The sequence below is a fragment of the Lygodium microphyllum genome, chromosome 3 (genome assembly GCF_053477565.2).
Source record: "Lygodium microphyllum isolate KBCC chromosome 3, Lygodium_microphyllum_v1.1.10, whole genome shotgun sequence".
Lineage (NCBI taxonomy): Eukaryota > Viridiplantae > Streptophyta > Polypodiopsida > Schizaeales > Lygodiaceae > Lygodium > Lygodium microphyllum.
This window is the reverse complement of record NC_141137.1, coordinates 153549220-153621308: the sequence shown is the minus strand read 5'-3', so window position 1 is coordinate 153621308 and position 72089 is coordinate 153549220.

Sequence of the window (72089 nt, the reverse complement as noted above, 5' to 3'; positions counted from 1 at the left end):
TAGACCTCATTTCAAGCCTGAAGAACTCAATCAGGAGACCATACTTTGATGATTTAGATTGTGCAATGAACAGGGTGTCAAGTCTTTTCCATGTATCCTGTGAGGTCTCACAGTTATCCACATGATGGATATAACTGTCGTCTAGCTCCAGTTTGATAATGGCCTGGGCTCTGTCATCATTCTTTTGCCAAGTAGTTGCAAGGTCCGCGTCCCGAGGTTTCTTCTCTTTGCCATTTGTGATGGCCCAGAGACCCTTTTTCATCAAGATGAGCTTGATGCGGGTTTGCCAGGTGTGAAACCCGACTCCTTTGAATCGAGCATTTGGAGAATCTTTTCCCATGTTGAGGTTGCAAGAGCAGCATCAAATCAATACCAGAATTCTGAGATTTTATCAGTAGAAGAGCAGAATGTAGTGTGTCAAGAGACACAGTTAATGACAGTGTGAAAATACACTATGTCAGTGTTGATGTTTGAGCTTGGGATCGTTCGGTCGTTCTTCAATCTTCTTAGGTCCTTCCCCTCCTTGATTTGATGCTGATACCTTCAAATCTGAGTGACAGTACTTTAATGAACTTCAGAGAGTATTGCTCAGTGATTAAAATCACTGTTGATAACTTTAGTGAGAGAAACAATGAAAAATGTCAGAATTTTGAAGCATTGGCTATGGCTTTTGCATTAGGGTTTCTGGGGGCAGCCTGGTTTTTTGCTGATTGCAGGAGCTACAGTGAATCATTTTTAAAAAAATTTATATGCCTAGGAAGCTGACTTCATGGGCTATCAAAGCCCCATGATAATCGTCAACATCGTGGACTGTATGCAGCACGCAGGCAGCTCGAATGTAAGCAGGCGCAATTCTGACAGTTTTCTGCGATTTCCGCAATGCTGGAGTCAGGGCACAGTAATGCAGTCGATTTTTGTGCCAAGATGAATTGCTTGAGTAGAGGAACAACTCCCTAGAAGAAATCGTGGGCTGAAATGGCCTGGTTGAGGAGTTATTGAAGCTCCAAGTAAGGTAGGTCCTGTCTGGCTATGGTAGACACAGAGCAAAGATTGAGGATTTTCACAATGCTGAGCTCCAGATGGTCCAATCTCCTGGATTGATGTGATACATGGAAGCTTTGTGAGTTGGAGAATAATTTTCCAGAAGGAAGCTCCAAGAGATTTGACCTGTGGAGTGAGATATAAGTAGCTCAATCTGACAGGGTGCTGTTGGCTATGGTTGCCATGGAAGCTTCAGTGAGAGTAGAGTTGGGAGATGAAGTCATGAGCTGACATTGAGCTAGACTGAGGTTGAGAGGAATCAAGAGAGGCTAGAGAAGCAATGCCATGCCCAATTGGGCTCTGATACCATGTGACAAATGCGAGATCTAGAGCATGGCAAAACCGGAAGCTATGGAGGATGAAATGAGAAGTGTGGACTCATGATGGAGAAGACAAAGACACTGTTTGTTACACAAGTGAATTAGGTTCCAAGATTGAGACTTGGACTCATAAACACAATCTTGTGTATGTGGACAATGACATTGACACTTCACTGAAAAGAAAAGAGTACTATCATTGCATTAAGAAAAGGAAGCAAGTACAATGCTTTATAGGAAAGTAGGAAACTGCAGTAGGCACCATTGTGCATATGGGATAGGTTAGCCTGCATATCCTTGACCCTGAAGCTCCATACAAAGAGGCTGTTTAGTGAGTGTGATTTGCTGATTCTCAACAAGAAATTGTCCTCAATTGCTATTAGCTCAATGTGGAGCCAGTAGTGAAGGGTAAGTACTTAGGTCTCGAGCGTGCATCCATTGGGCCTCTTCAACAGGATGATTTTTAAACTTAACCAAATATCTAGAATATCTACAGCCAGTTCTAGTGGTCAAAAAGTCAGTATCTAGAATAGTTTCGGGTTCAAGGATTTCAGCTTCTTCTTCTAACAAAGGAGGGTTTTCATAGATAGGATGTACAGGCAATTGGCCTCTAAAAGGTCGTAGTAAACTAATATGAAAAGTGTTGTGGATTTTCCAGTGTTGTGGTAATTCTAGTTTAAATGCATTGTCATTGATTTTGTGAATGATCTTGAAAGGTCCATAAAATCTAGGAGCTAACTTTACAATAGGGTGTTTGTCAACACTTTGTAATCTTCTCTTTTCAATGCATAACCAAACATAATCATCAACTTTGAAACTCATAGCTTTTCTTTTCTTGTTAGCTTGTTTTGTATATGATTATTGGGCTTTTGCAATCATATCTTTAACTTCATAAAAAATAGTAGCATGCATGTTAGCAATATCATCAACAGCTTGAACCTCGTTTGACAATGATGTAACAGGTGTACATAATCTATATCCATAAATAATTTCAAATGGTGCTTTCTGTGTAGCTGTATGTGGTGTGTTATTGTATGCAAACTAAAGTAAATGTAAATGTGTATCCCATGTTTGTGGTTTTGAAATTGTGTATGCATGCAAAAGATCTAAAATGGTACTGTTAGTAGCTTCTGTTTGCCCATTTGTTTTAGGATGAAATGCAGATGAAAAATCAATCTTTGTTCCTAAATTAGCAAACAAAGTAATCCAATAATTATTGCAGAATCTAGAATCACGGTCAGAAATAATAACTTTTGGCAAACCATGATTGGTGAAAACAGTTTTCAAGAACAATTGAGCAGCTTGAGATGCAATTAACGTTTTCTTGCATGGAATGAAATATGCTTGTTTGCTAAACCTATCGACAATAGTTCAAATAATGTCATGATTAGCTTTAGTGTTAGGCAAACCAGTGATAAAATCCAGTGAGATCTGTTCCCATGGTCATTCTGGAATTGGTAAAGGCATTAATAAACCATATTGTTTACCATGGTGTCATTTGTCTTTGGTAAATTAAACATTCAGATATAAAATTAGATACATTAGATTCCATGTGTGGCCAATAAAAATCTTCAATTGGTGTACGCAAAGTAGAAATAATTCCTCTATGGCCTTGGTATGGGGGACAATGAATTTTATGCAAAACAAATGATCGAAATGGAACAATTACGCATAATCTTTTTTCATAGAACATAAATCCATCAGTGTAAGACAATGAATCAATGGGAATCCTGTTATTTGCAACTAATTTATTCCAATTAGATTGAAAACTAGGGTCTTGGTCATAGGTATCTTTCATAGGGAGAAGAGAGTCAAAAGATATCACATAGATATTATGAATAGTCGGTCTTCTACTTAAAGCATTGGCAACAACATTCTCTTTTCAAGGTTGACATTGTATGAGTGGATGAAAACTTTGAATAAAAGCAACCCATTTAATGTGTCAGTCAGATATTTGTGGTTGACTAAGGAGATGTTTAATGCTTTGTTGGTCAGTTTTAATCATGAATTCAGATCCCATTAAATAGTGTTTCCATTGACGTAAAGCTTGTACTACAGCTGGCAATTCCTTATCATAAGCAGAATACTTAAGTTCATAGGGTTTAAGTTTGCAGCTAGAGTAGGCTATGGGATAAGAATCTTGCATAAGGACTGCTCCTATTCCAGATCCATTAGCATCAGTGACTACTAGGAAAAATGGTCTATTGAAGTCAGGTAATTGCAATATAGGTAATTGCAACATAGAATGTATCTCTTGGTGGCAGCAAATACTTTGTCACATTTATTGATGACTGTTCAAGGAAGCTATGGGTATACTTCATGAAGGAAAAGAGTGATCTGTTTGAGCACTTCAAATCTTTTAAGGTAGCTGTTGAAACAGAAACATGCTTAAAAGTGAAGTGCTTGAGATCAGATGGAGAGGGAGAGTACCTCTCTAATGAGTTCAGTGGCTTCTTGAGGACTCATGGGATAAAGAGGCAATTTACTTGTTGCAGGTATATCCCACAGCAAAATGGTGTTGCAGAAAGAAAAAACAGGCATATTGCAGAAGTTGCATGGGCATTAATGGCTGAAAAGAATATGCCCAAACATTTTTGGTTTGAGGGTGTCCATAGTGCTGTCTACATTATGAACAGAACTCCCATACCTCCAGTTCATGGGATGACTCCTGAAGAATGCTTTACTGGCAAGAAGCTTGATGTATCGCACTTGAAGGTATTTGGCTATATTGCATACGTTCATGTGCTAGATGAGCTACGGAAGAAGCTTGATCCAAAGGCAGAAAAATGTGTTTTAATTGGATACTCTTTAGAGCAGAAAAGGTATCGTTGTTATAACCCTGTCACATGTGAGTTCAGACTGAGCAGGGATGTTATCTTTGATGAGATGGGAAGTTGGTATACACCTGCTAGTGATGTTTTGGATGATGATAATGATCAGGACAGCTATGTGCAGAAAGATAAACAAGAATCAAAGAGTCTTAGTGGACCAGAAACATCATCTGGTACTACATCTACAGTGAGTCCTTGGTCTGGGAGACTAAGGAGTAGCCCCACATCTTCACGTGGATCTATAAGTGTTGCAGGGAAGAACAAAGGAAAGAAGAAAATGTTGGATGGTAATGATGCATCTTCTAGTCATTTAGGATTTGATGGAGATTCTAGTGGTTCGGAGAGTTTAGATGATGAGCTTGGCATTCCTTCAGTCAGGACAATAGGTGTACAAAGAGCTCATAGTAATGTAAAGGCTCCATTGAGTGATCCAGTGGTACGCAGATCTAGCACGGTTAGATACCCTCTTAAAAGATTTGGTTTTGAAGGTTATGCAGCTCACCATTATGTTTATATGGTGAAACTAGTTGAAGATGTTGAGGCCACTTGTTTTGAGGATGCTGTTGGTCATGCTCATTGGGATGCAACAATGGATGAGGAGATGGCTGCATTAGAAGCTAATAAGACTTGGGATTTGGTATCCTTACCTAAGGGTAAGAAAGCTATTGGCTGTAAGTGGGTTTACAAAGTCAAGAATAATGCAGACCGTTCAGTTAGTAGGTATAAGGCTAGGTTGGTTGCAAAAGGCTATGCTCAAACATATGGCATAGATTATGAAGAGACATTCAGTCCAGTTGCTAGGATGGCAACTGTTGATGTGTGATTGCCTTGGCAGTAGCCAAAGGTTGGAGTTTGCAGCAAATGGATGTTAAGAATGCCTTCTTGCATGGTGAATTGCAAGAAGAAGTGTATATGGAGCAACCAGCAGGTTATGAGGATTTAGAGCATCCCACATATGTGTGCAGGTTAAAGAAGGCGGTCTATGGGCTAAAGCAAGCACCTAGAGCATGGCCTGGCAAGATTGGAGAGTATCTTGTCAATATTGGATTTTGTATTTCTGATGCTGATCACTCACTTTATGTGAGAAAGGGAGATTGTAACGTGTCCGCTCGTCCGATTTTGGGACACGTCTTAGAAGCCCATCGGGAGGAGAGTCTAGAAAGCTCCGCCTGGCACTCGCAAGGAATGTCATAGGGTTTGCGATCTAGGTCTTCTCGAGTCTGCCCCGAGCGGAAGTGTCCGGCCGTTCCCACTTAGGATCGAGACCTAAAGTCAGGGTTCCTTCCCTATCAGCAAGGTCTCTAGGAAGTAGCTAGCGTCGAGCTTCAGATGAACCACTTTGCGTGGGAACAACAGAGTTGAAGTGGATTCATGCTGCACTTGGTTCATGGAGAATGGGAAATGAGAGGGATGCGAAGCTCAACCTCTCTACCATAGGGCATAGTCCCATTCCTTTTCCCTAAAACATCATAAATCGGGATTCTAAATCTACTGATACTAGGTCTTCATAGTCTCGATATCTCGTCATTTGAGAAAAGTTCCTAGCTAACCGAGACCACCCTTCTATAGGACAGACCCAAGTCATGTCCACCACACTTTCCTCTCTTTGCTTAGTTATCTAATTACCTACCACATCACGTTTGACATGCAAAAGCAACTTCCTTAATTAATCAGTTTAATCACTGGTTCCTTTACGTAACTTAAGCACTGACACAAAAACAATGTCAAGCAAGTTCCTTTTTCTCAAATATCTATTCTTTATTTATCATAATCTTGGAGTACATCAAGTATCCTACCTGAAGGCTATCCCAGCAATCTACAGGATTGCTGCTCCAAGTTCCGCCCATAGACTAGTACACGGGCCTCGAGATCCCATGTCGAGTCACGTCGGCCTCTTGTGTCAGATTCAGAGGCAAGGAATTTATAGCCAGAGCCTCCCCTGGTACCCAAGCATCCTCTCACTCTAAGTAGCACCCACGGAGAGACCTCTCGCGGTGGGTTCGGTCTATATGCCCGATGCGGCTAACAACCCCCTTGGATAGGGCCAGACAGACAGTCAAAGGTAACTATTTTTGCCTCTCCCTCCAGGCTTTTAACATGAAGCATTAAGTGTTTTTCCTTGAATTAGTTCCTTGAGCAAAGGAGTACAAATAATGTACCTAAGTGTACAATCACGAACATTTCGGAGGCTGTTTGCACGACCAACTGCTAAGGTGTGATTCCTTTTTCCCGGATGATCCCAGCATCCGATCTTAGATATTTTTCCCAAATGCTCCTAGCATCCAATCCTGGATCGTTCGCAACTTGGCAAGATCCCAACAATCTTAAACAAGATCATGCAAGCAAATGTTCTTGGTAGGTTAACTTATTTTGACTTGCTCTTTCCCTTGGGTTTTACCTTATGGTATCTTAACCCTAACCCAAAGCATTAACTGGTCAACCAAGGCAATGGACATGCCTTATTCACAACCCAACTAGGGATCTTTTATTCTTCTAGTTCTTTACTCATCTCCCTCTAACCAAGTTCAGTTAACGCTCTTGGCAATGTAAGACTTTTCATCTAGGCCTTTAGGATATAGTCTAGATGCATGCATCCCTTCCATCCCTCTTAGTGCGGTACTATGCAGAATTTTCCAATCAAACTTACCCATCATGCACATGGTGCATTTAATATATTAGTACATCCTATGAGGCCCCTCCTCTTACCTCCTATCTAGGTGGAAAATTTGGCCCGCCGCCATGCATTTGGAATTCTTGGGGGGAGAAGAGATAGTGGGGGGGAGAGAGGTGGCACACATGTGTCCCTCCCCCCCATCAACATCATCATTGTCATGATCATGGTCATCATCTACTTTTGTAGCTCCGCCATCATCAACGTCTCATACTTCATCTTCCCCCTCCCTTCGCCAGCTAGCGGCATCATTGACAGGGGGAGGGAGAGTAAAAATGAATAATTTTGATTATTAAAGGGGGGTCCTATGGGCTATGGGGAATATTACAATATATTGTTTATTTCATTTACCTTCCTCTCTTCCTCCCTCCCTCCCCCCTCTCCCCTTTCTCTCTCTCTCTCTCTCTCTCTCTCTCTCTCTCTCTCTCTCTCTCTCTCTCTCTCTCTCTCTCTCTCTCTCTCTCTCTCTCTCTCTCTCTCTCTCTCTCTCTCTCTCTCTCTTTCTCTCTTTCTCTCTCCCCCCTCCCCCCTTGGTGTGTGTATTCCTTGTTCATGTAAAAGCTTTGCTCTCATCATGTCTCTATTTCTTACATGGCCTTATGTGGGTGTCTATCCTTTCAAGTATTTTAATTTGTTACTCTAATTATTTGAGCTTTCTTTCTCTCTCTTTTTTGCTCTCGCACAAGTAAACAAGTCCTCTTTATGTATACTTTGCTTATGTTCAACTCTCTACCTCTTTCTCTCTCTCTCTCTCTCTCTCTCTCTCTCTCTCTCTCTCTCTCCATATGTTTAAGTATTTTTAATGAAAAGCGTGATTGTTGCATTAAATTATTACCTTGATATGTTGGCATATTCGTATGTCAATGTTTATGTCTTATGCATAAATGTTACTATGGAAACGTATACATATCTTCCCAATATTCTGTGATTTCATTAATGTGATCCATCTCTTTCTCTCTCTCTCTCTCTCTCTCTATATATATATATATATATATATATATATATATATATATATATATATATATATATATATATATATATATATATGTTTAATATATTCATATTGATATATTAGTATGTTTGGTGAGCATATATAGACCAGTTTATATGTATGTTCCTTCTTGATCTGAATTACGTTTAAGTATTTTCTATGGATAACATCCTTGCACCTTTTAATTATTTACATATATAGACTGACTTACATGTGTAAAGCTTCTTGGTGTGAATTATATTTAAGTATCTTCTATGGAAATCATATTAAACATTCATTTAATTAAGCTCTATCACACACACACACACACACACACACACACTCTCTCTCTCTCTCTCTCTCTCTCTCTCTCTCTCATGGTTGTTTGTCCTTTTTAGATTGTAAGTGTTGTGATTCTTATGGATTTCTTAGACATAGCTTATGGATGTTGTGTATTGATTGTTTGAGTGATCAAACTCTATATTTCTCTCTCTCTCTCTCTCTCTCTCTCTCTCTGTCTCTATTTCTCTTTATGGTATACTTGGTGTTTGTTTGATTGATCCTTTGATATGAGAGTACATTTGTGCAAATATATATTTATTTGAAGCATGTCTTTCAAGGAGTGTATATCAAATTCATTCAATGCAAATGGTAGCATGTGAATTAGATTACCAATGTGATTTTAATTTCTAACTAGGGGAAACAATACAATAGAGAGTTAGGAAGAGGGAGACTTTTTGGGCCTTATTTTGGTCCCCTCCTAGGCATTAACTTTTAAGTGGTCATGAATTTTAACATCTGTTGATCTCTACATGTGTGTCTATGTATTTACATGCATGCATTTGTATCATGAAGGCATATGAATGTGTGTCTATGTATTTACATGCATGCATTTGTATCATGAAGGCATATGCATCTCTCTCTCTCTATATATATATATCTCTCTCCCCCTTCTTCACCTATATATTTTTGTGTATCTCATTACTCAATTGTATTGGGTTTTGTATCCATAGTTATTTTTTTCTTCATTCTTCAAACATGGCTCCAGCTATACATGCATTATGAAGAGAGCCCATGCTACATTTGTGTAGACTATGCTTGAATTCAACAAGAGTTAGTTGAAGACACAATGCAAGCCTTCATACTCGGATGCAGAATCTCCATGTAGATCTTACTTCACTGTAGCATGGAAATCAAAATGATAGGCTTTACTATTTTACCTCTTTGCATCATTCTTTGCCTACCTTATCTCATGGTCATGTTGTGCCTTGAATCATTGGTGTAATGGAATTTCATGTGAAGCTAATGATCTCCCAATGTTAGATGCATCTATGTAAGCAAGTCCCATGTTTCATGTTCAAGGGTTGAGAGTCTTGTAGTAGAGATACAAATGACTATTGTGGAGGGCCGTGGGGATTCTTGATAATACTCTGTGCCCATTGGTAATGAGGTTGCAACCATTGTGCCACAAAGAGATGATGACTCCGTGCGGCACCTTGACATAAATATATATACACAAACCAGTGTTTGTGTATCTTTGTCTAACTTGCACTAAAGCTATATGCCTTTTTATTTCCTAATGGAGAAGATGGTTGGTATCTAAAGATCCCTTACACCACTGTGGAGGAGGATGTATTTGTATAGCATGTGATGAACACAGATTGCATCATAGAAATGGAGTACTATGCATTTTGTCTTCAAAGTTCGGGATGATATTGTTACATGCTTGCTCTACAAGGGTGGAAGGTTTCTTCAGTACTTCATGGTAGATGCATATTGTAGTATAAAGCAATGTAGATAGAACTGATGCTATTTGTATCAATCCACTTTGCATTCTACATTTTATTCAAACCTAGCAGATATGGTTATAGCCAATGATGGGTAGAATATTGTTTTTGGGAGAATGGTAGGAAAACATATTGTTCTTGCACAATCACTTACTAGGGGGCCCAGACACATGTACTAGCTATATCAAGATGCTATGGTGATTGTTTAAGCTGAATCTTTAAATTACATTCACTTTCAATCCAAGATGGGTGGAGATTAGGGATGCATTGCTACCAGGATAGATTGTGCATGATAGGCTTGACTTGACCACTACAATTTTCTTCTAGAAACATAAGGACTTGATGAGTACCCTTGTGAAAAAGAATTTCTTGGGAAAAGTTGCATCATATGCCATTGTTGTGGCATTTAAAATTTGTGGCTTGCAAAATTCACATACTTTATTGATCTTGCAAGATATGTTCAAACCCAAGCACACAAAACATTATGATATATTTGTTTACACTAAGCTTTTAGATTGAGACAAGTTTCCAGAGTTTTTTGAGATAATTGTTGCTTGCAATTTGCACAAACCATGTGGTCATCTTGGAACAAATAGTCCATGTATGGAAAATGGTAAATATTTGAAACATTATCCGTGACATTGATGCAACTATGGAAGATGATCACAATCACCCATTTTATATGAGGAGAAATAATGGTAGAGCCCATATCTTTTAACAATAATTGGGTTGTGTCATATAATCCTTACCTCTCTCGGAAATATAATGTGCACATCAACCTTGAGGTTTGCTCCACCATATTTATCCTAAAATATCTTTATAAATATGTTTGTAAAGGGTATGATATCTCAACTATTAGGTTCAAAACCATTGGAAATAATTCAATAAATGCAAATAGTGATCATAGTGTTATTGGCAATGTTGATGAGATATAGATGCACCTTGCTGCTAGATATGTTTCTACTTTGGAGGCATGTTGGAGAATCTTCAATTATTAGCTATACAATGAAAACCAAATGTCATTCTTTTACATATGCACTTTCCTAGGGAGAATATTGTGATGTTTCATAATAATGATGATATCAGACAAGTGATTGCAAATGGCAACATTCGTTGGGGACAACCATGATAGAATGGTTTGTGTGCAATCAGAGGCATCTAGTGGAAAATATGTTGCTTTATTAGGTGTTTCCTTCATAATGGGTTTGGAATTCTACAAGATAAATTTGGACAAAATGGAAAAAATGTGATATTTGTGGTTGTATTTTTGTGTGTTGCCATCTACATGCAAGCTTTATTACCTAGGAGAGCTGCTAACTATATGCAAGAGTTGTGTGTCTTTTGAGGAATTTCGTACATTTGACATAGTGCTATACTCAACCTTCAAAGTAGCTTGCATTGTAAAGGGATTACTCTAGAGTGACCATGAGTGGTACAAATGCATGGAGGAAGCTGTGATGGTGCAAAAAGGTAGATAATTGTGTGCACATTTTGCAACTTTGTTAGTCTTTTGTGATCCAATGAGACTAGGCCATTCATGAGACCGTGTTAAAGTTCATTTGAAGGATGATATTTTGCATTGCGATTGGTTTCCTTTGGTTTGCATGAACACTTCATCTAAGAGGCTTCTTTCAATTTAGGCCCCATGCATTTAGAATACATCTTATGGCAACATGGTCAAATTTTGGACCGATTTGAGAAACTTCCAAGGATAGACATGTCATTGGTTTTAACTTTTGGTAACTGCTTGATTCACGACGAGGAGTTGGATGTTGATATCCAATATCAATGAAACGTTGCTTACTCAATGGAGTCTAGTTTGAATGAATATCAAAGGAGAGCATTCTTGGATATGCTTGATGGTGTGAGCTCATCATGTATAGCATCGTGTTCTTCTTGGATGGTCTAGGGGGGTCGAGAAAAAAACATATTTGTATAATTGCTTATTGGAAAAAATTTGAGGGGAGGAGAAAGTTGTGATGGCAAAATCATTGTCATGTACATGGGGGATTCACTAGTAGTAATAAGGAGACGTCCCCTTCGTGTAAGAAATATATGAAAATACCCCTTATCAACCCCCTATTTATGGGACCTTACCTTATAAAATGTACCTTCCTTCCCTTAAATAACCTCGCTCCCTTACACTCATGTGGTACCATACGGTAAACCCTAGTGGACCCCTGGGGTCATGTAATGTTGCCTAAGGGACAAACAACACACTCAAGATTTAAGATTCCACTAGAGCTAAAGAACACCTCCTCATGTAATGCTCCTATGAAGGGCCAATTGGCAGAGTTGTTAAGGGGGTTGTTTGCCTTATAATTTGGGATGAGGCACTAATGATGCATTGCTATGATTTTGAGGCTTTGGGTAGAACTTTGTGAGACACCATCATGGGCTGCAATATGTCATTTAGAGGAAATGTGATACTTTTTGGAGGCCAATTTTTCCAGATTTTACTTGTGGTGCCAAAGGACAATTGTGAAGATATAGTAGATGCTACACTATCCAGAGTTGTTAAAGGTTGCTTGCCTTATAATTTGGGATGTTGCACCAATGATGCATTGCTATGATTTTGAGGCTTTAGATAGAACTTTGTGAGATATCATAGGCTAAAATATGTCATTTGGAGGAGATGTGATACTTTTTGGAGGAGATTTTTGCCAAATTTTACTTGTAGTGCCAAAGGACAATTGTGAAGATACAGTAGATGCTATATTATTCAGGGGGACAATATAAATTTTCCAGGATTTTCATAAAAACTTTCCACCAAGCATAATCCTTTATGAGAAAGCTAAAAAAAACAACAACAAATGCATATAGAGACATATGAACATCACCAATTATCACAACAACACAACAACTAAGCCTCAAGCTCACACTCTCAAACTTCAAAGCAACACTGTAAGATGATGCATCGTATGTAGTTTGTTTGATTCCTTACTCCACACCACATGATAGTTTTTCTCACTACATCACATAATGTAGTTTTTCTCCTAATAGAGCGAGTGAAAAGATATGCTTTAAATTTCATTTGTAGCTCATTACGTTAAAATATAATGCATCGACTTTTAGGCCACACTCAACAACAACCCAAGCATAAATTATTTATTAAAAACATAATCAACAATCCTTATGTTTCATCTATACATCAAAGAAGGCAACTACTCAATACTTCATTTAGGAAAACCATTTTCTCCATATATATGGACAACAAGATGAGAAGGCACTGTGTATGTCATGAATTTTTTAAGCCAAAACAAGTGAGAAACACTTATTATTTCTTCCATAAGGAAACTTATCGCACATATACACTCAAGCATGGAAATCAAATGATCATAACCATTCCTAATATGTAACTTGGGAAATCAAAATGAATGGGATATATATTGGTTGTAATGCTAACCCATTATGTTGTTTGTTATCTTCCACAAATTACAAATTAGTTTTGCTTATCTTTGAGGTAATGAGATGCACACATTTACAGTGTTGTCTTCCATCAATGTAGGTCATGTGGTCCCTCCCAAACTGACTTTTCCTCCTTAGTGGCACCTTATATTCTATAGTGAGCCTTTTGGATAAGGCCCCCTTAAGGCCAATTCACATGCAAGTTACACATAGGTAAGTACAAGCTCACATGCATGATCACACATTCACACACCATCACCCACATAGATTCACATGCACTTACTTACATATACTCATCTATCATCTATGCTTGAAGAAGATGAATATACACACTTCACACTATGATCACATAAATACACTCATTTTTTATGCATAGAATCACATAGACTTGTATATATTTAAAAAAACACATGCATGTATTTCAACATGTAATAGGCCTCAAAACTCTCATGTACATATAGATATGGATATATATAAGTGAAAGAGGCTAGAAAACAAAGTAAAATCTCACACACATGCGAACAACTAATGCTCTTCTTTCCTCACCTCTCAAGTTGATAAAAATGAACGTGATCAAATTCCATAAGCCCTCTTAAATACCTTGGTGTAATGTTTAGAAGACGCTAGTGTGCTTGCTTTGTGCTCGATGCTCCATGCATGTGTGCAAACAAGGTTATTTGATGAAGTTTTTTCCTTTATTCACTCATAGCTCACCCCTCATTGATGAACCATTATTGCTCCACTCCACCCCCACTATTCTATGCTCTAGTCTTCTTAGCAAAGTGATAGCTTTCTTCATGTATTCTATGAGACATGGATGCTTGATTGAAGGTGTAGTATCTTGTGCATGTGCAATTGGGATTTCTTAGCAAAGTGATAGATTTCTTCATGTGTTCTATCAGACATGGATGCTTGATTGAAGATGTAGTATCTTGTGCACGTGCAATTGGGATTTCTTAGCAAAGTGACACATTTCTTCATGTGTTTTGTCAGACATGGATGCTTGATTGAAGGTGTAGTATCTTGTACATGTGCAACTGGGATTTCTTGTCTATAGACATAGTGGACCTGATGCTATGTGGTGCATAAAATGGTGCATTTTAATGCATCGTCTCCATGGTATGGAATTAGTTTAAAAGGTAGGGAATACAAAGCATGAATGTCACATTCATAAACAAATGAGTAGTGGTGTGGAATTAGATTAAATGGTAGGGATATACAAAGCTCGAATGTCATGTTCATAAACAAATGACTAGTGAGATGTCCATCGTGATCCTTGTTCCCATGATGTGCATATACTTAGGCTAAAAAAGCCTACTCCTCCTTATTTCTTGGATTTTTGAATTGAGATCCTTCTTTCCAACATATACAAACTCTAATCTTGGCTAGAAATGTTGAGTGCATTAGGAAAATCAAAGCAAAAAGAATATCCAAGCTCCTAACATATTAAGAGCTCATATTTTCTTTGACTATCTAGACTCAAAAACTCTAACCACACTTGTAAATAGAGTCCCAAAAACTAGCTACCCTATGTTTACTTAGGGTTTTTTTTTTGGTTTTGTGAGAGCACGTAACACCAACTCTTGCAATGCAATTGTTGATCTCACAAGGCTAGTATGACCTTATATCTAGTAGATCATTCCAACACTACCAAGGTTTCAAGTAGCCACCACCTTCATTCCAACAAGTGACTGGTCTTTCTCATAGCCAAAGTAGCCAATCATTTCGTCAAGGTTATTCCCTTGATGCATCCCCAATAGACACAATATGCCTGCTTTGTAGTAGAAGCCAACTTTGCATGGCCTTGGCTTTTCACTCCAAGGACATTAACTTGCAACTACCTCCTTTAGGCTACCAACTTTAATGATTAAAGTTGCCCTTGTTATAGTCATTCACACAATAGTGATGCTCTAAATGGGCAACCTCTTTTCAAATTGTAATAGGCTCCCTTATTCATGTTACCACCACCAAAAAAGCTACAACTTAGACTTTGTACCTTGTGATACTTTCGTTTACTGATTGCCCACTAGCTCAAAAGGTGATGTTATAAACTATGAGCACATCCCCTCAAACTTCATAGCCTACAATACTTTTGTTGATAACCACCACTAGCCTAAAATGAGATGTTGTCAGCTTTGAAAACTTTAGGTAGCCACTTCAATCTCTTGTGCAACTCCAAAGTTAGGAGTATGCTACCTCCAAGAGTGGTCAACACTTCCAAAAGAATGCTCTACTACAATGAGCACACCATCTTCAAGAAAATCTACTCATGTGATATTGCCACTTCATGAAAAATGCCAGCTACTTCAAGAAAAATTTTCAACTCAATAGTGCAAATAATTGCCACCACCAAGCTATAAGCACTTGCCACTACCTCTACTAGCATATCGTGTTGGGTCCTCTCCTCAAACTTGGAATGTGACCACCTCCATTATAACACCACTAGAATTAAAATTGGTCAATGAAGACAAGGAGAGCCTCCAATCAATAGTTGTTGTATCCTTTATAACTAGCCATCCTTTTTAAATTTTGGCTTAGGCTTGTTTAAACTTTGCCCTCCCCCCTCTCCCCCAAGGCTACACAACCAACTTTTTTTAAAATAAGTAAATAAGCTCCATTTGTCAACATAAAAATTTCCAATGCTAATTGTTGATATCAATCATGATGAGAACTTGAGAAGGGCACAAAATGTATTTGTGTCCATTCATGTAGTGACCTTCTAAAAGATTGCTTTGATAATGAAAATTTTTCTCAATTACACATGATTTAAAATATATGTTTCTTGAAAAATATGCAATGCATCAAGTCACACAATGTGCACATGAAAAAATATGAATGCCTTGAGATGTGCCCAACAAAACATATGTTTCTTCATTAAAATTTAGGTATGTTACTCTCATATGCATCACTAATCAAGAAAAATATAAATATCCTCCACTCTATGTGACCAATATGAATAACCCTTTCTTAGGGTTGTTGGAGTCCTTTACAACCCTTTATCTCACCTTCCACCTTACTCTCTTACACCTTGAGGTCCCTGACTGAGTGATGGACTTTCCAATTGTATATGTGCAAGGAATGTGCATGCTTATTGAATGATGAACTCTCAATGTGCTTTTGCAACTAAGTCTTTATTGCATATAGCTATAGTGAGTCTTATGTCATGCAATGCTCAGCTATGATGCAACATGCATTTTTCTTTCCATTCACATGGAAATAGTATTGGAAGAATAGGAGACAATCCTTGAGTGCAATGGGATGAGAAGATGTGCAAGTGATGTGCATGTGGATCCATAATCTCGTGAACATGCAATGATAAATGCACACAAATATCACTTGATCTCCAATCTCCACAACTTGAATCAAAAATCTCCTCAATATCTTATCTAAATACACACATACTTGACTACAATTATCAAGTTCATAAAGCCAAGAAAAACTTAAAATCATTAAAAAAAATCCTAGTCTAAGCACACACAAAACATCCTAGGTTTTGAGAACACTAAACTAGCAACTAAGGATGATAATAGGACAAAAAATCCTCCTTACCTTGTTTTTTTTTTGGGGGAGTTTCCATGTTTTGTATAAAATCATAGCATATTTAGCCCTTCCCCTAGTTTTTGAAAGCATTCATGTGTTACAACTATCATAAAGTGTTGCTATATCAATCAACCATTCCTTATCCTCATCCTTTTGCTCCTCTTATGCATATTCAATCCACTCTTCCTCTTCCAACCAAATTGTCATTAGTCTAGAAATGTATTTCTTCAATTTATACCCATTGATTCTTTGTTCACGTGTTTTTCCATATAAGTTTCCCAATACTAAATCCCATTTTCAAATGTTTCAATTACTCTAAATGGTCCGTTTCTTTTGGTTTGAAACTTCTTTTGAAATGTGTGGTTCAATTCGTTGTTATATCTCAAAGCCAAATCCCCCCATTTATTGGTGTTTTTGCCACGAATCTTTTGATTAAACTTCTAAAGGTTACTTTCTTGGTCCTCTCATAATACTCAAACACTTCTTGCTTATTCAATTGTGCATCTTATAGTTTTAATGATATATCTCTCACATAATCCTTCTATGGGCAATAAGGCTTCTCTTTCTTACACCAACTCATAGGGAGAATACCCTATACTTTCTCATAGGGAGAATACAATCTACTTTCTCTCTTAGATATGCAATATGCCCACAATGCACATGGAAGTTCTATATCCCATGTTTGAGGATGACCTTTAGTAATTTTTGGTAGCATCCTAATGAGCTCACCATTAAATCTCTCATTAAGCCCATTACATTGTGGATAATAAGGCAATGCAAAACGTTTCATTATTTTCATTTTCTCACAAATATTCCTTTCAAGCCATGGCCTTTATCAGACAAGATTTCAAGTTGCATTTCAAACTTGCAACAAACATTTTCATAAATGAATTTCCCCACATTAGTTGATTTAATGTTCTTCCTTGCTTTGGCTTCTACCCCCACAAGAGAGATAGCCAACTGTGGTCACTGTGATCAAGATATAAAACTTCCATTTTGAAGTGTGGGGAAAAGTTCCAATGGAATCTATCCCCCACTTTTCAAAGGTATGATATGCAAGGATCATCTTTCTCACCTTTAGTTTCAAAACTCTCTTGCTCATCCTTTGACACTCATGGAAAGAACTACACCAATGATTTACATCCTTATGCAAACCAGGCCCCATAAACCCCTCAAGCAAGATTTTTTTAAGTGCCAAGTTGTAGGCATAATGTTCCCTTTGCAAAGCTCTCTCATCATTACTCTCAAGTACGTGATAAATTTCTTCATTCTCCAAGGCACTCATCTAAGAAGCAAATCTACTCCTTTTGTGAAAATAATATCATTTGCCTATTTATAAATTCTAGCTCTCCTCAAAACCCATATTTCTTCTCCTTAAAAATTCTAGAAGATTTTTTTCTAGTCAAAAGGAACTCTTATTCTTGCTCAAGTGTCTCTCTTCCTCGATACAAATGATAATTTATTCTTATGGCAAACAACTGATAGATTGCAACTTGAGCAATGCTATGAGCTTCTTGATTTTCTACTTCATTCTGGTTATGTGCTTCAAACTCTAGGCTTCAAAGTGACTCAAACCTCTCTTGATCCTATTACATATTCTTTTGAGTTTGGGGTTCTTGATTTTCCAGAAACCTAGGATTTTCTTCCCTATAAGTAGAGCATCCCCTCTAATCCTCAACTCATGGATCCCACCCTTAAAGCCATCAAATAGTATGCTTGCAAGATTGTGCATTTTGCCTCATTATTGCTTACCTCTAGTTTGATAACTTCCTTCCTTACAATGCTTTTTTGTGGGTCATAAATCACAACTCCTATGATGCCCAAAGTGCCTTACGACAAAATCCATTGATGTTGATCATAAAAGAATTTTCTATCTCAAGCTCATTTTTCTCTTTATCTCAAAACTTTCCCTTCAATAGAAAAGAACTCCTCCTATAAGCCAAAAGGTTTGTTGCGGTTGCCCAAGTTGAATCTTGAACCTCAAAATTAATTCAAGCTCCTCAATTACTACTATGATCCACTTCATGCTCTCCACAAAAGATTCAAAGTATTCACTAAATGGGATAACAAGATATAGCTAGTCAAAATAGTAAGCGGCTTTGGCATCAAGCACCTCCTAAACTTCTCATAGGCAAATATCATGTTGATCATAATCAACTCGATCTTAGAATAGGACCATTCAACCTAGAATTTCACTTGACTAGCATAGTAAATAGGTCTCATGTATCATAAGTTTGTATCTTGTCACATAAGGATTGCTCCAATAGAATCTTCCTCTGTTGAAGGATTCACAAAGAAATCCTTCTCTTAATCAAGTGCTTGAACTATTGAAGCATAACCTATAATTTCCTCAACTAGTTTAATATACTTCTCTTAGTCAAATGCTTGAACTAATGAAGCGTGACCTATAGTTTCCTTAACTTGTTTAATATACTTCCTTAACTTCTAATGTCCAAAATAGAGGATCCTACATAGCAACCATTTGCAATAGATAAAAAAACTAGGAGGCCATAGATATAAATCTATAAAGATATCTCACCTTATGAAGGAAATTCATAAGCCTCGTAGTATTTCTCCAATAACAATGTGACCAAGGCTTTGACTTTACCAAGGGTTGGCTCTATTCCACTTTTAGAAATCACATGATCTAGTAGTTTCACTTTGGGCTATGCAATCTTACACTACTTGGTATTCAATTGAAAATTCATTCAATCAAAAACCTTATCCAATTTCTCACACAGGTCCAATCTTGAACTATGCACAAAGACGTCATCTATAAAGTCTCTTGCAAGCTTCCCTAGGAATGAGGCCAACACATTACTCACCCTTGTTTGGTACTAAAATGAAGTGTTACGAAGTCTAAAGTGCAAAAATCTATAGTAGATCCTTCCCAAGGTGTTATGAAAGTCATTTTCCTTTGGTCTTCTAGAGGGTTGGGCAACTAAAAATAGCACGAATAACCACCCCCCACACACTATTCCTTTCATAGCTTGCAACAATTGAGTTGAGAATCTCATTGTGATGAAAGGAAGTGGGTAGTGATTTGTCTTTGTAATTGCATTTAAAGGCTTCTAATTTAAAAAAATATGCAAACTTTCTATCTTCTTTGAAGCTATGACCATCGTGCTTACCCATTTTAAATGCTCTATTGGATAGATGAATCTCACTTCTGACAACTTTTCTACCTCTTCCTTCAACACATCTATTTGCTCTGAGGTCAAGGGATTAAGCTTTTGGCAAATAGGCTTTGCATCTTCCTTGAGTTGTATCCTCAGCCCTTCCCCTTGGATGCCTCTAATTTCTTGGTGTGAGGTCACAAAAAAATAAGTTCTATTTGTTTATGATTGTGTGACATATGTATTTTCTCTCTCTCTCTCTCTCTCCCCCCCTAATTTCCCTTCTTCATCCTCTCTAATTTTGATGCTATACTCAACTTCCTCTCTCCTAACATCTGACACCTAAAAAATTTTCATCACTACCTCTTCCCTTTCACTCTCACTCTCATCCAGCCCCGTAGACTCCTCTTTAGATGTCCCCTCATCCTTAAGTAAAAATAGGAGTTCCTTTTCTTTTGTTGATGGGGATTTGGAAACCCTAGAAATAACCACTTCTCCATAGGGTTTGGGGTCTCTCTCTTTTTTCTTTCTCTTTCCCAATACCTCAATAACTATAGAATATACCTCAAAATTATAATTGGTCATTTGGAATCCTCATCCTTGTTGCTCTCAAATCTTCCTCTTCACCTTCTTCCTCACTATCATCCTCATTCTCTTATTGCCTCCTCGACACCATGTCAAATTTCCTAGCTCTCTCTCTACGACTATAAATTGTTATTGCTCTCTTTTCCTAGTCTTGAACTGCTCCTACCTTTCATAGCTACGGCCTACCGTGGATGGGGAAAAATACACCAACATTGTAGGCATCAGATGATAATTTATTTTCATGGATATGGCATAAACCTCCGCCTCCATGTCCTTATTTCACCTTACCATGATTTGCAAGTCTTATAAAGAACCTTGATGCTACGATTATTCAAAGACTAAACGGTTCTACAAATGCTTGCATGATTACAATAACCATAATTGATATATGCTTTCCCAATATTTTGGGGCATATATTTGCCAATTCTTCTACACTCAAAATCCTTTCTATCCCTCTCTTCCTTTCTTTTACTGTAGGGTTTACTAACTTTTTCCTCTAACCCTCATCTTTAAGCATAACTACATTAACTATGCAAAGGTAATATCCACCTTTGACTCATCATATTCTTCCATGATCATAATCATCCTATTCTTACCTAAAGGAATGTAAAAAATGTGGTAATGTTTCCTAGATATCCTTGATTTTATTTTCTCTTTCTTCTCTTCTTTCTTTGCCTTTCTCTTCCATTGCTCACTGAATTTACTAGTTTTAGACTCATATTCCTTGATATCCCTCTTCTTTATTGTGAGAATTACATCTATTGTTTTGTCTTTCATAATTTTACTGTGAACTAGAACACAATCTAAGACACATTTCTCTTTCTTTTCTTTCATCAATCCTAGTCCTTCGGAGGTTAAAAGGTCTTGTGAGAGGAAAGCAATGGTGGGATATGAGATAGAAGATATGGAGTGCAAGAGGGTTGAGAGAGAGAGAGAGAGAGAGAGAGAGAGAGAGAGAGAGAGAGAGAGAGAGAGAGAGAGAGAGAGAGAGAGAGAGAGAGAGAGAGAGAGAGAGAGAGATGTGGGTATAAAATAAATGGTACTCTTATTCTTTGTTATCTTCACTTATATATGACTACACATTGTGTACATATACAAGGGGCATCCCTTGGCTATTGGCTATTGGTTTTTATCCCAACAACCTCCTAGTTAAATGCCAATTTACTTTTATGGGAGTATAAGAAGAAAATGCATATACTATATAATGACGAATCAACACTCTACTGTGTGCAGAGCGCTCAAAAGATAAACTCTTTGTGAGAAGATATGTAGGGTTGTCATCCGTATGGATATTGAAAAGATCAATGTGCTTGTCCTCAAGAACCTTCCTAATAAAGTAATACTTCACCTCAATGTGCTTTGTCTTTTCTGGAAAGGTAGGACTTTGTTGTTTCAATTGAATGACACCATGACAATCAGAATGCAGTGTAAGCACCTCTCTTGCAATGCCCAAGTTTCTCACTAGATGAGTAAGTCATATATCCTTGTTGTTGCAAGCCTTGCTAGTTGCAACATGGTATCTATATCAGCGGTAGATAAAGGCATATATGGCTACAATCAAGACCAAGAGATTGAACCACCTATGAAAGTGAAGCTCAAATCTATAGTAGATTCCTATAGTGTATACTCATTGAAAAATCAACATCTACATATCCAAGAATAGATGCATCCTTCCTTCCAAAGCATCCACACATAGATCTAGTGTTATTTAGTATCTCCCAAAAACATACTCTTTTACAATGCTTCTTGCCAAGATTTGCCATATAGTAGCTAGTAACTCTAACTGCATGGGCAATGTCTAGACGTGTAGCACCCATGGTGTACATCAAGCCGCCAAACTACAGAGGCATAAGGGGCCTTGGCTCTTTCAATGTTCTACTCATTTGAGTTGGGGTTATGCTCATGGTTTCTAAGTTTCAAATATGGAGGAAATGGAAACTAATAGCCTTCCCTCTCTCCATATTGAAACACTCAAATACCTTCTCAATGTATTCATTTTTGAAACAATAGAATTTCCTTTTTTCTTGAACTAGCATAATGTGTATACCAAGAATGTGATCAATATTTCCCAAGTATTTCATGCCATAGGTTTCATGCAATCTTTTCTTTAATGCATCCACATCTATGGCAGAATTCCTAGCTATTAGCCATGGCATTAAGTATCATACTTATCTTTCTTGTATTACCCTCTTTACCTTAGTCTATTTAGTGCCTTTATGAGGATAGACTTTAAAGATCATATAACATGTAGTTATTGGATTCTGTTTTGCAAGTGGCTTCATAATATGTATGGGGATCATGTCAAACTTTAGTAATTTGTTGCAGCGTTTATGGGTGAGGCCATGAATTGGTATAGCATATATAACATTATTCATTTTACTACTTGTGATGCACTCATAAACACATAAAACAACCATTGATGTGTTAAAGAAGAAGAAAAAAATTAAGTAGAAATTGATGTTGATACAAGACCGTGCACACAAATTCAAGAATTTGCCAAAATATTGAATGCTATAAACACATTGTTTTTAGATCTATAGAGTTCATACTTTGTAAAAGGATTGGACAAAACTATTATAGGAGCAATTGCTAAAATTGAATCACAAGGAAATGCTACATATATGTTTTGGCTAATGCTACACAAAGGGTACAAAAGAGACTTGGAAAGAGCAAGTCTAGCAAAGACTCTTCTAACTCTGAAGTTTGTGAAGATTTCTTTTTAGGATCCAACTCGGATATTGAGTCTAGTGATTCAGATGATGATAGGGGAAGGATCAAGCAAAGATGACATAAGAATAAGTTCAAGAGGGACAGAGGATCCTCTAGGGATAAGACGAAAGGAAAGATAAAGATGAAAATACAACCTTAGAGAAGCGATTGGAAAAGAAAATTAAGAAGCAAGGAGTAACTAATGCTCCATGAAGCCAAATAATATTAGTACAATCCAATTTTTAAGAATGTAAGAATAAAGACAACACTGCCAACAACACAAGTTAATCAAATTGTACCTAAAATGGCACCATAAAGAGGATTTAGAGGGTTTGACATGAACAATATGCCACCAAAATAGTGGGGCAATGTAGCCCAAGACCATGGAACAATGTATAATAGAGGCTAAGTGGACCTTGTTACTATTACAAAAGGCAGGGACACATCTTAGGACCAAAATACAAGTTATAGGTATGCTATAGGGTTGAGATAGAGAGACGTAGATTGAGAATTAGCAAGAGATATGGCTTGCAAGAGCACCTCAAGTTTAGCAACCATTGATACTTGCAACAATCGCCTTAGTGGATACTCTTGCAAAGATTGTATAGGAATAGTTTGTAGACCAGTAATAGCTGAAACAAAGAACTAAGGAAGTTATGTTTACAGAGGTGTCATATGAAGAGAAGAAGTTTGCAAACTAGTAGGTGTTGGATAAACATGTGGGGTGTGACTATTCTAATTGCATCATAATTGTTGAGAATTGTCCAGATGACACTGAAATCATAGCCATTACAAGAGCTAGAATAAAGAAAAAGATTGACTGGGATGTGTAGGAGAAATCAAGAGAAGTGGTGGCAAAAGAGATGCAAAACAACAAAGAAAAAGAGGGCTAAACCAGTTCAACCTTACAGACTTGTTGTAGGACATACAAGAGCATCAAGTATTTGAGAAAGAAAGACTAGGACTATAGGAGGTTTTAAAGCAACAAAATATTCATGAAATTCTTTTGGATGTTCATGAGCAACAAGAAGACTCTCATGAGCTATTTACAACATTAACAAAGTCTTCTTTCCAACCAAAATTAGGACAAATCCTCGATCTCATTTCAGATTTCAGAGAGAAGTTTCTAACAAGAATTATATATTAGCAAATATAAGCATGGAGGCAAATGTGGCCAATAATGAGCAAGGTACAATAGGTTGCAAAGCTATAATATCTACTCAAACAAAGTGGTGGACTAGAAGGACCCACTATCCAAGTGGAATATTTAGGCATGAAATTTGATAAACGTTTTGTTGGATGAAGGACCAACGATGAACATAATCCTTGAAGAGTTGTGTTTGGCTTACAAACTTCAAGCCCTTTCAAGTTAAAAAGGAGGACCAAAGAAGTCTTCAACCTTTGTGAATTGTGAAAAGTTAGCTTATTAGAGTGGTAGGTTTGAAATTCAAGGTTATTTTAGTAGTACTTAAGATGGAAGGATTAGGAGATTCTTATCATATGGTATCGTAAGGGGTATGGTTCAAAATTTCTAAAATAAAGCAAGATTGGGGTGTAGACAGAGTGATTCCACATGGGGTAAAATAGATGAAGCTTTCTATGGGTAACCAAGTTGTTTTGAAACCCAAATTTTAGGCATTAGTGCTCAAACTATAAATATGGCACATGAAATAGGAGATGATGAAGAGGAGTTATTTTTGTAAGCTAATGCTATTATTGTTCCAGTATTTGAGATTGATGTGGAAAAATGTTTACTGCAAAGAAAAGGAAGCGAAAAATGAGGCATCAAGAGAGGAAAAGCACAAGTTAGAATAAAGGAAAAGGTGCCTTACAAGAGAGTGGGCCCGGAAGAAACCTAAAGGCACGGGAACAACCACCAAGAGTACAAGACACAACCATGAAAGCTGCAAGAAGCCAAAAGCAAGAAGACACACCTTTAAATATAAAGGCATAACCAAAACCTCTGTAAAAGAGCACCAAGCTCCCTCTTGTGTAATTTGTAACCATGAATAGGTGGTAGGAATAAGCCAGGAAGAGAGGAGGAAAATGGGGAAAATGGCCTAGGCCACGATCGGCTATGTAAGAAAAGGGGGATAAGGAGATGACCGCCCAAAAGGGATTTAGGGTTTTGTATATAAAGTTCAAAATGTGAATGAGAGCTCATTCTTGGCATGTGGCAAAAAAGCTTCTTCTTCTTCTTCTCTTCTCTTATCTTCTTGCTTGTGCTTGAGTGAGGGAGTGTGAGAGAGTGAGGGAGTGAGTGTGTGAGAGTGAGGGATTGAGGAGAAGAAGCTTTCCATCTCCTCTCTTCATCTCCTTCTCTTCTTTTCTTTTCTCTTGTCTTGCGCAACTATGGAGGATGGAGATTTATAGAGAGAGATTAGCTTGCCTCAAGGATCGTGGAGCTACCGGCGTGCAAGAGAAAGGGAGGTACTCGATCGAGCATTAAGGTAAGCTCACTACCACCCATGGGTAGGGATAGCACATGGACTACGTGAGAGGTAGCCATGGCCGCTCGACTTGAAACACTTGACCAATAAGTGGTTCGTAGGTCTTGGGGCTTGAGTTAGAGAGCTCCCTTCATTTTAGTTTTGTTGTGCCAAGACTAATGGATAAGAGCCTTGAGCACCGTGCGCTTCGAATCGAGCATGGAATTAGGGTTTCATCCCCGAACCAATGCTCGAGGTAGATAGGAGATTTAGGAATTTTAACCTGCGAAACAAGTATTTTGGGTTTCTGATGTGTAAACAAGTAGGATGATTCAGCCCAAGCATTGTCTTGTAATTTTTTTTTGCATTAAGGTAGGATAGGACTAAAAGATTGTGGGAAAACAGTAGAGTTTTGCTGCTGTAAACAGGGCACAACCAGGAAAGAGAGTGAAAAAGATAGGATTCTAGGCCTAATGACTAAGGAGGATGAGTTGGGAGGTAAGGACTGAGTAAGGCAGGACCCTAAAACCCTAAGGATAGGAGGAAAGAGCTCATTTCTGCACACTGAGAGTGAAAGAGAGAGCTTGAGAGAGAGAGAGGATTGCAGGTCAAGGATGAGATCACGCCCATTGATTCCGAGCTTTCCGACCACACCAGGTAGATAAAAAATTTCCTTGTTGTGTCTTTGCTCAATCTAGAAAGTCTTGTAGGTAGCCACAGCCAACTGTGTGGAGAAATCAACCAAGACACATCGTGACACATTGTCGGGTTCGTAGTCGGTGGACCATTGTGTCTTGGTTTGACTCCTAGAGTTGGACAATTGCGGATTGTTTGATTGGGAGAATTGGACCATCTGACTCCAGGAGTTGGCAAACTGCCATCCTGGGGGTCTGATTGGACCGCTCGTCTAGTCAGACACACTTTGATAGTTGGTGGACCAACCCTTTGGTCTGATCAAACCAACAGTATGATCAAACACCCATCACCATCTAATCGGACCATCAGGCTGGTCCAGTCAGACCACCAATCAATTAGACACCCAATTTCCACTCAGATTAAACTTTGAGTCGGGACCATTGGACATCCGATCGGACATACCAATCAGACCGCCGTCCGACTCCCAGAGTCGCAGACCACCAGAATCAGACCAGTTGGGCAGAAGACAAAAGAACCAAGAATAGGACCGCCAACGCTCAGGTTAGGACCAACTATGACACATTCCCGAACACCCCTACCTGGCTCGCTGAAGCCAAAGACTAGAGAAAACCACAATGGTGCAGTCTAGAAGTGTCCTCTAGCAGATGGCCAAGAGACAGCCAACCTGACTTAGAGCCATATTAGGTCATGGAATAGGTTGTGGAAAAGCCAAGGGGGTAGCCATAACTGTATGATTGTTTTGTTTTGTTTGTGCACCCCACAGTGACTTCTTTTACATAAGTGCACCAAAAGGACGGAAAGCTTGAATTTGCACCATGCATCATAGAGCACCCAGCACTAAGTGTACACAAGTTGAGGACTGTTTTCAATAACAAAAAACACACTCAGACATAATAACTCGAAGGAACCCACCAATAGGAGGAGACCCCAAAACACAGTCAGGTGTCTCAGAGCCCCATTAATAGGACCCTTGAAGATGGCAGTAGGACAGAAAGAACATCAAGATTAAGGGAAAAGCGCTACCAAAGTTGCCAGGATTGATCAACAACCTTGTGGAGCAGGAAGCAGGAATGATATCAAGAGCAAACACAGACCAGGGAGATGATCAGCTAGATTTGGGTGAGTTCTGAGTCATGGTCCAAGACATGGTCAATGAATACGACCTATTGACCAAAACAATAATCCATGGTAGGACAGTAGAGGAGGTAGTGGCAATCCTAGAGGAAGAGATAATAGCAATTAGGAAAGCTCTACATGGCATAACGGCCTACAACCGCAAGTAGAGAGCTAGGAAGCTATAGCAAGACATAGATGTGCACGAAGTGCGATGCGTGCTGGCCTTAGCCGGCAAAAGAAAGGCGGGACCAAACACGAAGAGTGAGAGAGCACTAGAGGCAAACCTCACACTAAGTGAGCTTGTGACCAAGCGGCTCATGGACAACACGGCTACTGAACAGAGTGTAGTAGCACTAGCGACCTCTCTACTCTCAAGCCTAGGAATTACTCAAGGGGGCGAAGAGCGAATAAAAAATCCCTGCAGTAGCTAAGTAGCTGGACAAGTGCCAGCCTAGTAGCGACCCGAAGTAGTGACCCGTATAGTTTTGTAGAGTAGTTCAAGTAAGTTTACGAGGCCAACGGTCTCACGGACCTTGCACAACACTCCCAAGTGTTTGGGCTCTACTTAGGCGATAAAGGTAGGACATGGTACACCAACTTAGACATGGCGAATCGGACAAACTTTGCTCGACTAAAAGATCTCTTCATTAAGATATTCTCGAAAGTAGGATACTCTGAAAACCTCATAGCGATTGATGAACGTCAGTCAAAAGGATAAGGAGGACATAAGAGACTACGTCAGTCATGTGCACAGCCTCTTCAAGAGAATCCCCACGAATGAGCGACCCAATGAAAGAGCTGTCTCAACCCTGTTCATGAGTAGAATCTGCAGCGAGGATTTGTACAAGGCTTTGGCAAGTAACTCTAGCTTCCAATGAGATGTGTTAACTAGGGTCTTTGATGAAGCAATTAGGGTGGATGACCAGTTGAGAGAGAGAAACTCTCAAAGTTTGAAGTGTGATAACCCCAATCAAAGGACCTTAGAGAGGACCACAACCTCTAATGAGGGGCCAACCCCTAGCACATAAGACAAGGGGAAGACTGTAGATCAAGGCCAAGAGCTAGCCGAGGTGAGAATGGAGCTAGCATGACTACAGGAATTAGTGAGGAAACCAATGCGACTACATGTCCAATGTGTGCATTGTGGCGGTAGCCACCTTTTGACTGAGTGCCAAGATCCTAGATCTAGGCCTTGCATGAATTGTGGTAGGTTCGTCAGCCATGATGCCATGCACTGTAGGTTGCCTAGGAGATTCCCCTATGTTCAGCAATACAATTTGTCATACCTAGGGAACATGCCAAAAAATTTCTTTGGAAGAGAAGCCCAGCTAGTGCTCCTAGCACCAAATGATGCAAAACCATCATCCCTAGATAGAGATCAAGCCGACAGGCATACCCAAGCCACCAAGTCCCTACGTGACCCATCCATTGAGTGATGCTCCAGTCCATTACATGGAGGAGCCTAACAAAGATGAAGCCTACATGAGCCCTTATGCCTTGTATGACAAAGAGGGCAATCCAATCCTAATGGATTATCGACCCATACCACTGATGGCACTAGGTAGAGGTAGGGGAAGAGGATTTTCAGGGTTGACCCAAGATCCAATCTCGTGTTGGACTTACTTTAAATTCTCTGTGGTGTCCACTCCCTTCTCGTGTTGACCCAAGATTGCAGGTGTCCAATTCTCTGTGAACTTCATCATCATGAAGGGAGTGGACTATGACATTCTACTAGACTGACCCTGAATGAGGAAAGCTTGAGTCATTGAAGACTAGGGCAACAGTTTAATCTTCCTAGGAAACCAAATGGAAGCAGTAAGGGTCAAGATGGACACTTGGAAGACGACCCCTATCAACCTAATTCCATCTCTGCCACGCTTAGAGGTGATGAGCTAGTAAGAAAGTATTACGGGCCTTTGACAAATATGTCCCTTGTCTTGAGAATGAGTGAGATTGGATGCACGTCGTCCTATCGACCATTGATCTCCCATTATCCAACGAAGAGGGGATGTGCAAACATGCTACAAAAATTATGAGTGTGTCAAAGAAGGAGCCCTTAGTGCCACTTTGCATGATGGCGAAGATCTCAAGCAGCCATCTCTTTCCATGTTCGTAGCAGTAGGCTAGAACTTCACAAGATCCTTGAGTATTTGACATGCAAATTGACTAGAAACTTTGTCGTTAATCTCAAGCCTCTCAGAGACCTCCTGGGCGAACCTAAGTGGAGATGGACCAAGGTGCATGATCTGAACTTACTGTACAATTGGGCTTTGGTCTCACTGATGAGGAAGAAGCTAGAGATGAGTCTAGGAGATGATGAGTATGAGGACTACCTCTTGGTTATTACTGAGGAAAGCAAGGAAGAAATAGATACCATAGAATACAACACCGAGGGAAGGGTAATAGAGCATATAAGAGTAGAATCCAAGCCCCAAAGAGAGAATGCATGTAGGGTTGAGAGAGGAGTCATGTGGATGGAGTGCAATTGCTCCTGGTTGGAGCACGTTAGAGCAGTGGAGTACAAACAAGCAGGAGTGGCCAAACCATCAGCAGCAACACCCTTGCTTAGGACAGACATACCCTCCAATGTATGACCACCAAGGGAACTCCTTCCTCTAGCAAGGATTGCAAGTGTAATTCCAAATCCTAAATCAGTTACGGAGAGTGACCCAAAGATAACTCAACCTCCTAGGACTAGATGCACCAAGGGGGACCTACTAGTCAACCTGAGGCACATACAATTGAAGAAAGACAGGAAAGGATAGACAAAGAAGTCGGAGGTGGAACAATAGAAGAAACCGCAGGACTTGCCAAAAATTTTCACAAAGTTTAAGAAAGGTGACAGGGTAGTGATCCTATTGGGGGAAAAACGACAAGGACAATCAAGTGAGCTGATCAAGGGACTCGCCAAGGTCAATGAAGTCAACTTGGCAAGGGAAGGCAAGAAGCCTCTACTTGTGTTTATAGTTGATGACCTGACCAAGGGGGAAGAGGCTGGTTTCATTGCACTCTTGCAAGAGTACATGGACGTGTTCGCATGGTCCTTAGATGAGCTCAAAGGAGTGGATCCTAGAGTAGTGACACATAACATACCGATGGCCCTTGATGTAGTGCTTGTAAAGCAACAACAGTACCTTATGAATCCAAAACATGCCCAAGCTATGAGGGAGGAAATTGATAAGCTAATGTGGGCATGATTCATCTATGAAATAGAGCACAGGACTGGGTATCACTGATCGTGATAGTCATGAAGAAGAATGGGAAGATACGAGTGTGCGTGAACTATAAGAAGGTTAACGCTGCAACAAAAATAGATAGTTACCCATTACCATACATGGAGCACATGCTTGAAAGGGTAGTACGCAAAGAGGTCTACATCTTCCTGGATGGTTTCTCAGGATACAACCAAGTATAAGTACATCCCAATGATAGGCACAAGACTGCGTTTGCTACTGAGTTGGGTGTCTTCACTTACATCATGATGCCCTTTGGGTTGATGAATCCACCTACAACCTTTAGCAGTAATGGCTAATGTGCACCATATTCAAATATATGCTTAAACGAGAGCTATAGGTGTTTGTAGATGACCTATGCATGCACTCTAGTTGGGTAGAACACTTGGAGAAAACAGTGAGTAGTCTTTAAATGATGCAAACTTTATGACCTGTCATTGAACCCCTCGAAATGCCAATTTTGGGTCAAGCATGGATGCATCCTAGGGCACGTGGTGTCCACAAAATAGCATAGCCACCACTAACTCTTTGAAGGTTAGGGTCATTGTCAACTTGCCACCACCAAAGGACTATAGGGGAGTTCAATGTTTCTTAGGTCACACCTGATACTATTAGTACTTCGTGTTGAACTATGCATTGATTGTAAGACCATTTTATAAGTTTTTGATCATGTTTGAGTGGACTGATGAGTGCCAACGAGCATATGAGGAGTTGAAGAAGTCTCTTACAACTGCACCCATCTTGTGAGACCCAGACTAGAACATCACTTCCACGTGCATATAGAACATCTAAATTTGCTATTGGGGTTATATTGTGCCATCCTGGTGAACATAATTTGGATTCTCCTATGAGTTTCACTAGCAGACAACTCACTGACACGGAGATGAACTACACCACAGAAAGGGAGGGGCTGGCCATGGTGTTCACTGTAAAGAAGTTTTGACACTACCTCCTGGCCAATGTTTCACCTTTTTTGTAGACCATCAAGCATTGTTGTATCTCGTGAATAAGCCATTCATTACTGGACGCATTGCTAGATGGTTGCTTCTTCTTCTAGAATTTGATTTCTCTGTGGTGGTACACAAGGGCAAGCAACACTACATGGTTGATCACATGTCCCCAATACCTACATGAGAAGTTGCTGGACAAGTCATAGCTGATGATTTGCCAGATGCTCATCTTTTTAGCTTGTTTGATGAAAAAGATTTGTTCAAAGTTGATCTAACACCATACTAGGTGGATGATATAGTCCAAGTGCTAAAGCACGATATGCCTGATAGACCTTTCAAGAAGGCCAGGTTTAGGAGACTTATTCTGAAAATCCAACCTTACCAGTTGATAGCCCATCAACTTTATTGGCCAAGGCAAGATGGGTTGCTATGGCGATGTGTGTGTGAACACAAAATGCACGACATGTTGAGCGAAGCACATGGAGGAATTGTTGGAGGATACTTCAGCAGGGATATGACAGCCACAAGGTGCTGCAATCTCAGTTGTGGTGGCCCACCCTATTCCGTGATGCTGCTAAGTTCATAAAGCATTGAGATAAGTGCCAAAGGACTAAAGTTCCTACATGAAAGGATAAGATAGAGTTGACCCCTATCATTGCATGGCAACCCTTTGAGAAATGGGGAGTCAACTTCATTGGACCTGTGAGTCCCGCAGCACAAACTCACAGGCTAGATACATCATTGTAGCAACTGACTATCTCACAAAATGGGCTGAGGCACGAGCCACTAGGAAGAACGATGCTAGGACCATAATGAAGTTCTTGTGGGAGCAAGTTATCTCACGATTTGGTTGCCCTATTGAATTAGTAAGCGACCAAGGCACTCACTTCATCAATGAGGTGATTGCCCACCTGCTCTCAACCTTCTTAGTCATCCATAGGAAATCCTCACCCTACTACCCTCAAGCTAATGGCCAAGTAGAATCCATGAACAAGATCTTAGTCAATGTCCTTAGGAAGGTAGTTTCTACCTCGCGAAGTGACTGGGACAACAAACTTATGGCAACATTATGGGCTTATATCGGGCAGCCTATAAAATGACTATGGGACAAATGCACTTTAGGTTGACCTACGAATTGAGACAATTTTGCCATTATAATTCCTTATCCTCCCTAGCTTGAGGATAGCAGCGCAGGAGAGATGGGAAGGGAATGAAGCTTGGACCAACCGCCTCATGGAATTGGAATGACTCAGTGAGACTCGACTCCTAGCCACCCATGCCCTAATTTGTGAGAAATCACGATGGAAGATGTGGTTCGACAAGCACATCAAACAATGCAACTTGGAGCAAGGAGACCTTATTTTGCTCTACTTGGTAAAGGGCTACAAGAAGAAGATGAAATTCTGAGGGCTGGGCCCTTTTTGAGTGTGTACCATTAGTAGGACGGGAAACGTAGAACTTGAAACCCTTGAAAGTGAGGGCATAGGATTCTTTAATGACAGTCGCATGAAGAAGTACTACCCTCCCACACACCCATTGCATAAGCCCCCTATGCTAGAAGCCCCTGTCAATGTCTGTGTAGCCACCATCACCGAACTAGAGGATGAGGTAGTAGCACTAGCATACCTACGCATCACGGCCACTGCCTGGTGCACACACACTTTTGAGGTCTTAATTGATGAGGGAGCTGACTTCAATGCCTTGACTCATGCTCATTGGACCCTCATTGGTCAACCACAGTTACAGCCCACCAATGCTAAACTCAGCCCCCATTCGGGGGCAAGCTATATGCACTCCTAGGGAAGTGCAAGATCACAGTTTCCATCAAGTTTGAGAGCCTATTAGTCATCTTCTATGTATTTCCAAACACGAAGGATGCAGGTTAGAAATTGATGTTAAACACAATATTAGTGAGTTTGGGAATCTCCCAATTCCCATTTTTTGAATACTAAAAAGGTGGCACCCTGATAACATGCCCATAAGTTTCTCAAAACATATGATGTGACCTATCATTGAAAAACACTTAAAAAATGGAATCTATTGAGCTATAAATCGCTTGATTTGGAGTTATAGTATTCAAGTTATGACAAATCCAAAGATTTGACCATGTGTCCCAAACTTATGGGAATTTCCCATATTCCCCAATATGGTATTGTTAGGACGCACTTTTAAGAAGCAACCACACTGCAATGTAGAGTATGATATGTAATGTATTCACCTTGTCATTGGCAACGTTCAAATTGGGACAGTTTTCAGCAAGGGCAGTGAGGCCCCACTCAAGCATGCTATGCCATCGATAGAACTACCTAGGACCAAGCCTAGGGAGGGGGGTCATGACTCATCACAACCCACCCAGACTACAAAACCACCGCCAATAAAGGCCATCCCCAAAGCCACAGAGCCCACACTTAAATGGGCATCAAAACACCAAAAGAGACCTACTCATAGCCGGCAAACCCAGCCCCGCAAGGCTAACGACTATCATTCAAGACCTAAGAAATCGACATGATGCTATCAACGTAGGTGCACAATCAAGATGCAATAGATACCCAAAGATATGTTGTGAGCCCAATGATACTATGAAGGCAACACATGGATATGGGTGCCCAAGATAGAAAATCCTAGAGGCATAGTCCAACCATGACCATCGTTTGCCACCCCATCTCTAGGAATCCACACTCCTGATAAGGCAGGGAATAGCTAGAAAACCTGAGTTGCAAAGTCTATAGAACCCGCGACAGTTGTGGTAAAAAAATCCCAACCAATATATCGAAGGGATCATCTAAGTCTAAAGAGCTTAGCACCCCAGTGGTGGCTACACAAGATGAGGGCAACGCACGGATTAGACTACGGAGCTACCCTTGGCCACACCAGTGTCAAGTTTTGCTACCATTAGAACCATCATTGTCTAGCCCAATTCCATCGCAACCAACAACCACCAACCACCAATCTTAGACCTTCCTACAAGCGACGTTCATTCCTAATGGTCACAAAGGACCTTGCTGAGAATACATGAGATGATTTGGTGACTTGCATCAAGCTCTTGGATAACACTTTCACGACATTCACTAGGAGCTATGAAAGACTTGACCTCAACTTGCTTGATGAACCCCTTGCCTCTGATGTTCTTTCTTTACCTTGCACTTGGGAAGAATACGAGTTCATAACTGTAAAGTTTCCCAATGTCAAAAAGGAGTTGATAAATAATGGTGAAATCTCAAAAGAGCAAGCACTCACCATCATATGGCTAATAATATCATACTACAAGCCCCAAAGGCCTGTGTCACCCTGCTGAGCTTGAGAAACTCACTCGCCTCACTGAATCTAACTCATCATTACTTCAAAAATGGTGTAACCTACATCTCCAATGGGAGAAACAGGGTTGACAAGTAATGACTAATACTGACTAGCGACATGCAATTAAAACAACCAAATATGACCCAACTTATGTAGCACCAAGCTCTTTCAGGGTCTTGGCCATCACTCAAAACAAACACCTAGACGACTAGGTCTTGGCCCACCCTTACATTGATTGCATCCTTATGGAAGAGAAACTACATGTGGCTAGCCACATTAACTCGGGTGATTTTCTAATCGATATTCTAAATTACATTATCCAAGTGTGTGTTAGCCCTCGTTATCTTGATCATCATACCTACTTGGAATACAACCCTAGTTTTTACAATTGGCTTATGCCAAAGTGTAAAGAAGCTAATTCCCACAATAAGCCATTAAAACTAAAAATACAAGAAATAGACATTAAATGCCAATTAACCATAGCCAAGGTGGCTAGGCATGAAATGATATTACCAATGTTGGCTGAGAATCAAATGATGAGTGGCTACAACATGGTATGCACCCCAAGCTATGGTGGCCAAGAGTGTTCACCCTCTTAGATGGTGGGAGGTTGAGAACTCAAACATGCAATGTTTGTAAAATGGCAAAAAGATCCTTCACATGTTACATCTCCACCTTTTATACTTAACCCTAGCCTACCCTAGACTAAGGCATTTATGCTTTATTACAAGAATACTCTTGGCCACCATAGCTTGGGATGCACACCATGTTGCAGCCACTCATCATTTGATTCTCAGCAAACATTGGTAATATCATTTCATGCCTAGCCACCTTGGCTATGGTTTCTTGGCATTTTATATCTATTTCTTGTATTTTTTGTTTGAATGGCTTGCTGTAGGAATTAGCTTCTTTACATTGGTATTAGAGCCCAATTTTTTATCCAATGGGAATTTCATTTTCAGGGTGAATTTGGTTACAGTTTAGGCACAGAGTAACTGGAGAACAAGAATTAGTCACAGGATTGATTAAGTTAAAACCGTGACTAGTTAAGGTCTTTGCAGTAAACCGTGACTAAATTTGATGGTCTTGAAGAATGTTTGAAGAAACAATGGCGGATTCATGGTCATTTTGGTGGTATGTGGTCAATTTTGGGCCATTTTGAAGGATCATGGACTTAATTGAAGCCTAAATACGGTTTAGAGAGGTTAAACCGTGGTTACTTTTTGGAACAAGCTTCTCTTTCCTCTTTCCAAGCTTCTTGCTAAAAATTGCCATGGAAATCTCTGCTCATTTCTCTTTTCCATGGCCATATCTCTTCATGAGACCTTTAAAGAATGATTCTTGATATCTTAAGAAACTTGGGGACTACCTATTTGGCCAAGCATCATCAGTTTTTAAATCACTGGAGAAAAAGGAAGGAATGGACAATTTGCGCTATTTTTTTGGTGCTCCTTGTTACCTAGTTATTCAACAATCTTCTTCATCACTAAGCTTCTCCTTCATTTGTTGGATCATTGGCAGCCCTGACATGAAGTACCTACACTTTATTGCTTGATCTTTCACTCTCCTTCAGGCCTGAAGCTTCCTTCACAACCCTAGCTATGGCTGAAAGTGGAAATCATGAAGATCTCAGCATTTTCTTGAAGTTTTGAGTCAATCTTGGTCTCTATTAGCTTCAAGAAGTGGAGAGCAAGCATCTATAACCGACATTGAGCAAACATTGGAGCTTCCAAGCAAGATTGAAGTATTTTCTTCATCTCAGATTGGGGAAAGATAGGGCAGCCATCAATCTTAATCAAAATTTACTTCATTGAGGCTTCAATTCATGGGGCTTTTGTTGTTTACAACCTCGGGAAGGATTATTTGAAGGTATTTCTTAAAGATTGGGCTTACATTAAAGAATTTATTCAAGATTAAAGGCATTTTCAGCTCTTGAACATGGCAATGTATGAAAATTCATGGAATCCTTGATTCTAATAAGAATTCACGCTCTTCAAAGTTCAAAGGATCTTCTCCAACAAGCTATTGTATACTTCTATCAAATCATTGGATTTTCTTAATTGCATTTGAGCAATCTAATTGATCGGGAGTTGAAGATTACATGGAAGCAATCATATTGGACAATGAAGTTGGTCATTTCATTTGAAATCTTGGTCTATTGATGGTGGTCTATGCTGAATGTTGATTGATTGGATTCATCTACTACTCTTCATCAACATTAAAGAGGTAATTCTATTGCTTTTAGCTTAATCTCTCTTTTCATCCAATTGTTGAACCAGTCCCATTGTTCATAAGAGGGATTATGTGTAATGGAGCCTTTTAATTCCCATTGAAGGGCATGCAGAATTGAGCCTAGGACTGATTATGATTGCTTGATGAATTTCTTTCCTGCCCATTCAAATGTTGATGCTGAATTGATTGCATAAATGCTACTCACTGCCTACTTAATTTGGATTTTTGTTGGATGATTGAACATTGATGCTATAGGACTGAAATAATGATGAAAATGGTAAGTGGGAATATTGTAAAAGCAATGAGCCACTACAAAAAGGTAATGCCCTATCCATAGCCCTTTCAATTCAGTCATTTCCCAATACCCATTTGCATTTCATTAAAGAATTTAAAGGTTTTTTTAGCCAATGCATAGCATCCTTGTTTGATTAGCCATTAGAATGTACTTGCCATGTTGGTTCCCTCGAGGAAAAAAGTGGATACCAAGCGACTCGGGAAGACAAAAGAGAGGTGGCCCTCCCTTCCCGATTAAGACCTTGAAGGGATGCATAACTTGGCTTGAGATGGAACTTTGCATACCCCTCTTGTCTCAGAGCCCATGCAATTTTCAAATTTAGGTGTAGTTACATTCCCCATTGTCAGAGTTTGGAAATAGTATAGCATTGATCAGCCATATTCAGGGTACCATAAGTGGTTGAAGGTTCATTGGAAGAGGTGCATGCATCTCCTATTTTCAGGATACCTACAGGTATTGGATAGAGTTTTTACAGATCAAACAACAAGTATATACCAATCTACAAGTTATACTTGAGCCCTACAGGTATCCCACAACCCTCTTATAGTTGCTACATTGGTTTACAAGGGTTTCTTCCACACAGGGTATTCCTACAATGTCAAACGGAGTACTTACAGGTGATGGACAAGGTGCAGGAAGTTCATATTCAGACCTGAAGATTCAATCATAGAAAATTATATATTAATCCAAATTGAGAACTTGATAGCTCCATTTAAAGACAAGATTCTAAGCTTTGATTTGAATAAAAAATTTTGGTGATCCGATATTGAGAGCTCAAGTTATTGTTGATTTTCTGACACTAGGTATGCTGAGACAGCACGCAGACAACATACAAGGGGACATTGTTTGACATTGTTCCACTCAAAGTATCCAACCCAAGTCCATATATTTTGAAATTGGTATATCCCCATATAATAATCTTACCATAAAGCTATTAAGCATTGGGATTGGTGTGATATTCTGAGAGAAACAAGGGACTAAGTGACAATCTGTCTACTACTACATCACTGTCTCCTAATGGCTAGGAATAAAAAGAAAGATCCCATTACTGAGGCATTGAATGATGGTGTTAGGGACTTTCAAGAGGATAAAAATAACACAAATGAAGCCCATAATGTTGAACAAATAGATGAAGAAATAAGCATTGAGATTTCTTACAATGCACACCAAGGACAACATGACATACATGAAGAGCATGTAGGGAATGATTATCTTTTACTGTCAAAAGAGTTGGGACATGTCAATGAAGACCTTTCTAAGGATTTAAAGACTTTGAATGAAGGCTTAACACATATGAATCAAGGTTTGTTGCAAGGGATGACATAAGTAAACCAAGGAATCTTTGATTTGTAGCAAAGCAACAAATCTTTATTCCAAGAACTCATCTTAGCTATAAAGGAAATCGAAAGCAAGCCACAAAGGGAACCTCAAACTATTGAAGACTCCCATGCAATTCCCTTTGTTGCTAATCCTTTCCATCCAAGCAAAGAGAAGTCTCAGCTAGTTATGCACACTTTTGAAAGGGGAGAACCATCTAGAGTGAGGGGCGACCATCATCCTTCACAAATCCATGGCATTCATACCCTAAGGCCTCAGTTTAGCAGTCCAAAAGATAATCATAGACATGAAGGGGAACAAGACAACACTCGATCGGATAATGATTATAATGGATATGACCCCTTCTACAAGACTTTTTATCATCAGCCCTCAAATGTACAAAAAGGAGATGCAGTCAATAATCAAGTTCATGAAGGTGGAAGGCATGATGAGTGAAGATTAGCTCATCAACCCTCAAATGTACAAAAAAGAAATGTAGTCGATAATCAAGTTCATGAAGGTGGAAGGCATGATGAATGAAGATTAGCTCATGAGATCCCAAACCAAGAGCATGCTTCAACTGGACAACCTTCATCTTATGGTTTTGGGCCACCTACTTTTAGACAAAATTCATGGAACAAAGATTCATGGAGACAACATTCTCATGGACAACCATCTTACAATGAAAAAGAATATAAGGAAAAGATCAATATCACTAATTTCAAAGGAGATAATGCTTCACCTTCTGAATGGGAGGAGTGGATTAATAAGCTTGAGTTATACTTCACCCTTTATCCTAGAAGTGAAGAAGCTAAGATTTATTTTGCACCTCTTCATCTTGAAGGTTACGCCCATACTTGGTGGCGTTACATGCACAAGATTGGAAAAAAGTTTGACTCTTGGGAGGAGTTCAAGCAAGAAATGATTATGTCTTTGTATCTCCTTTGGAAAAAAAAAAGCTTCAAAGAAGATGGTATGCATGCGCTCAAAGAGGAATGTCCGTTTGAGACTATTCCAACACCTACTTGAATCTCTCCATGTATGTTGAAGGCATTTAAGATTTTGCTAAGCTGAATAAATATATTTTTTGTCTTGACCCTGCCCTATCATCGGAGGTAGGAGCTCAACAACCAAAAACATTACATGAGGCCATACAATTGGTTGAAAGATACTCCTTGAAGTACAAGAGAGATGTAGTAAATTTGTAGCAAAGGAGCATGAGCAATAATATTTCCAATCAACCTACAAAGTATGTGCAAGTTTTCAACCAATCAAGAGGTTGTTTTAGGCAAGGAAACAAAGATTATTAATAGTCAAAACACTTATAACAGCAAAGTGCCAACATTTTCCACTATTTATGCCTCTAAACAAGGTGGAAATTTTGTACAGAAATATGGGAAAACTTTCAAAAATGTGATTGAGGCAAGAGTTACTTTTTCAAGAGCCGAAAATGCTCCTAAACTATCCTAAAATAGTTTTAACAACAACTTCCTTCCTCACGACAAGCTTAGAGAAATGCATGCAAAAGGATTATGCTTCAAATGTGGGGAGAAGTGGTCACAAGATCATAAGCTCAAGTGAAAAGCTACAATGCAAGGAAAACATTAGGAAGGCACAAGATGTTACGAAGTCTTATACTAATGAAAATAGGAGACCTTTGAAGTTTGAAGAAGGAGATTGGGTATTTCTCAAAGTGCCTAAATCTAGGTATGCTTCTCTTAAAGGTGGTCATAATAAGTTGGCTCATCATTACTATGGGCCTTATCAAATCCTCAAATGAGTTGGTGAGCTTGCATACAAGCTTGATTTTCCTTCTTCAATAAGGATTCATTCTACCTTCCATGTTTCCCAACTTAAGAAATATGTTGGTCCAACCATAAAGGTTTTAGAGGAGTTAGCTCCCATAGATGAAGATGGTCTCATCATTTATGAGCTTGAAAAGATTCTTGGCAAAAGAGAAAAGGTTTTAAGGAACTATTCACTACTAGAGTGCCTTATTAAATTGCGAGGTTTGCCCATGGAGGAGTCTACTTGGAAACCATCATCATACCTTGATTCTTTTCCATGGCTTTTGTAGAAAATAGAGTAATATCTGAATAGGATAGCTTTTTGTATTAAATTTTTGTCATAAAAATACTTGCTCTACGATGATCAAAATTGGATTTTTATAGCATGGTTGGATACTAAGATTTTCCCCTACATTTCTATAGCTCATATATGGTGATTGGACATTTCTTCTTCAAGTTATGGCCATTCTTGTGCAGCAGCCTGTTTTGGACAGTTTCCAATAGTATACTAAAATTTCATACTTGTACTTCATTGACATATGGGATCTTCTTTAGCTTTCATTTCAGCATGGATTCATCACTTAAAAAGCTATCCTTGTAATCTTTCCTTATAAATTGTCCCAATTCCAGCTTTGAGGACAAAGCTTTTTTAGGCCGGGATGGCTTATAATAAAGTTTAAATGCCTTAGTCTAGGGTAGGCTAGGGTTAAGTATAAAAGGTGGAGATGTAACATATAAAGGATCTTTTTGCCATTTTACAAACATTACATATTTGAGGTCTCAACCTCCCACCATCTAAGAGGTGAATACTCTTGGCCACCATAGCTTGGGGTGCATACCATGCTGTAGCCACTCAGTTTTAATGGCTTGCTGTGGGAATTAGCTTCTTTACACAAAGTAGATAGCACCATACGGAGCTTAAATGCCCTTCCCTCTCCCATGTCTAATCCTAGGAAGGATTCTCATCACTTCATGAGGGGGGTAAGGTGATTAGGTGATTAAGTAAACATAGGCAAGAAGGAAACAAAAAGGCTTAATTAAAGTTAAAAGCAAGAAAGAGTTGGAGTGAATAGGCTGTTGTTCAAAAATTTTGTGTCTTTAATTCATCTTGTTAATTTTCTTCATGGAAGGAAAGTCAATTTCTTGCTCACAAAAAAGCCATATGAGGAATACTAATGCTGGACTATGGTAAATGACAAGTACCCACAATGGTAGGGAAAGATAAAGGTGGCAAACTCCCCTTCACAGAGGAAGAACAAACAAGATATGGCCTAAGCATAGAAACAAGGGGCTTTAGTCAATTCACCTTCAAGCACATGCTGAATCTAGATGAAGCCCTCCTGGAAGAGTCAGCTGTAAAGCAGTTGGTGGACAAATATGCCCTTTGGAAGTACGTGGAGAAAGTAGGGCAAGCAATTGACTATAACATGTGCGTAGAGTTCTTGAGAAGATTTGGAGATGCAAGAAATTGTGGCACAATAACAGTCAGAATAGAAGGAGAAGAACACCAAGTGGAGGTGCCCCTAAGTTCTGCAATAGTGGAGAAGGTCCTAGGTTTGACCCCCAAGAAAGAAAAACGTCATCAAAGAGACGTGTACACAATGTTGGGTATGAATAAGAATGATGTGCACACGGTGGATGGGATAAGTTTGGCAAACATCCCAAACCTAGAAGTGAGGGTGCAAGCAAAGATGGCCCATGCCCTCTTCTTGGGATAGAGGTACAATGCATTGATGAACAAGATTGGTGTGCCGCTACTAGAGAGCATAGCTGTAGGGTCCCCTAAAGAGGCGGATTTTCATAAAAATGTGGATTTTCATAAAAACCATCAAGACCTCGGTCACCGTCCTAGCCACAAGCGCATCACCAACAAGAGGGGAGTCCCCACCCTCAACAGCCAAATCAATGCATAAGAAGCCTGCCTCCAAGGCCTCCACAATCAGAGTCAGCAGAGTCTTAATGGCCATCAACCAAAAGGCCATAAAAAGGAGGCAGAAGAAGTTGGGGAGGAGGTAGGAGAGACACCCCAACAGTTACAATGCTCTAATGTAGAGCAATCCAATGAGAGAACCATCAATGACTAGGGAGCGTAGGAGTGCTATGGTGGTGGATGCTTCCAACCTTTTTCGCTACCATAGCATCCACCACCATAGCTACATAGGCTATGGTAATGAGAGAAGTGCTATGGTGGTGGATGCTTCCAACCTTTTTCGCTTTGGGTCTTGCCTTTCCTCGACATCTGCTGCAGTCGACCTTTTCATTTCTACCTTGGTACTACCTCTTAAACCTTCGTGACCAAGAACTGCATCATGGACATCAGCTGAGTAATGTCCATGGCAAGTGCTAGCTCCTGTGTTGCGGAGGTGGTGGTGGCAATCTGAGGTGTGAGAGTTGAAGGGAGGGGATGCAATAAGGCTTTGCCCTTTCCCACAACACCTAGGGCTTCTTTAGCTTTGCCCTTTCCTGTGTTGTGGAGGTGGTGAAGGCAATCTAAGGTGTGAGAGTTGAAGGGAGGGGATGCAATAAGGCTTTGCCCTTCCCTACAACACCTAGGGCTTCTTCAGCATTGCTACTTGGTTTGCCTTCATGCTGTGGGCTTAAGGTGGCCACCTCTCTAGGGCTGTGGATCTCCTCTACAGACTTGTGCATGGCCTGCCTCCACCATATTTTCATCCTCCTTTCTCCTTAGCTCCTCCGCCTCCTCTTCCACTCTCTTTCTCCTCTCCTCCTCAGTCCTTTGTGATTCTTCTCTCACTTTCTTCATTTCTTCCTCCTCTTTTTGCCTTCATTCTTTTTCCGCTCTTTTGGATTCTTTTTGAGCTCTTTTTAGCTCTACCAATTCTTCCTTCATCATCTCCTCTCTCCATTGTTGATGGGGCTTCATGGCCTTCTTTTTCTCTTGTGCCTTGGCCTCCTTCTAGCCTAAGCATAGAAACAAGGGTCTTCAATCAATTCACCTTCAAGCACATGCTGAATCTAGATGAAGCCATCCCGGAAGAGCCAGCTATAAAGCAGTTGGTGGACAAATGTGCCCTTTGGAAGTACGTGGAGAAAGTAGGGCAAGCAATTGACTATAACATGTGTGCAGAGTTCTTGAGAAGATTTGGAGATGCAAGAAATTGTGGCACAATAACAGTCAGAATAGAAGGAGAAGAACACCAAGTGGAGGTGCCCCTAAGTTCTGCAATAGTGGAGAAGGTTCTAGGTTTGACCCCCAAGAAAGAAAATCGTCATCAAAGAGACGTGTACACAATGTTGGGTATGAATAAGAATGATGTGCACACGATGGATGGGATAAGTTTGGCAAACATCCCAAACCTAGAAGTGAGGGTGCAAGCAAAGATGGCCCATGCCCTCTTCTTGGGATAGAGGTACAATGCATTGATGAACAAGATTGGCGTGCCACTACTAGAGAGCATAGCCGTAGGGTCCCCTAAAGAGGTGGATTTTCATAAAAAGGTGGATTTTCATAAAAACCATCAAGACCTCGGTCACCGTACTAGCCACAAGCGCATCACCAACAAGAGGGGAGTCCCTACCCTCAATAGCCAGATCAATGCATAAGAAGCTTGCCTCCAAGGCCTCCACAATCAGATTCAGCAGAGTCTTAACGGCCATCACCCAAGAGGCCATAAAAAGGAGGCAGAAGAAGTTGGGGAGGAGGTAAGAGAGACACCCCAACAGTTACAGCGCTCTGATGTAGAGCAATCCAACCAGAGAACCATCAATGACTAGGGAGCATAGGAGTGGTATGGTGGTGGATGCTTCCAACCTTTTTCGCTACCATAGCATCCACCACCATAGCTACATAGGCTATGGTAACGAGAGAAGTGCTATGGTGGTGGATGCTTCCAACCTTTTTCGCTTGGGTCTTGCCTTTTCTCGACATCTGCTGCAGTTGGCCTTTTCGTTCCTACCTTGGTACTACCTCTTATACCTTCGTGATCAGGAACTGCATCATGGACATCAGCTGAGTAGTGTCCATGGCAAGTGCTAGCTCCTGTGTTGTGGAGGTGGTGGTGGCAATCTGAGGTGTGAGAGTTGAAGGGAGGGGATGCAATAAGGCTTTGCCCTTTCCTACAACACCTAGGGCTTCTTTAGCGTTGTTGCTTGGTTTGCCTTTATGTTGTGGGCTTAAGGTGGCCACCTCTCTAGGGCTGTGGATCTCCTCTATAGACTTGTGCATGGCCTCCACCATATTTTCATCCTCCTTTCTCCTTAGCTCCTCCGCCTCCTCTTCCACTCTCCTTCTCCTCTCCTCCTCAGTCCTTTGTGATTCTTCTCTCACTTTCTTCATTTCTTCCTCCTCTTTTTGCCTTCATTCTTTTTCCGCTCTTTTGGATTCTTTTGAGCTCTTTTTAGCTCTGCCAGTTCTTCCTTCATCATCTCCTCTCTCCTTTGTTGATGGGGATTCGTGGCCTTCTTTTTCTCTTGTGCCTTGGCCTCCTTCTGGCCTAAGCATAGAAACAAGGGGCTTCAATCAATTCACCTTCAAGCACATGCTGAATCTAGATGAAGCCATCTTGGAAGAGCTAGTTGTAAAGCAGTTGGTGGACAAATGTGCCCTTTGGAAGTACGTGAAGAAAGTAGGGCAAGCAATTGACTATAACATGTGCGCAGAGTTCTTGAGAAGATTTGGAGATGCAAGAAATTGTGGCACAATAACAGTCAGAATAGAAGGAGAAGAACACCAAGTGGAGGTGCCCCTAAGTTCTGCAATAGTGGAGAAGGTCCTAGGTTTGACCCCCAAGAAAGAAAAACGTCATCAAAGAGACGTGTACACAATGTTGGGTATGAATAAGAATGATGTGCACACAGTGGATGGGATAAGTTTGGCAAACATCCCAAACCTAGAAGTGAGGGTGCAAGCAAAGATGGCCCATGCCCTCTTCTTGGGATAGAGGTACAATGCATTGATGAACAAGATTGGTGTGCCACAACTAGAGAGAATAGCTGTAGGGTCCCCTAAAGAGGTGGATTTTCATAAAAAGGTGGATTTTCATAAAAACCATCAAGACCTCGGTCACTGTCCTAGCCACAAGCGCATCACCAACAAGAGGGGAGTCCCCACCCTCAACAGCTAGATCAATGCATAAGAAGCCTGCCTCCAAGGCCTCCACAATCAGATTCAACAGAGTCTTAACGGCCATCACCCAAAAGGCCATAAAAAGGAGGCAGAAGAAGTTGGGGAGGAGGTAGGAGAGACACCCCAACAGTTACAACGCTCTGATGTAGAGCAATCCAATGAGAGAACCATCAATGACTAGGGAGCGTAGGAGTGCTATGGTGGTGGATGCTTCCAACCTTTTTCGCTACCATAGCATCCACCACCATAGCTACATAGGCTACGGGCTATGGTGGTGGATGCTATGGTAGCGAAAAAGGTTGGAAGCATCCACCACCATAGCTACATAGGCTATGGACTATGATGCCTACGTAGCTGAACTCCTAGCCTAGCTAGAGAAGGCTAAGGAAGAGAAGAAGGCCGCAACTATAGAACTAGAGGCCGAAAGAGAAGTTGTTGTGACTCTAAGGCTAGAGATAACATGGCAAGCCGCGGAGCATCAAAAAGAAATTCGAAACATGAAAGAGAAACTCAATGCCAAAGAAAAGGAGGTACAAGAGAATGAAGATTGTCTAAGGCAAAGGCTAGAGGATGAAGCCAAAGACCTAGTGGCAGAGCAGCGGGGCCACAAGTTGCTCATCCAACAATACGTTGAGCTCTAGCAACGAATGGCACGAGTGGAAGTTATGTATGGAGAACTACAGGAGAGCCAACAAGAATGAGACCAGGCATCAAAAGAACAACACCAAGAATAGGAGGATGCCCTAGTATTCCAGTTGTGGTTGGTAATAGAGGAGCAAGGGAGGCTAGAGAGAGAGATAGGATTCATGTCAAAGGAGAAGGAAGAGGCCATAGAAGAAGAGACTAGGAGTCTGTAGGAAAACCTGCAAAATAGTAGGAAGTGGAGGGACTAATGGCAATGGCCATGACCAAAAGAAAACTGCACCTAGCAGAGCTAGTGTACGAAACCAAAGGTGAGAGAGATGTAAGAGCGGAGTTTTGAGCCTAGGATGTGCCTAAAATTTGCCAAAAAATTTGGAATCTAGGGGGAAAATATTTAACATCAAAGGAGGCAGCGGCTGCAGCTAGGACGATTTTAAGCACCAAGACAGACGCGCATGATTTTTTAGAGGCTGAAACAGAGCCCGGATGAGGAAGAGGCCAAAACTTGGCCAAGATTTGAAAAGGTGGACATTGAGAGGACCAAAAGGGGGGGTTCCCTTTGGGGATTTTAACCCCCCCTTCATTTTTGATGAAAAAAAAACATGAAGAAGCATGGATCGGCATGAACAGGGCGGCGCATTTTTGGCCCTCCCCCTCATGGATCTTGAATTCCCGACTGTAAGCAACCCATGGAACAGAGATTGGGCATCAACTTCTCCCTCTGGCCTGACTCTATCACCGGTCTTTACGCAAGATATGACTGTCTGGATGAAGAGATTAGAATCTAGTCTTTCTCTCTCCTCCCTCTCTCTCTTCCCTATGGGCTGTTCATGTGCACCATCTTGATGAAGGAACCGGGGAGGGAGAATGAAGGAAATGGTGATGGAGATTGATGGAGATGCTGAAGATTGATGTATAGCATTGGATTGAGAGCAATGGAAGCTCCGTCTGCTGGTTATGCAGTCATTCAAGGCGTCGATTTCATAAAAACACGGTATGACCATTTTTATGAAGAAAAATGAAGGATTTTTGATAGTTTATGATGATAATTATTATTGGATGAAAATTTGCTTGTGTGCTGGTTGCATCATGAGTAATTGCTGTTTATCAGAAAATATTGATTTTGCAATGATTTACATGCTCTATTTAATTCCAAAAAATCCAAAATGCAGTTTTTAAGCGGTAAAATTATAGTTTTTCCGTGTCGGGTGGGTAAAAGGTGTTCCCATGGGGAAAAAATGAAAGATAAATTGAATGTTAGTATACTGAAGTGATTGGAATAAGAAAAACCAGAAAATAGCATACTTTATTACCAAATAAATCAAGAAAATGAAAAAAATAAAGGAAAAAAATAGAAATACGTCTTGGAAAAATATAATGATTGTTTGTGGATGTGTGGTAGTGGCAAAGCATGAGGATTTGCCCTATCTCCTTGTCAAAGTTTGTGATTTATTGCTTTTTATACATCAAAACATGACAAAATGAACCTCTACACCTGTGCAACGAAAGCAATACCTAAATGTAGGGGGTTGGGAGGTTTGAATGGTGTGATTTGCATGCTGATTGTTGTTGCTGATTTTCTAATGCATATCATGACATAGAGTTCGTGTACTTTTATTAAAAGGATAGTAGCACGAGTGTTGTCTCGGTGCTATCCTTACATCATCGCAACGAGTTAGTGAATGAGCATTGAAAGCCTGGTTGTGCACAACACGTGTCTCATTGAAAATTATATTTGAGCACTTTAGGATCATTCACTTTGCATGTGCATGTAAACCATGGTGTCAGAATAAGAAGGACTAGATGCATAGCACATGTTTTTAATGACAATGACCCACGCTTGAGTGTGGAAAGACATCCTAAGCCGTAGGATAGACGTTCATCTCTTGGGGGATTATTTAGTAAGGACACATGGCATCTCCTGGAGTACTTTCGAAATGAAAGAGTGGAGTTTGTTCATTTGTTTTATATGTTGAGCAGCGCATCAAGGGGCTAATCCTTGTGATGTAGGAGAGCTCTAGTGGGGTCGCGGTGATTCCACCAAGAGGTTGCCTCCCATGTATGTGATTATCGTGGCATTTATTGCCAATGTGTATGGGTTCTCCCTCTGAGGAGTTTATAGAAAGGGAAATGCTAGACTACAAAACTATAAACGCATAGATTATGCTTTAGGACAATTTGTCCTTTAGCAAAAGATAGATGCTCCTGGTCCGCGAGGCCATGAGGGTGTGTTTGTCTGTTATGAGCATGAGGTCTGGCTAGTGCTATAGCCAGTGCCGGCCCATTTGAGGTCCCATCAGTGGTGCGTCTGCTGGGAGCTGCCAATAAGTGGTGGTTCCCGAATCTAGGGTTTTTAGGGACCAAAAAGTTGGTTTATGTCCTCTGACAAGGACCGTCAAGCCGAAATACAAAAAGCAGAACATGCTGAGAGGGCTAGACAACGGTTGGAGATTGTACGTCGCTATTCTCCTCAAAGGAGTAGCCCGATACGCATAAGAGATAGTGGTCTTAGTAACCCAACTGCTGCACATAGTCTTTTAGGTGCAGGAGGAGGCGTAAGTTCTTCCTCTCTTCCACCAAGTCAACCCACTTCAAGTGGGGGTGTGATCCTATTAGTTCAAACTCCTATTGTTAATCCGATTGTCATCATGTCACAACCCATTGCAATTCCTGCAGAGGGACACTGGATTTGCCAGCTTTAGGAGTTCCTTTGCCCATTTTTAATGGGTTAGCTGAAGAAGATGCGGAGTTTCACATTTGTGAATTCCAAAGATTAATGTTTAATTACGGCATCCAAGATGTGGGACATCTTATGATGTTCTTAACATGACATTGAAAGGAAGGGCTGCAGTATGGTATCATAGCATAGAGATTGGAACCATAATCACAATCGACCAATTTTATGCAGCTTTCCGAGGAGAATATGCCCCTGAAAGAGGTGGCTAATACTAGCTGCGTGTTTTGAATGTAACACGCTAAGACCCCCATGAGAATGTGAAAGCCTATGCCAAGAAGCTTAAGGAAGTGTTTCATAAGTTACAAGCTTACATTCCCATTTCGCCAGCTGCCCAATTGCAATACTTCTTGCATGGATTGGATTTCAATATTCAGGTACAATTGAGCAGTGTGGCTTTGGCTAATATAGACACCGCCATCACGCGGGCAGAAGGAGTAGAGTCACGATTACAAACGGCCTACTCCTCTCGAATAAATCTTAATGTGGGTCTAGTACTTGGAGGCAATTTACCATTGATAAACGAAAGTCAAAGGATGACTATGAATAACCCTAATGGGAGAGGAAGCATGGTTCAAAATGTACCTTTGCTGCCAGCCCCTCCTAGTGTGACTATGCCTATGGCTAGTCAGTTGGCTCCACCAAATGTTGGAGGCCAAGTTTTGAACCCTAATGTTGTTCTTGTGAGTCAACAACCAATGCCCAATCAAATTGTTAGGTCGATGGAACGACGGATAGACGATCAAGGCTATAAGTCGAGTGCCTCTAATGTCCTTGGCGAAGTTAAGGATATGATGAAGCACTACACCGACATGATTTCTGAACAATATCCGCAAATAGCTGTTAACATCAATTTCTTGAAGAAGTAGCAGAATCTGATAGGGAGTCGATGCCCTGAAGAGGGTGGCCCCTCAAGATTCAGCTGTAAGTGGTGTGGTGGACAACATTTCCCTAAAAACTGTCCAAATGTGAAATGTGATATTTGTGGGAAGTCGGGCCACTTAGCCGCTACCTGTTGGAGTAAGATTAGTTCCCTCCAACAAGGGAGTAAACAACCAAGTCCAGCTAATCATAGAGCACAAGGTAATAACCTACAGCAAAATGATGGACCAAGACAAATATTGCAAAAGGGAAAGACCTCTATAGAAGAGTTGCCATAAGGCAATGGAGTCAACCTTATTGAGGCTATACACGTCAATGGCGCTGAAACCTCTAACCTACGAGCCGTGACAAGAGGCCAAAAAGGCTAAAGAGGGTGATAAAGATAATGCAAAACCGATCAAGGAAAACCCTAAGCAAGAGGATAAGGGGACGCAAGTCTTGAATCCTGGCATGGAAGGGGGACCTCTAAGGCCTATTGATAAAAAATTCGATCCTAAGAAGGATGAGGAAGTGCCAAGAAAGAAGGCAAGAGCTAAAAAAGAAGCACCAAAGCCAGTCCCGAGACCAAAAGAGAGAATGGTTTGGCGAGAAAAGAGAGCTTTGGCTACCTATCATGATTTTGATTTAGCAAGTTCTCTTTGCGAAGTCAAACAGGATGTAAACCTCTTACAGTTGATTAAATTATCTCCAGGAGTACGCAAGGAATTCAAGAAGATCCTGGGTATTGGATATATTGTAGAACCTTTGGGCATAGCACGAGTAGGGGAAGATTGGTTTGATCATGCTGAAAAGAATTGCCCTAGGGTTCTAGCATACGTGGATGGAATATTAGTGGAGAATGCTATCGTAGATACTAGGTCCTCCGTCAATATCATGAGTTCAGAATTGATGGAAAGGTTGGGTCTAGGCATCCAAAAAGATAGTTCCACCCTTCTTAGAATGGCTGATGATAGTCTAAGGCAACCAGAAGGTTGCGTTACTAAAGTCCATGTTACAGTTGCAAGTGTAGAATGCTTCTTGGACTTTAGGATGATAAGATTTGTAGGACGTCCGAGCTATCAAGTCTTGCTAGGTAGGCCTTCGATCTTACGAATAGACAGTCAAGTCGATATACCCACCGGTCAAGTGGTTCTAGGTAGAGGTGCTAATCGAGTAATAGTCGATGCTTACCTTGAGTCTCCTCAGAGTGAGAGCGCTCCTTTATCCTCTACTGAATTAGAGACAGGAGATGATCCATCTGGTAGTGAGACATCATCCAGTGATGAATCTAGAGAGGGGTCCTGGTGCACAGATCGGATGCTGTACGCTCGCGTAGTGAATGCCTGAAGGTCCCCAAGAACAATAGAACTCTACTTTTTGCACAAAATTCAAGGTAAAAAGCATGCACGACATGAACAAGAGACCAATTGGGTGGAATCTCCCCCCATGCCTTGTGTGAGCGCTCCACAAAGCATGTATTTTATATATTAATCATCTTCAAGCTCAAATAATAGCCCAAATTACAAAATAGCAAGCTTTTAGCTTTTGAGTTTGCTTTAGCACAAAATAGGAATAAAGCTAACGGACGGTGCCCAAAGAGTCTGGCATGCCCAATACAATGTCCAAGTACAAATAACATAATCGTGCGCCCATGCGCATACAAAATAATAATAAATATCCAACGCCTCAATAAATAGGCGTGACAAAATATAGGCGCCATGCCTAAGGTATGCGCCCATCAAAATATAAGTAATAAATCAAATACTCGCTATCCTCCAATGCTTTTCTCCGCCACCGCTGCTATCTCTACATATCAACTGAAGCATTCACAATCGTTAGTAAAATAATACAATTAAACCAACAAAAGTGAATACCTAGCAGTCTTCAGCTACATAAATAAATCAACTAGTTAGAAATAAATCCTAACCTTAATTTATTACGAGTGCGCACTCTAAACTCATAAACGTTTATTAATTTAATATGCATTTTGCGGAATCACCTGCTATGGAATCACGCATGTACACACTAAATTAATGAAACGCCCGAAAAGGATAGGCGTCCCCATCAACTTCTCGCACAAAGAATCCACTTTGTGTATGAGCCCCGGATCAACAAAGTTTACGGAATCCACCGTGAAATATGCCTCCTGGCATCATACCCCCGGGGTGGGATAGCATTTGACCTCAATTGCTATTAGCTCAATGTGGAGCTAACAGAGTGGGGAAAGCATTTAAGTCTCTAGCGTGCATCCATTGTGCTTCCTCTACAGGATGGTTCTTACATTTAACTAGATATCTAGAATATCTTCGGCCAGTTCTAGTGGTCATAAAGTCAATATCTATGATAGCTTCAGGTTCAAGTATTTCTGTCTCTTCCTCTAACAAAGGTGGGTTTTCATAAACAGGGTGTACAGGTAATTGGCCTCTAAATGGTCTTAATAAACTAATGTGAAATGTGTTGTGAATTTTCCAATGAGGTGGTAATTCTAACTTGAATGCATTATCATTTATTTTATGAATGATCATAAACAGTCCATAGAATCTAGGGGCTAATTTCACAACCGAATGTCTATCTACACTTTGTAGTCTACGTTTTTCTATTCTCAACCAAACATAGTCATCAACTTTGAATTTCATTGCTTGTCTTTTCTTGTTGGCTTGTTTGGTATATGATTGTTGGGCTTTGGCAATCATGGCTTAACTTCATCAAAAATAGTATTATGCATACTAGCAATATTGTTAGCACTCTGAATTCGATTTGACAAAGATGCAATAGGTGTAGACAATCTATAACCATAAATCACTTCAAACGATGCTTTCTTTGTAGATGTGTGTGGTGTATTGTTATATGCAAACTGTAATAAATGCAAATGTGTGTCCCATGTCTGTGGTTTAGAAATAGTATAAGCACGTAAAATATCTAATATAGTACTGTTAGTGGCTTCTGTTTGTCCATTAGTTTCAGGATGAAAGGCAGATGAGAAATCAATTTTTGTGCCAAGGTTAGCAAACAAAGTGATCCAAAAGTTGTTAAAAAATCTAGAATCACGATCAGAAATAATAATTTTTGGTAATCCATGGTTAGTGAAAACAGTTTTCAAAAAAAATTGTGATGCTGTTAAAGTTTTCTTACATGGAATGAAATATGCTTGTTTACTAAACCTATCTACTACTGTCCAAATCATATCATGGTTAGATTTAGTATTAGGTAAACCAGTAATAAAATCCATAGAAATTTGTTCCCATGGTCTCGATGGAATAGACAAAGGCATAAGTAATCCATATTGTTTACCATGATGTCTCTTAACTCTTTGACAAATCAAACATTCAGAAACAAAGTTAGATACATCAGTGTCTATATGCGGCCAATAAAAATCTTCAGTTAATGTACGTAATTAGATATGATACCTCTATGACCTTGATATGGGGGACAATGAATCTCATTCAAAACAAAAGATCGGAATGGAATTGTAACACACAATCTCTTTTCATAAAACATAAATCCATCATTATATGACAACGAATCAATAGGAATCAAGTTATTTTGAACTAATTTATTCCAATTAGCATGAAAAGTAATATCTAGATGATAAGTATCTTTCATAGCAATCAAAGAATCAAAAGATATAACAGAAATATTATGAATGGCAGGTCTTCTACTTAATGCATCAGCCCCACTACATTTTCTTTTCCGGGTTGATATTGAATGATAGGATGAAAACTTTGAATAAAGGATGCCCATTTGATATGGCGGTCAGATATTTGAGGTTGGCTAAGTAAATGTCTAATACTTTGCTGATCGGTCTTAATCATAAATTTTGAACCCATTAAGTAGTGTTTCCACTGTCTTAATGCTTGTACAATTGCTAATAGTTCTTTGTCATATGTGGAATATTTCAGTTCAGAGGGTTTCAGCTTACAACTAGAATAGGCTAGGATGATTGTCTTGCATAAATACAGCTCCTATTCCTGATCCACTAGCATCGGTCACTACTAGAAAGAATGGTCTATTAAAATCAGGCAACTGTAGGACAGGGGCATGGGTTAATGCATGTTTCAATAAGTCAAAGGATTTCTGTTGATTTTCAGACCAATGATAGACAATACCTTTCTTCAAAAGTTTAGTCAGTGGTAAAGCAAGTAATGAAAAATTACGCACAAACTTCCTATAGAAACTAGCAAGACCAAGGAATGAGCGTAACTCATGCACATTTTTAGATACAGGCTAATTCAATATTGCATCTATTTTCTTAGGATCAACTTTAATTCCATCAAATGATACAATATGACCTAAATACTCAATTTCTGTTTTAAAGAATTCACTCTTTTCAGGATTTGCATACAGTTGATTATCTTTTAATAACTGGAAAACCAATGACAAATGCTCATAATGTTCTTTCTCATTTTGACTAAACACCAAAATATCATCTAAGAAGACAATAACACAATACTGATATTTCAAAAATATACGATTCATCATTCTACTAAATGTAGCAGGTGCATTAGTCAATCCAAATGGCATCACTAAAAATTCATAATGACCAAACTGTGTCCTAAATGCAGTTTTGAATATGTCTGACGTATCTAGTCTCACCTGATGATAACCAGACTTAAGGTCTATTTTACTAAATATAGCAGATCCTTGCAGTTTGTCCATAAGGTCATCAACTCTAGGAATGGGATACCTATTCTTTACAGTGATCTTATTTAAAGCTCGATAGTCAATGCACATACGATAGGTATTATTCTTTTTCTTGACTAACATAACAGGTGCACCGAATGGAGAACTACTAGGTCTAATCAATCCTCTATTGAGTAATTCCTCAACTTGACTCTGAATTTCTTTTTGCTCTATCTGGTTATGCCTATATAGTGCTTTGCAAGGTGGTTGTGTGCCAGGAATCAAATCTATTTTATGGTCTTCTGGACGTGAAGGAGGTAAACCAGGTGGTAGGTCTTCGGCAAAACAGTCCTTAAAATGTGCAAGAAATTCTTTATGCCTAGGGTGCATATGATTTTCTTTTACTTGCAGTTCATTCACCCAAATGAGATAGAATTTACTACTCTTGCGTAATGCACGTTTAGCTTGAGTATGCGCAAGCAGTGGAAAAACATTAGATGCATGCATACCATATAATGTAATAGATTTTCCTTGAAAATTAATATTCATTGAATGTGTGGAATAGTCTATATCTAGGTTATGCTGGTGACGCCAAGGCATACCTAAAATAATGTCACTCAATTGTAATGGAACAACTAGAAAATTTCTTCTTTCAGTGTATTGACCAATTTGAATCTCTAAGTCATGCACTTCCTATGTACCATTATACCTAGTGCCTAAGAATGCTGCTTTGATGCGATAATGCATAGGTACAGTCTGTAATTTCAATTCCTTTACTAATTTTGCTGAAATAAAATCATGAGTGCTACCGTCATCATGCAAAATAATATTTTCCTTTCCATGCACCAAACATTTCATAGTCAATAAAGAATGTGGAGTTGGCATACCTGGTAAAGTATCTGAAGGAGTAATAGTGTGGTCCTCATCTTCTGTAAAATCAGGCATATCTTCATGTTCTTCATCGTCCATTGCTCCAAGGTAGTTGATATGGGCAGGTGGCTTCTTTGAATGGCAATTTGCTGCTAAATGTCCAGGCTGGTGGCATTTATAGCATACTATTGGCCTGGCTTTGGTTACATTGTTTGCAATGGCAGGAAGTCTAGGTACATTAGGGTTTGGCTATGGAATAGGCTTGGAATTTTGATTGACATTGGATGGTAATGCAGGTGGTTTTGCCCAATTTTTACAGAAAGATGATGAAGAGAAACGACTTGGATTAAATCTTCTAAAATTGGAATTGAATTGCTTAGATCCATAGTTACCATTGGCTTGGAATTGCTGTGGACGTCTGTCTCTACCTCACAACTTGTCTTCAGTGTCGTGAGCTAGTGAAATTGCGTCTTCAAGAGTAGCAGGCTTGAACATGTTAACTTCAACGTAGTAATGCCCAAGGAGTCCAGACATATACTTGTGTTTGTGTGTCGCTTCAGGTACGTCTTCAAGCATGCATAGCTGGAGTAGCGCATTCCAAAAACGCTCTGTGTACTGAGGAATAGGTTCACGATCCTGTTGCTGAAGAAGATCCCATTGCTTGATAGCTTTCTCATGAAATTGTGGAGAAAGGAAATTTTGCATGAACTTCTTCTTGAAATTCTCCCAGGTAGTGGGACAATCTATACTCTTGCGTACAACAGTCCACCAAAGAGATGCTCTGTCCACTAAATGATTAGTGACACACTTGATTTTATCTTTTTTTGCATAGGTTTCCTCATGAAAGTAGTCGTCAAACTGACTAATGAATGCAAGAACAGTTTTTCCCTCTCAAGTGCCATTGAAAGTACGGAATTTGAAATTTCTTTTACTTATCTTTGATTCCTTGCGGATGGATTGAGCTTCGAGAGTTGCGTCGATGGTACGTCGAATAAGATCTTCAGATTGAGGTTCCTCTTTGTCGGTAGTCGTCCTTTGTAAAATAGCCAATTGAACTTGCAATGCTTGCCTAGCTCGTCATTCTTCATCCAACTACATTATGATTAAGTCCAGCTTTTGCTCCATCGTAGGCTCAGGTAGGTCACCTTCAGCCATAAGATCATCCATATGTGGTTCCGTCATCCTGCAAAACTCAAAAGACCTTTCTCACTCAAAATCAAGTTAGCGGGATGAGCGTAGCTCAAGTTCGGGAATACAAGGCTTATGTATTTTTGGGTATGGCTTTCACAATCTTTGAAAAATCTGTGTTTTATCCTCCTTCGTATGCTGAAAATGCTTTAGCAAACCTCCATATGGGTAGAGTGCCTTCCAATGAACAACTTTGCAGTTCGGAGTTTCTGCGCAAGAACAACCCTTCTATGAGTTTTGGACAGAAGTCAGTTTTGACTCCAGTTGACTTGTCTGACTTGCAGAGTTGCAGACTTATGTGACTTGCAGAGTTTCAAACTTGTAGAACTTAGTCAATTTATCTGACTTGCAGAATTTAGACTTGAGAGACTTGCTGAACTTGATTGGTTGTGTGTGTCCTGAAGTTTGGGATGACTTGACTGATTAAGGAGCTTATGTGATTAAGCTTGGTAGCTTAAGGCTACTACCAACGGCGAAATTCAGGGGGGGGGGGAGGGCGGGGATGTTTTTTGTCAGCGCCGAAAATTTCGCGACGTCTTCTGATACCTCACGGAAAAAAATTGGAAGCTTTAAGCTTCTTAAAGCTTAAGCTAAGCTTCTTAAGCTTTAAAGTTTGAAGCTTGAAGATATGGAGGTTTATGACTTATCTCTATGTAACCACGACTTAATGAAGAAGATGTAGGAGTGGTCCTCCGCCTTTGTAGACCGGTCCTTCACCATCCGATGATGGAAACAGAGGTTCTTGATCGCCAGAAATCTGCCTGTATCGACAGTTCGCGACGAGATTGACCGTAGAGCCCGATCGTTCCAGGAGCTCCGCCTTCGCACGAGATGGGTAGCGATTGGAAGCTCTTGATCTTAGCTACGCTCTGATACCATTGGTGCGCAAATCGGATGCTATACACTTGCGTAGTGAATGCCGGAAGGTCCCCAAGAACAATAGAACTCTACTTTTTGCACAAAATTCAAGGTAAAAAGCATGCACGACATGAACAAGAGACCAATTGGGTGCAATCTCCCCCCATGCCTTGAGTGAGCGCTCCACAAAGCATGTATTTTATGTATTAATCATCTTCAAGCTCAAATAATAGCCCAAATTACAAAATAGCAAGCTTTTAGCTTTTGAGTTTGCTTTAGCACAAAATAGGAATAAAGCTAACAAACGGTGCCCAAAGAGTCAGGCATGCCCAACACAATGTCCAAGTACAAATAACATAATCGTGCACCCATGCGCATACAAAATAATAATAAATATCCAATGCCTCAATAAATAGGCGTGACAAAATATAGGCACCATGCCTAAGGTATGCACCCATCAAAATATAAGTAATAAATCGAATACTCGCTATCCTCCAATGCTTTCCTCTGCCACTGCTGCTATCTCTACACATCAACTGAAGCATTCACAATCGTTAGTAAAATAATACAATTAAATCGACAAAAGTGAATACCTAGTAGTCTTCAACTACATAAATAAATCAACTGGTTAGAAATAAATCCTAACCTTAATTTATTACGAGTGCGCACTCTAAACTCATAAACGTTTATTAATTTAATATGCATTTTGCGGAATCACCCGCTATGGAATCACGCATGTACACACTAAATTAATGAAACGCCCGAAAAGGATAGGCGTCCCCATCAACTTCTCGCACAAAGAATCCACTTTGTGTATGAGCCCCGGATCAACAAAGTTTACGGAATCCACCGTGAAATATGCCTCCTGGCATCAGGTCCACTAACTCTTGGCACACCGAATGATTCGCGGTCAATTAAATTAGGTTCCATGCTCAGTTCAGCAGAAAGGGAGGACTATGTGTCCTTGATTCAAGAATTCCACAATGTCTTTGCTTGGAGTTATGACGAGCTGAGAGGCATTCCTCCCAGCCTAGCTGTTCATACTATTCCTGTAAAAGAAGGCAGTCATCCTGTGCATTAGAAAGTAAGGTGTATGCCTTTTGAATTGAGGGATTGACTGTTTAAGAAGTTACAAAAGTTACGGAAAGCTGGTTTAATTTTCCCTGTATAGCACACGGAATGGTGCTCACCAGTTGTCATCAGGAAGAAGAAAAACAACCAGGTCTGACTATGTGTAGATTTTAGAGAGCTGAATAAGTAGACGGTTAAGGATTACTACCCGTTGCCATTTATTGACCAGATTTTGGATCAATTAGCGGGTAGGGAAATATATTCGTTTATGGATTGCTTTGCAGGATACAACCAGATGGCAATTGTAGAAGAGGACAAGTTGAAAACGACTTTCATTACTGTCTTTGGTACTTTTGCGTACCATGTGATGGCCTTTGGTTTGTGCAATGCACCTGGATCATGGCAACGAACAGCAGACAAGACCTTTGGTGACATCTCCCGAGATGAGTTGAAAGTATTTATTGATGACCTGGGAGATGAGTTGAAAGTATTTATTAATGACCTGGGGGTAGCCACTATAAGGGAAAGGATGTTGATTATTTTTAAAAAGTGGTTTGAGCGCTGCAGATAGTTTTGTATCGCTCTTAACCCATAGAAGTGTGTCTTTGGAGTGCCTTATGGGCTATTGCTAGGCCATGTGGTCAGTTCAGTGCGGATAGCAACTGACCCTAAAAAGATCAAGATTATAGTCGCTATGATTCCACCACGCACTCTGAAAGAGGTACATAGCTTTCTGTCATCGATAGGGTACTATCGAAGGTTTATAAATGCCTTGGCAGAAAGGACGTTGCCACTGATGAACTTATTATCCTTTAGCTGTCTATTTGTATGGAGTGACCCTTGTAAGGTAGCTTTCGAGGATCTGAAACAGGAGCTAGTAAAAGCACCCGTTTTAAAAACACCTAAAAGAGGTGAGGCATTTTATATATTTTTAGCAGCCACCATGCATAGTATCAACTGCTGTTTAGCCCAAATCTTGGAGGAAAAGTGGTATCATCTAATAGCTTTTGCTAGTCGAAAATTGGGCATTTCAGAAATTAACTACACCTATATGGAGAAGTTGTGCCTTGCGATGGTCTTTGCGACTAAAAAATTCAGGCACTACATTCTCTATGAGAAGGTAGTTTTCTATACGAAGGCGGAAGGGCTTAGATTGCTTATGAACAAGCTGCAACCACCTGATCATCTGGCAAAAGTGATTAATCACTTTGCAAGAGTTCAATTATGAGATTAAGAGTAAGCCACCGAGGTTGCAAGGTATTGTGGAATGCCTTGTGGATTTCGAGGAGCCAAAAGAGACTTTGGTTGAAGGAAGTGATATTGAAAAAATGTTTAAAATTGATACATCTTCTATCCCATCTTGGTATGCTGCTATCACACATTATCTATCGACGGGAGAGACTGGAGCTGGTTTATCAAAATCAAAAAAGAGGAAAATTAGACAACAGGCTTTGAAGTTTTCCTTGATCGCAGGAACACTATATCGGTAGGGTGTTGATGATATCTACCGCTGATGTGTGATGCCTGTCGAGGTTCCTTTTGTTAGATATGATCAATGCCCCACCCTCATTAGGTGCTACCAATGATCCATGGTGCTCAAAGTTGTAAGGCCCCCATTATGAGGAGAAGCCAAATGTGAGCCCGGACATTGGTTGAGTCCTGACTTGTATATCAGATGAGGTCTATGTGACCGGATGGCAAAAAGGTGACTGTTGTGGGTCTAATCTTTGGGTTAGACGGAGTGGTTAAGCTGGTAGCAACTCGAGGCACATTGCATTGAGTTGCGTGGTAAGGGAGTTAAAAGGGGCCCCTATTGTGGGGTCCGGGGGCCGCGGAAGCGGCCCCTGGCAAGGGGGTCCCAGGGGGGCCAGCGGCCCCCCTGGCGGGGGTCCGGGGGCAGCGCCCCCGGCCCGATGGTAAAGGGAATATTCCCTGGAATATTCCCTGGCCGACTAGTGGAGGCTCATATGGTAGGTCGGTCAGCAGGCCGACCTAACGACCTTCGCGGGCTATAAAAGCTAAACCCCTTCGCAGCCATCTCACACTCATCTTTCACCCAGTCAGAGTTGTTGTTCCAGCTAGCCTTAAGCTCTTCACCTATCTTCTGTCTAGATCGCCATCTAAGCTTCACACAGTGGAAGCGCACGGGTGGACAGAGCCATCTTTGTATCAGTTGTTTGGAGTTAAAGAATTTTACTGATTCTCCTCTTATCTGTTGTGTACTCTCTATCTCTTTCTCAGATTCTGTTCGCTGCGCCGTGTAATATTTTACACCTTTCATCTTGGAAGAGTGCCATGACTCTGCATGTGCAGGGCACTTTGCTGGACGATTGACAGTGCAGAAAGCTTTAAGAGCTGGATATTGGTGGTTGTCCATCTTCCAAGACTCCTTTGAGTACGTCAAGAGATATGATACATGTCAAAGACATGACAACAGAGAGAATAGGAAACGCCCACTTATGCCTATCATGGCTATCCTTCCATTTGAGAAGTGGGGCATTGACTTTGTGGGTCCTATCACCCCGTCGTCTACTACTCAGAAGAGGTACATTATAGTAGCAACTGATTATTTTACAAAATGGTCAGAAGCACAGGCAACGAGGCAGGACAATGCAAAAGAGACTGCAAGTTTCCTTTTAGAGCACATTATCTGCCATTTCGGTCCACCAAAGGAACTAGTGTCAGACCGTGGAACCCACTTTTTGAATAAGGTGATTGAAAGCCTGACTGAAGCTTGGCAAATCAAGCACAATAAAATGACCCCCTATAATCCGCAAGCCAATGGGCAAGTCCAAAGTACTAATAAGCAGCCTGTGGATATCTTGTCTAAAATAGTCTCTGAGAAGAAACGAGATTGGGACAGGAAGTTGTATGTGGCGGTATGGGCGTACAATACAACGTTCAAGCGAGCTACCGGCCATACTCCATTTAAATCAGTTTATGGGGAAGAGTGTGTGTTACCCCTTGAAATCGAGTTGCCAACCATACAGTTTGCAATTAACCACTCTTTGGGAGATGAGGATGCACTCTTTGAATGTTTCACGACCATAGCCCACTTGGATGAGCTGAAATTGCAGAGCTTATTACACCAGGAGATAGCTAAACGTCGGATGAAGTAGTTGCACGACCTTAAAGCAAAGAAGTATATCTTTAAAAAAGGGAAATTAGTTCTGTACTATGATGCACGTAGGGAGGTGTTTCCAGGAAAGCTGGAACCTAAATGGGATGCCCCCTACAAGATTGTCAAGATAGGGAAAAATAGGTCTACAGCTCTACTAGCTTATCTGCAGGGAGTAGAATTTAAAAATAAGGTTAATCTTAATAAGATTAAACCTTATTATTTCTAAGTATGCTAGCATAGAGAAATGCATTGTAGGTCAATGTTGGGGCTGATTTGAGACCTGCAAAAGAGCTTAAAGCTGGTTGATGGGGCAGTTAATTCCTTATTTGGAGCACCCATATCTGAGCAGAGATACCATCAGGGGAAACTTATATGGTGGAGCAAATGATACAAAGTGATTGAGCAAGAAGACGGAACCTTTGTGTGGGAGATCAAAGTCTTATGCCATCACTGCTTACGAATGTTGACAAGTATCCCTATTGAGTTTAATGAAGAAGGTGGGATGGAGCCGTCAATTCATCCTCTAAACATGTTAAATTTTGACTATCATAATTATGAATAGAGGAGTTCGTGATGGCAGGCTGTGTAAACCCATTGTGAACGTATACATTATATTTTGACAGAGCGTCCAGGGGCCCTAATAAAAAAGGGAGTGTTAAAGTAGTAATCCGAGATCCTCGACGTAGAGTTATGATGAAGTTAGCTGCTTATCTTGGAGTAGGATTTACTAACAATATGGAGGAGTATAAAGCCTTGATTATGGGAATGCATATTGCCAAGCAAGGTGGTATTCGTCGTTTGTTAGTAAAAGGGGATTCCCAGTTGATCTTGAATCAGCTAGATGGGACATACACAGTGCGGAATCCCATCCTTTGTATGTATCATCGAACTGCGATGACCCTGCTTGAGGAGTTTGAGAGAGTGTCTCTTCAGCTGATTCCACGTTACTGGAATCAGTTTGCTGATTCACTGGCAAATCTTGCTTATGAAGAAGACCTTTTCTTCAACTGTGGTCCTAGTTTGGATATTGCTATCAATAATGAGACAGGACCCAGTTGCTTGTGGAGAATGTTATCAGAGCATGCAATATATAGCAGGCGATGGTTGATATGGGTAATGCAAAGAGTAGCCGAGACCAATCTACCATTGTTATCCTAGGACCCATAGGCTCATTAGACAACATGTTATGCGTACGCCTCTTACTATATATGCAAGAGGGATGGGTCATAACCTTATGCATTTAGCTTAGGGCTGCGAGCCCTATTTTTCTCCTTGGAAAGGAGCATATTATTGTATATCTGTACTATTTCGGGGAGGTGTAGGTGCTATTCTGTTTGATTTTGTTAGGCCAAGAGGGCCAGTTTTGTGAGGTTTTAAATGTTTTATTTCATTAGGCCAAGAGGACTGATCAGTTTTGTAGTGAAATGCTTTATTTCATTAGGCCAAGAGGGTCAGTCGTCTGTTTAGTACAGGTGCGGTTAATGGTTTCTTGTTATAGTTCTATGCTAGACAGGTTTAAAGAAGAGCTTGGAAGGAGCCTATGTCGCATGGAAGCTTCTTGTGGCCCTATCCAAGTGATATCTCTCCTTTACGAGTACCGTGTTTTTATGCTATATGTGTCTATGAACTTGTGGGGGATTTTCTTTTCTTGTTGGGGACCGGCGTCCAAGGCATGAAGTCCCATGTTTAGGTTAGGTATGCCTGAGGGAGGGCTGAGTAGTCATTGCCTCCTGTAAAGACATTGCTAGGCATCGAAAGACCTGTTTTAGAAGGCAGTTCTAATGACCCTATTCTGCTTGCCTACTAGGCAACCGTTCTAGGAGTTCTTGTTAGTTGTGAGGTAGTTAGAGAAGCCTGCGAGAAGGAAATGATGATGAGAGGGGGAGAAATAACCCTGAATATCTCAAAGAAAATAAATATATACAAAGGTGTGTAAAAAGGGGTTCTAACCCCTATAAAAATAGAAAAGAAAAGAAAGGAAATTTTAGAAGCAGTTGATCATTGCCTTGTGGAGGCCTGGTAGGTTCCTGGGGACGAGTCAGACCCGGGGCCGATGCCCTGTCTTCCTAGGGATGGCATCTCGCTGGAAAAGAAGAAAGTAAGGAAGGTTGGAGCGAAAATAAAAGTGAGCATCAGAAAAGGATTAAGTGTTGCCTCGCGAGGGCTTGGTAGGTTCTTGGGTACCGAGATAGGACCTGAGGCCGATGCCCTGTTCTCCTTGGGTCACTACGCTTAGCTCCCTCCTTTTTACACGCCCGAGTATGGAAAAATAAAAACCTAAAAGAAGAAGTGTGCTAAAAGACAATACTTCTTGATCAGGCTATAGGAGTCCTCGCCTAGTAGGAGCTCCTGGTTGTGTTGTTCTTAGTTAGGTAGGTAGTTCAGACCACCACTTAGGGCAACTTCTTTGATAGTTCTTTTTAGTTTGGCCGTGTTGGAGCAGTCGGTTAGTGACTAGCTTCGGATCTTCTATCAGATTATGCTAGGCCTACTCCTTGTGGATTTCATGCCTTGGTTTTGTCAGGGGGTAGGGTGAGAATTGTGCTGTGTTTTAGTATGTATTTATTTTGTATCACCTTGAAGCTTCCTTTGGTTGTTTTGTGCAGATCTGTTGTGGGATTCGACGGGCTAAGTCGCCCTATCCCGTGGTCGCCAATGAGAGCGAAGTTTTGATTTCGGGATGTGCCTAAAATTTGCCAAAAAAACTGGAATTTAGAGGGAAAATATTTAACATCGAAGGCGGCGGCTGCAGCTAGGACGATTTTAAGCACCAAGTGAAAGATGACTTTTTAAAGGGCGCTTGAGTGACACTTGTGGATTTTTGATAATTTTTTCAATTGCTGTGCGGGATGCCAGGAGTTGCCAGTCAGTGCGGGATGTCAAGACAGACACGCAGAATTTTTCAAAGGCTGAAACGGAGCCCGGACGAGGAAGAGACCAAAACTTGGCCAAGATTTGAAAAGGTGGACATTGAGAGGACCAAAAGGGGGGGTGCCCTTTGGGGATCTTAACCGCACCCCCCCCCCCCCCCCCCCCCCCTCCCCCCCTTCATTTTTGATGAAAAAAAAACACGAAGAAGTGTGAATATGGCGTGAACAGGGCAGTGCATTTTTTGCCCTCCCCCTCATGGATCTTGAATTCCGGGCTGTAAGCAACCTATGGAACAGAGATTGGGCCTCAACTTCTCCCTCTTGCCTGACTCTATCCCCAGTCTTCACGCGAGATATGGCTATCTGGATGAAGAGATCAAAATCTAGTCTTTCTCTCTCCTCCCTCTCTCTCTTCCCTATGGGCTGTTCATGTGCACCATCTTGATGAAGGAACCGAGGAGGGAGAATGAAGGAAATGGTGATGGAGATTGATGAAGATGCTGAAGATTGATGTACAACATTGGATTGAGAGCAATGGAGGCTCCGTCTGCTGGTTATGCAGTCATTCAAGGCGTCTCGGGTTTCGTAAAAACACGGTATGACCATTTTTATGAAGAAAAATGAAGAATGTTTGATAGTTTATGATGATAATTATGTTCTTATTGGATAAAAATTTGTTTGTGTGCTGGTTGCATCATGAGTAATTTTTTTTAATCAGAAAATCTTGATTTTGCAATGATTTACATGCTCTATTTAATTCTCGAAAACCCGAAATACGATTTTTAAGTGGTAAAATGGTAGTTTTTCCGTTTCAGATTGGTAAAAGGTGTTTCCATGGGGGAAAAATGGAAGATAAATTGAATGTTAGTATGTTGAAGTGATTGGAATAAGAAAAATAAAAAAATAACATATTTTATTACCAAATAAATTAAGAAAATGAGAAAAATAAAGTGAAAAAATAGAAATACATCTTGGAAAAACAAGGAAAAATATAATGATTGTTTGTGGATATGTGGTAGTGGCAAAGCATGAGGTTTAGCCTCAGTTTGCCCTATCTCCTTGTCAAAGTTTGTGATTTATTGCTTTTTATACATCAAAACATGACAAAATGAACCTCTACAAATGAAAGCATTACCTAAATGTAGGGGGTTGGGAGGTTCGAACGGTGTGATTTGCGTGCTGATTGTTGTTGATTTCTGATGCATATCATGACATAGAGTTCGCGTAATTTTATTAAAAGGATAGTAGCACGAGTGTTGTCTCGGTGCTATCCTTACATCGCCGCAACGAGTTAGTGAATGAGCATTGAAAGCCTGGTTGCGCACAGCACGCGTCTCATTGAAAATTATGTTTGAGCACTTTAGGATCATTCACTTTGCATGTGCATGTAAACCATGGTGTTAGAATAAGAAGGACTGGATGCATAGCATTTGTTTTTAATGACAATGACCCATGCTTGAGTGTGGAAAGGCATCCTAAGCCGTAGGATAGACGTTCGTCTCTTGGGGGATTATTTAGTAAGGACACATGGTATCTCCTAGAGTACTTTTGAAATGAAAGAGTGGAGTTTGTTCATTTGTTTTATATGTTGAGCAGTGCATCAAGGGGCTAATCCCTGCGATGTAGGAGAGCTCTAGTGGGGCCGCGGTGATTCCACCGAGAGGTTGCCTCCCATGTATGTGATTGTCGTGGCATTTATTGCCAATGTGTATGGGTTCTTCCTTTGAGGAGTTTATAGAAAGGGAAACGTTGGACTACAAAACTATAAATGCATAGATTAGGCTTTAGGACAATTTGTCCTTTAGCAGAAGATAAACGCTCCTAGCCCGCGAGGCCGTGAGGGTGTGTTTGTCTGTTATGAGCATGAGGCTCGACTAGTGCCATAGCCAGTGCCGGCCCATTTGAGGTCCCATCAAGATGGACAAAGGTAGGTCCCCAAGGGTAGTAGTCATGCTCCCTGTTCAACTCATTATCATCAACACTCAGTAAAGTCAACTATAGTACTACTCACACATACAAAGATCAAGAAACCTAGATCTAACCTAAGTTAATATGACTTAACCTTATTCAACTAAAGTAGAACATTGACCAAAGACTATGAGCTTGAATCTCAACCTCCCCCTCAAGCTCAAGTGGGGTACTTCACTCCAAGTAGCTCTCTGAAATGCACAAACTTATCTTTACCTAATGACTTCGTAAAGATATCTGCAACTTGGTCTTCTGTCCTCACATGGATCAAATCAATGTTACCTGCAATCACTTTTTCTCTAATAAAGTGATAGTGTACCTCAATGTGCTTAGTCCTAGCATGATAGATAGGATTACTAGCTAGGAGCACATTTTTCATGTTGTTACAATAGAGTGTCATAGGCATGACTTCCTGTATGCCCAAATCATTAAGAAGCTTCATGAGCCATGCTGCCTCACATGCAACTAGTGCAACACCTCTATACTTTGCCTCATTACTAGAGAGTGCAATTGTAGGCTGCTTCTTATTGCTCCAGCTGACCATACTACTACCAAGGGAAAATGCATACCCACTAGTAGATCTCCTATCATAGGCACTTCCTGCCCATACTACTACCAAGGAAAAATGTATACCCACCACTAGTAGATCTCCTATGATAGACACTTCGTGCCCAGTCTGCATCTGTATATCCTTTAAGCTCCAAAGGCTTACCATGCTCATAGAATAGACCATAATCTGATATAGCCTTCACATATCTCAAGATCCTCCTCACTGCATCCAAGTGAGGCTTCATAGGCTTCTACATGAATTGGCTAATTAGTCCAATTAATAAATAGCTAAGATCCGGTCCAGTAATGGTAAGGTAAAATAGGCTACCCTCCATTTTTCTATACGTAGTGATATTCTCAATCTCATGTCTAACATCTGCAAGTAGCTTAACATTTTGTTCCATTGGAGACTTGCAATCTAACATACCATACTTGGTTAACATGTCTTGTGCATACTGCTTTTGCAACAACCAAGTACCATGAGGTGTAGAGACAACCTCAATCCCCAAGAAATACTTCAGTTCACCCAAATCTTTGACTTGAAATTCAGCATGTAACATTTCCTTGATCTCTCCAATTCCCGTGACATCATCACCTATAATGATCAAGTCATCCACATAGATGACTAATATCACATAACCAGCCCTTGTCTTCTTTGTAAATAGGCTATGATCTGCCTTGCCCCCATAGTGAAACCAAGTTTCTGTAAGCATGCACTTATCTTAGCATTCTAAGCCCTAGCTGCTTACTTTAGCCCATATAATGCTTTCTTCAATCTACACACACATGTACAAAGATCTGGATGTACATAGCTCTCAAATCGATCCATGTATACTTCCTCAACCAAATAACCATTGAGAAAAGCATTCTTCACATCCATTTGATACATACTCCATCCTCTAGATGTTGCCAATGCAATCACTATTCTCACGGTTGCCATTTTAGCAATGGGGTTGAATGTCTCCTCATAATCAAGACCATATTGTTTTGCATACCCTTTTGCCACAAGTCTTGCCTTGTATCTTTCCAATGTGCCATCTGATTTGCACTTCACTTTGTATACCCATTTGCAACCAATAGCCATTTTTCCTTCAGGAAGGCAGCCAATGCTGAATATTCCTCGTCCATTGCCTTACACCAATGATCATCGAAAATAGCTTCAAAAAACTTTGTGGGTTCCTTGAAGCTAGTGACTTTTTCCATATATGCATAGTGCCTCACTGTGTAGCCACTGTATGTAAGCCTATCCACAAGCTTCCTGACTCTTTCTGATCTCCGCAACTGAGGTGCAGTATGAGACTCTCCTCTCTCAAGAGGTGGCACGTATCTATGTCTCACACCAGGAGTCACAACTAATGGAATACCAAATTCACTATCCAAGCTGTCAGTGCCAGATGAATCATAACCACAAGTGAGTGGCCTTGTAACATCATTAAGTTTTCCTTTGCCTTTATCCACATTTCTCCCCCTCATTAACATACTCATGTTAGTGGAAAAAGATGTTGAAGTCCGCTAACTGATGTAGTAGGATCTTTAGAAGGCCCAGAAATTTTTGCACTCTCATTTGTACCTGCATATACATAAGTCTCATGACAAGCCATCATCATTCATCAAGATGGTCTTCTTCTCATGCCATGATTTCAGCTCATCATATACTACATCTCTTGAGACCAATGTCTCATGAGTAGAAGGATTGTAGCATTTGTACACTTTCCTATCTTGTGCATACCCAAGAAAGATGGCCTTTTCTACCTTTGAATCAAGCTTCTTCCTCTTTTCATGTGGAACATGTACATATGCCAAGCATCCAAAAACCTTAAGATGGCTAATGTCCGAATTTATTCCATAAAGCCTCTCATGAGGAGTCACCTCATGTATCCCTACTATTGGTGTATGATTCATGACATACACATCAGTCATTACAACCTCTACCCAATATGCATTTGGTAGGCTCTTCTCATTCAGCATGGTTCTAGCGGATTCCATGATCACCCTATTTTTCCTTTTTGCCACACCATTTTTTTGTGGTGTGTACCTACATGTCAATTGCCTTTTTATCCCATGGGCTGCCAAGAAGTGATCAAGGTCTTTAGAAACATATTCTCCACCACTATCGGATCTCAAGCATGAGATGTAGCAAGCCAATTCTTTCTCCACATGTCTCTTGAAGTCCTGAAAAGCATCTATGACATCACTCTTGTGCTTCAGCACATACAACCATGTATACCTACTATAGTCATGTATGAATGACACATAGTAACATGATCCCCTAGGAGATGCATTTTGTGAGGGTCCCCATACATCAAAATGTACAAGCTATAATGGTCTAGTAGTAGTGCTTACATGCCTCATAAATGGAAGCCTTGATTGCTTCCCAAATTAACATGACTGACATACATGTCCCAATTCCACATGCTTCAACTTAGGGGATCCAATTACAACTTACTTATGCTACATATTCTTCAGTTTTTGAACATTTACATGACCAATACTTTTATGCCATATCTCAATGCCCCTTATTGCAACATTGTCATGTGAGTACATAGCAGCATTGAATGCTGGTTTTTTCGTATCCAATGTAAACATCCTGCCATTTCTTTTTCCTTTAGTAATGAGTTTGCATCCTTGACCATACTCTTCAATGTAGCATCCATCTCTATTGAATCTAACTTGTAGATTCTATTCAGCCATTTGTCCCATAGAAAGCAAGTTTTTGGTTATGGAGGGTACATGTAACACATCATAGAGACTCTTTTTCTTGTCACCATGCATCATCAAGGGAACAATACATGTATGCATTATGTCATGCTGCATATCATCCCCTATGCAAACATATCCATGAGCACCTTGTACCAATGTGTCAAACCACTCTCCATGAGGAATCATGTGGTTAGATGCCCCTGAGTCTATATGCCATACATTATCTGCTTTGCCTTGTGTAGGCAACCATTTCTTCACATGTTGCATTACAAACAACCTGTCATCCTCCTGCATACCACTAGAAGAAGCATAATTACCATGTTGCCTCCCTATCGCTCTCTGATCATTCTGCTTCTTGTAGCAATCCTTAGTTACATGCTCATATTTGCCACAATAATGACAATCCTTATTTGCATTTGATTGTTGTCCATGACTCGTTTGAGTGGGATCGGAAGAGACCTAAAGGCACGAGAACAATCACCAAGAGTACAAGATGCAACCATGAAAGTCGCAAGAAGCCAAAAAGGGCCTAGCCCGACCATGTAAGAAAAAGGGATTCAGGGTTTTGTATATAAAGTTCAAAATGTGAATGAGAGCTCATTCTTGGTGCGTGGAAAAAAAGATTCTTCTTCTTCTTCTTCTCTTCTCTTGTCTTCTTTTGTGCTTGAGTGAGGGAGTGAAGGAGTGTGAGAGAGTAAGGGAGTGAGTGTGTGAGAGTGAGGGATCAAGGAGAAGAAGCTCCCCATCTCCTCTCTTCATCTCCTTCTCTTCTTTTCTTTTCTCTTATCTCATGCGGCTATGGAGGATGGAGCTTGATGGAGAGGGATTGAGGTTGCTTGAGCTTGCCTCAAGGATCATGGAGCTACCGGTGTGCAAGAGAGAGGGAGATACTCGATCGAGCATCAAGGTAAGCTCACTACACACCATGGGTAGGGATAGCACGTCGGCTATGCGAGAGGTAGCCATGGCCACTTGGCTTGAAATGCTTGACCAACAAGCGGCTTGTAGGTCTCAGGGATTGAGCTAGAGAGCTCCCTCCAAGAATTTTTAAAGCAAAATACAATATAGGAATTCCATTGCAAGAAATAGAAATTCCACTACAGGAAAATGAACTCCATTGCCGAAAATTGCAATCCCATCATAGGAAACCTCATCCTACTATAGGAAAGTAGCAATTTAAAAGAAAGTAACAATTGACTCTAAGTAAGAAAGTCAAGATAATGATAAAGAGGCTCAAAAAGTGTAGTATAATTAACAAATAGAGACTGAAGAGGCTCTAAAGAAAACTAGTCAATAGGATCAAATTGATGTAGACTTGAAATTTAACACACTATGAATAAATCAACAAGGGCGCTAGAAGATAATGTCCAAGAAGTTAAATTCAGACTTTGAAATCGGTTCTAAGACCATCAAGATGAGTATCTTTGTATGCCCATCAAGATGAGTATCTTTGTGGAGGAGGAATTATAGTAAGTTGTAAAGAGTTTCAAGATATCTTTGTATGGGAGTATACAAACATAAAAGGTTTTGATCTGCACTTATGTCAACATAGAATTAACTTGACGGTAGATGCTAAGCCCATAATGCAAAAAAAGTACCCTATGAATCCTAACTATGTAAAGAAGGTAAAGGAAGAGATTAACAAGTTTTTCAAAGTTGGTTTTATCAAATTGGTTAACGAGGTAACATGTTTGTCACCAATAGTGATTGTTTGAAAGAAGGTTAGCAAGATCCGGGTTTGTATTAATTACACGAAGTTAAATGCAACTACTATCATAGATCCTTTTTCTCATCCATTTACAAATTCACTTCTAGATGATGCTGCAGGTAATGACATCTATAGTTTTTTGGATGGTTTCTCAAGGTATAATCCATTTTTCTCATCCATTTATAGATTGACTTCTAGATGATGCTGCAAGTAATGAAATCTATAGTTTTTTGGATGGTTTCTCAGGGTATAATCAAATTGGATGCATCTTGATGATATGGATAAGATGACCTTCATCATTGAATGGGGAGATTTTTTTAGTAGGGTAATGAATTTTGAATTGAGAAACGATCCCCAATGATTCCAAGGAGTAGCACATAGAACATTTGATTGATAGCTTACTACATTCACAAGGGTATTTAATTGTTGATTTTTGTGTCTTTGGAAAGAAGGCGGATCATTGCAACATTTGAGGATATGCTTTAAAAGATGATGCAAGTTTGGGATGTCATTTGACCCTTTTAAATCAATGTTTGCTACTAAAGGGGAAGTCTTATTAGGACATATTACATCATCTGAGGGAATGGCTATTGTTTCTAGAAAGATCCAATTTGTTTAGAAGGCTGCAATCCCTATGATAATGTAGGAGGTTATGTGATTTGTGGGTCAAGTAGAATGGCACACTAGATATCTTAGATATTTAGTACACATTTGTACTCCTCTTGCCTTAATTACTAGAAAAGATGTCCACTTTGTATGGAGAGATGATTAGGAAAACACACTTACTATATTAAAGAAGATGTTAGTAGTGGCACCAATTCTACAACCCCCACAATGGGACCTACCATTTCATGTTTTTGTTGATGCTTCAAAAATTGTGGTTTGGGTAGTCTTGATGCAAGAAAAAATTACAGGGTGGTTGAGACCTATTTATTATGTAAGCAAGAGGCTGATT